Source organism: Larus michahellis, chromosome 2 (assembly GCF_964199755.1).
Source record: "Larus michahellis chromosome 2, bLarMic1.1, whole genome shotgun sequence".
Taxonomy (NCBI): Eukaryota; Metazoa; Chordata; class Aves; order Charadriiformes; family Laridae; genus Larus; species Larus michahellis.
Window position 1 is genome coordinate 125,847,794 of NC_133897.1, and position 72,089 is coordinate 125,919,882.

Here is a 72,089-nt window from a genome sequence, read left to right on the forward strand (position 1 = left end):
TAAACCAGTCTGGAATTCATCTCTATTCTTGCCAATAATAATTTACACATATGAAAACAAAGCTTTCTTCTCTTTCAAAGCACATTAGTCTTCACCATACTGTGAGGTCTCCAGGATCAGTACTGGGACCGGTCTTGTTTAATATCTTCGTCAACAACATGGACAGTGGCATAGAGTGCACCCTCAGCAAGTTTGCTGGCAACACCAAGCTGTGTGGGGTGGCTGACACACTGGAGGGAAGGGATGCCAGCCAGAGGGACCTTGACAGCCTGGAGAGGTGGGCCCATGCCAACCTCATGAAGTTCAACAAGACCAAGTGCAAGGTCCTCCATCTGGGTCGGGGCAATCCCTAGCACTGATATAGGCTGGGCAGTGACTGGCTTGAGAGCAGCCCTGAAGAAAAGGACTTGGGGGTGCTGGTAGACGAGAGGCTCAACATGAGCTGTCAGTGTGCACTTGAAGCCCAGAAAGCCAATCGTATCCTGGGCTGCTTCAGGAGAAGAGTGGCCAGCAGGTCAAGGGAGGTGATTCTCCCCCTCGACTCCACTCTCGTGAGACCCCACCTGGAGTACTGCGTCCAATTCTGGAGCCCTTACTACAAGAGAGAGATGGACGTGCTGGAACATGTCCAGAGAAGGGCCACAAGGATGATCAGAGGGCTGGAGCACCTCTCCTATGAGGACAGACTGAGAGAGCTGGGGTTGTTCAGTCTGGAGAAAAGAAGACTCTGAGGAGACCTTATAGTGGCCTACCAGTATCTTACAGGGGCCTGCAAGAAAGCTGGTGAGGGACTTTTTAGGATGTTGGGTAATAGTAGGACTAGAGGGAATGGATTAAAACTAGAGATGGGTCGATTCAGACTGGCCATTAGGAAGAAGTTGTTCACCATGAGGGTGGTGAGACACTGGCACAGGTTGCCCAGAGAGGTGGTGGAAGCCCCACCCCTGGAAGTTTTTAAGGCCAGGCTGGATGGGGCTTTGAGCAGCCTGGTCTAGTGGGAGGTGTCCCTGCCCATGGCAGGGGGGTTGGAACTAGATGATCTTTAAGGTCCCTTCCAACCCTAACAATTCTATGAATCTATGATTCTATGATCTCCTGAGTGCAGGGAGATCGCAGCTCAGTTTTAGTCTAATAAACTAGAATGCATGCCTGAAATACACTGCTTTGTCTCATGCTAATAAGACTGAGTTCCTTGCTTCTTCTCCAAAAATCAGTATTGTGATGAAAAGACAGAGAGTGTGACTCCAGCAGTGCTTCTTGTTATTATTCAAAGTGGATGATAATTAAAATGGAAAAGAAAACTCTCTCAGATTGTTACTATTAGTGATGCCTTCAGGTCTTAATGAAAAATGACTAGAAAATCTTTCAATTCAAAGGCTTCTTTGAGCAAAGCAGTGACAATGGCTCTGCCACTCTCCATTGCATTTGCATTGACCCTGAAGAATTGTTATCCACCCCGGCCCACAGACATCAGACAGTGGAGAAAAAGGTAGTGCCCTCAGCAGTCTGTCACTCAGTTTGGTGTCATCCTTCAGCCATGAGCCTGTGTACGGATTAATTGCAAGAATTCAAGCAATGTCACAGCTCCACTTGTTTTGCTTGGTAAAATGCAATATGACTCCACAAACCTACAAAGTCTAGTCACACCAAGTACAGTTCAGCCCCATATAAACTTAAAAGCACATTCTTGTTATTCAGGTGGCAACTAAATATAAGCCTGTGATTTAAGCTCTGTGCCAGTCTGCTATGTACCCTGGGTCTGTGCATGATTGGGCACGTTCAAACATTTAATATTCAGAACGAGTGTTTTTATGCTTTCTGCCTGTTTTTCACCTGTAAATACACTGTGACCCTGCTGAATGTGCTGTGTCAGCTGCACAATTCATGTAAGAAAGAAAGGTGCAAGTTAATCACAGGGTATGAAGTTTAAGACCTTTCCCCCCCATCCCATCTTGCAGCTTCAATCTCTGATGTCAGTACCTTCATTTATTGCCTTTCTTAGTGGCATAGGAATGGGAAAGGCATCTTGAGACACAGAATTTAGTTAGAATATAGCTATTTAGCTATAAAAAAGGTATCTTACAATCTTTTCATTCATAAAAATTTTGAGTCTAATCATAAAAGTGTTCAAAACTGCCATTAGAAGGCTGTTTCAGAATCTGACAGTTAAATTAATTGGGGTCTGAACATCATCCTGAAGTTTGTCCATAGACAGCTCCTATAGAGAACATCACATACAGTCTTTTCTGACAGTGAATTATGCCAAGGAGTTAGTGATTTACACTATATGGGAACTGCAATAAACATCTTGAGATCATGTGTCATATGAAGACAACTACAAGATATGTTTTCAAAAATGAAAGCCTATTCTTCTATACATACTTCTTTCTCCTTAGATATCTTCACCTACTTAGTCCAGAAAAACAGTTAATATAAATTGCTCGGACCTGGAGGTTCAGCTGTACTATGCTATCCATAAATTAAATAAGCCCTGAAGGACTGTAGAATTAAAGTACATGGAATTATTTCATTATGCAGTCAAAACCTGCATATTTCAAAACACCAATGCTAAAATAAAATTCTACTGGCAATAGAAGAAAAGGTGTTCAGAGGATGAGGAACTTCTGTGTGGCTGAAAGATAGACTACTATATAGAACCATAGATGAGAAAGAAAAATAAGATAACATTTAAAATAAGATAACATTTAAAAATAAGATAACATTTTCAATGTTATCAAATGACTAGTATGCACACAAGTAAAGATTAATAAGGAGCACAGTCCAAAGCACTCCAGAGAAAATACATCCATTTTAGTACAATGGACTCCATTTTTATCCCTATTACACTGAACAGAAAGAGGCAGTTTGATTCCGTTTTTACTAAAAAGACACATAAACCCCCAAACTTCCAAAAGATTAGATGTAATTGATACAAGTTAAGAAGTTTCCTTTCTGAATAGATTAGTTCATGATGTTCATGATATATTTTCTTATAACTTCCCATGAAGTATCCATTAGTCTTGGTGAAAACTTCAGTAAGAAAATTGTGATTTCCTCTAGCTATCTAGTGTATTTGGCTCCAACCTCTCATCCCCAGAACCTGGTAAAAGAATACTTGGGACTTACTTGCATACTTGCAAGTTCAAGCATTTTGTATTTCATAGGACAGGATATAGAAAGCAAGACACTGTCCATCACGGAAAAGAACTTGAACCTCTTAATCCAGACTGGTTTTACCTGGAAAGAGATCTTTGAATGGGTCACATCTTTCTATGCCAGTCTGGCACATTTAAAAATAAATAGAGTACTTAATATATTCTCAAAATAATTCCTCTTAAAAACCTGCAGAATTCATGTTGAAACATCCCTGGCCACATTTGAAAAAATGAGTAAGCTCAGATATCACTGCACAACAGTGTACGCTTAATTCCAAATGCTCAAAGTGCTCCCATGACAGCACTACATGAGTTTACTGTGTCTAGTGAAAGATAAGGACATCATTAAAGACAAAGCAATAATGGTTCCTGGTTGGAAAACAATACCTAACAAAACCTTAGAATGAACTTACAAAGTAAGAGACAATAATTACATCAGTGCATTGATTAAAAAGACAAAAGGTAGAAGTTATAGATTGTAAAGATGAACAGAATAAGATATAAGGTACACATATTTGAGCCAGTAGGTTGCTTGGTAAATGTTTATATATGTAGCAGATGGGAGGAATGATGAAGACACTTTTATTTGAAAATATTCCTAAGTATACATTACCCTCTAGACTGAGTCAGCTTATATAACCTTATTTGCTCAGTGGGAATTTTACTTTGAAGAGAAGAGAAATTCTCTCCCTGTGAAAGCTCCTCTATGCACTTCTGAGTATCCTCTCAGTATTTGGAAACAAGGTATTCAGCTGTACTTAGCAGAGCTGTTTCGGAAAAGCAGCCAGCTATCAGATTTAAAAAAAAAATAAATCCCTGAAATAAGCTGTCTCTTTTTTTAATTACAGTGTTATAAAACAGATATTGTTAATTTTGCTGCTAAAGCACAGTTTATATGGAAACAATAAAATATAGGATGGGGATAGCTTTTGTTTTACTGTGACTGGAAACATTCTTGACTGTGAAGTACGGTTGATGGACGCAGGTAGAGAGATAGCCGTGTCTATAATGTGTGAAATCATTTTAACTCAGAAAAAAACACAGCTTACTTAAAAGTGTATCATTTCCTCTCAGCTTCTGTGGCACTTCGTTTCTTACTGTGTTTCCAAGTAACTACCCTCTAGAGACTTGATTCCTCAAATGTAGGCCCATTAACAAATTTTAGAACAGATGAAATACGTGGTATGTTTCAGGTTAAATAGTAAAGTGACTATGCTATGCTACTTTGTGATTTTTATGTTACTAATTTTAGTAGCTTTGCGTCTAAAATCTATGATGAAGAACAGTGATAGAAGAACATATAGAAGAAGGGTAAAGAAAACCTGGTTTTAATTCCAGCCATGCAGAGCACACTGAGCTTCAAAAAGTCTCTGGGGTAAAATAGAAAGAAGAAATCCATGCCACAGCTGTCTCAAGAGTAATTTGCCTCCAGAAAACAAACAAACAAACACAAAACCCAAACCAAAAAAAAACAACCAAGCCATAGGACTTCTGGGAAATTAGAACAACTGGGTTTTTTTAGCCTCTTACTCATCTCACACATTTTTTCATTTTTTCTTCACCAACATTTTAAATTGCCATACTAATCTGTGCTTAGGATCTTCATACCATCGGTGAATCCTCGCAAAGACAGGGAACTGACCACTCATCTATTCAATAGGAAGAGGATGCCTTTATTCTTACAAAGTACAGTGAAGCTCTTGATTTAGCACATTAGATTTGAGCCCAAAAATTACATTAAATAACTCAAATTAGTTTTTTTCATTGGAATTCACATTTCACAAAAAGTCATTGTCAGAAAGAACTTTTTTTTTTTTTGCTTCTCCTTTCATTGCTTTCAGTCCTTTGAGGAGAGAAAAGAGGGACTTCTAAAAAAGAAAATGAGAAGAAAACAAATCAGAGTGGAAACACAAAAGCAGCACTAAAGACAGAAGCTTTCCTCAGAGCCTCTGATCTCTATTCTGGGCCTCATCCTTTCTCCTCTGGCTGCAGTGCTTCTGTTTTGGTCAATAATCCTCCTAGGAAATACGTTGCTCACAGAGAAACAAGTTTATCCATCTCACCACTCGGCCACTAGGATTGCCCGTGTATCTTCAATATGAATACTGCCTCCAACACAGATTAGAATGAGGCTTGAAAACTGCTTTTATCAAAAGAACATGGTGGCAAAGTTTGAGAAACAACTGTGTTAAGCATAAATACAAATGGCACAGGACAACCTTCTAGCCTGGACTACAGAGGGAGTAACTACTTCAACAGCTGTGATTAAGGAGCTGCTCAGAAACAGCTGCTGTAGTACACTGTTGCCCAGACAGAACATGATAGTACCTGCAGGAGCTATGAGCTGGAGAGACTGGTGCATCACAAGACACTGCACAACTTCGGTGCTGAAACACACCAAACAACACAGAAAGAAGAAAAAGAACCCCTTTGGATAGTGAGGCAGCTGTTTGTTATTTGACAAGGAATCCCAGGGTAGAGCTTCCCTCCTGTTCTGAGGAGGGAAAAGCGACGGCCGCAGAAGTTAAGGGGCTCATGAAGCCCACACTGAGAGAAATGACAAGAGACAACATCTAATCTGAAGGGTTAGTTTGAACACTCAGTTAATCGCAAGAATTGTGATTTAGGCACAGTAATCAATGTGCGTTGTCAATTACTCTAGGCCTGACCATAAAAGCCTCACTTCATGCTAGGTTCTTTGTAAACAATCGTATAAACTTGCAATAACAGAGTTGAGACAAACGGGTAGCAAATGCTGTCATCACAATTTGATTTTAAAGAAGAAAGATGCAGCAATTGTGCTTTGAATTCTTCTCAGATAGTTAAGCTTGATGTGTAATCAGCCAAATTCATTCATTATCCCCTTGGTTTTACAATACTTTAAAGTATTTTCTCTTTTATTGGGTTATTTCATTACCCTCACTTCTTCCCCACAGACGGTTTCTGTTGTTATGCAGTAGGTGCATGATGCATTTTTGTTTGCACCTCATTCAATTGAAGAATAAATATCAGAATAAAATTTACCACTTGAAAATGAAATGCTGTAAAAAAATAAACCCAAAAGTTTGAAGTTCTCAGTGGAAAATTATTTCAAGTTCACCAGTTAAATTAAATTTATATATTAAATAAGTAACCTCTTAATAAATTTAAACAACCCCTCCTGGAAAATAGTTTATTTTTATGTTCTTTATTCCACCAAAACTGCATTGCAGTCTTCCAGTCTTTATATTTACATTATTTGCAACTCTTTCCATAAGTGCCAGTACAAATGTAACTGATGAAAATCCAGAATAGTCATACAAATGTTCCTGAAAGCAAGGTGCATTTCTGAGCAATTTTTTTCTGATGCGCAATAATATATATTAACAAAGCTTCATAATATAAAATATCTTCCATGGCAAGTAAAACTTTCCCACTTACAGCTTATTCAGATTTCAGTTACATAGACTTCTGCATTTCAAGTTAGTGCAAATAATGAAAGTAAGAGCCTGAGCAGAATGATGTAAATACAATGGAACAAGAGAAACAGCAAAATTTTACCAACTCCCTGCATATGGTTATAACATTTAATCAGATATCATTAGTATTCTTATATACAATGTATTTAAATAATTGGCTTGTCTGAACTATAGGCAACAAATTTACAAATTAAAATAAAATAACGTTTCACACAAATATGGAATGTCCAACAAATATATGAAAATAAAATGCATCTAGTAACAAAACGTTGTAAATCAAAAAAGGTAAAAGATGTCTTCTCTGTCTTGGAAGATTTCAAGGCACTTTCTTGGCAAATCAGAATTCTTTCCTTAGTAGAAATCTGCAAGAGAGAAGGACATGCCGTTTTATAACCAGTTTCAAAACACAGAAGCAGACCGCTTAGTATAATTCTGTTTGTAAATCACAGTTTCCTCTGGATTGCATAAATCTTAAGATTAACTCCAGAATGCCAGTGCATCTTGCCCTCCTGTGAACACTCTAATACGCAACGCAAATCCTCCGCATTGATGCTAAGAACTTTAACACATAGCAGTCCATGCTGCTGCACCTTACAAGGAAGCTCCCCATGCAGAGAGTCATGTGCCTTTCTAGATTCTGGGTTTCATCCAATGTTTTACTTTCATTTGCAAGGACCTGAATTAGAAAAACAAAACAAAAAAAACCCACCAAACAACCCCAAAACGCTAAAAGCCGTAACGGCGAGTAACCGCCAGGAATGGGCTGAGCCCCAGCCCCGCTGTGCCCCTCTCCATGGTGCTGAAAAGCGCCGCCGCCACCGCCCCCCCCCGGCAGCTCCCCTGGGAAGACTGGCTTTTCCCAGGCAAAACTTCTTTTCTGACAGGAAAAGACCGCGTCTCCTTTTTGCATCCGGGCACTTACAGGAGAGGGAGGAAAATGTTCGCATAATAACAATGCAGTTCTTTTTTTTATGAGGAAAATGCAGCCTATTTTAGTACATGCAGGAGAAATGCTTAAAAATAGCATTTTCGTCAGTTCTTCGAGTGGGAGAGCCTCTTTCTTCAAGGCAACCAAGAATCTCCAAGACTTTCTCAAATGTTAAAGCAAAAGCAAATTCCTTTGCAGTAAAGAGGAACTATGACTCTGTCCTCCCTAAGTTAGTGTGAGGGTGGTGAGGCAAATAGATCCTCTGTGCCAAAAGATGGACTAGAAGCAACCACAGAATCATGCTAGAAATGCAGTGTTATTGAAGGATGAAAATATATAACTCCTATGCTGCCCAGTCTATTTGGAGGGAAAAGAGAGTGATTTCTCCCGCCCTTCATCCTTCTCATGAAAATGTTTTCATCCCAAGAAGATACTGGATACGAGCAAACATGAAGACCTGAGCCTGTCTTATCTCTAGTGGAAACTAGCCACTTTTTCCTGCAATGTTTTCTCTAACAAAGTAAAGAGAAAGACAGCTTAGATACAACTTTAAGTGAACACAGTGCACAGGAGCTGCTAACATTGCTTACCATTTAAATCCTACCATCCCCACTTTTCTTCTCTTTGAGTGTATTTTTGGCAGGCAAATCAGAACACCTGGATTTACAAATCATAGGAACTTTTAATCCTTTTGTATTTTAAAGATGGAAATAGGAGGAGATAGATGCTTCTGTACTGTGGATATGGAGGCAGATCTTTGACTCATCCCTTTCAAAGAAAAGGAAAAAAAAAATTGGAAAACCCAGAAATCTTTCTGGAACCCCTGAGCCATGAACCAAGAGCGTAAAGGGTTACAGATGAGGAAAAAACACAGACTAAATAGGTGAAAATGCAGAAAATGAGACAGTGCTGGGATGTTTTAGAAAGCTGATACTTGAAAGAGAACACTAACAAACAAACCAGAACACCTCAAAAAAAATTATTAAAACAGGGCATTCAGAAAAGGACTCCTGTCGTTAGTCATGAAAAGGAGATCCAGACAAAGCAATGAGACTCCTACTCAGTCTCTGGTTCAGTGTCCCTGATATATTCAAAACCATCTGCGAGACCTGGAAGGCAAGAGGCTAAACAGACTGAAAATAGTTAAGAAAGGAAAAGAGAAAGAAATGTTGTTTCTTCTCAGCACTGAAACATTCCATATTCTTCAAAGCATTTTCTCACAGCCACCAAAATGAATCCCACCTCCACTTGGAAATCAAATCAGCTAACACTGACTCATATCCTACTCTTCCTTTCTTATTCTTGATTAGTATGAATTGAAGTCTTGATGCAGGAAGAAGTGACATACACAACTCCCTCAAACTCTAAGCTTGCAGCATTTCTCAGGAGGAAGTGGTGAAAGGAAATCATCTTTGAAGAAATTTAAATAAAGTAAATTCACTGATGTTACACATTTTATTGGTCAATAACTAGTGGAGTTTTTCAAATTACTGTTGGAACTTGTAACCATCTTATTATATTGAATCAACTGGAGAAAACAGCTCACTTGAAGAATCAGTGACAATGCTGTTTAATTAACACATTTAACATCCTGTTCATAAACAAGGACTGATTCCTTCCACAGCCTGTTACTTGTGCTTTGTCACATCTTTATGTTCAGTTTACTTCCATCACCATGAAGTGGTATTAAGCTTGGAGAAATTCTCAGGAGACAATTTTGTAATGAGAATTGGTCCCAAAGATGAATAAAGCGACAGGTTATCTATGAAGATTGCATTGGCAGACCTGAGACTGAGACATTCTGCTTCTTCCATGGATTAACAACACAGCTTTCCTACTGAAAAGCCTGAAATAAATGTGTTGATGAAGACCTCATGCATTTTTGTCTTTCGACAACTAGGGTCCTTTTCAAAATTTTGAAAATTTTGACCCAGACCATAATTATGGACTATGGTGCCACAAGTGACTGGTAGGAAATTACAGTGGATACTTTATCAGAGGTATCTGTGCTTCTACGTATTTCCATGAGGAGCCACTTGGTCCTTACAGCAATGCCAGAGCTGCATGTTGATGTACTCTGTTAATACCACATTTCTGTATGCATGCCTGCTAACAAGGTACAAGTGTGAAGTAAATCGCTAGACCATTCAACAAATAAGAAAATGAGTGGGAAAAAATGATACTTACATAGCAAACATCCTAGGACTGTGTACACAAAGGGCTCATTGCTAATCTTGTTAGCAACCTTGCACACCTTTTATAATCTATAAAACAAAATTACCCACAGCAATAATGAATCTCAGTTGCCAGATACCCTCAAAAAACTGCATAAAATTAAATATAGAATTTGTACTAGAATTTCAGACACTCTACACAGTGAAATCATTCTCTGATGGAAATCCATGAAACTACGTGTGCAAGATGCAAAATTAGATTGTACCTTATCCTAGACAGGGGTCTAGTGGAAATGTGATGGTAGCAATTCATTTTCTACCGGATAGTTTCCTCCTAAGATGTAGAAGACCAGGTTCAACTCCCAACTTTACCTGAAGGAACTCATGAACTAGGAGGCTACTCTAACCAGCAGACTACGAGGTAGTTTGAGTTCAGGCTCATTCAAACTTTTTTAGTGTTCCACTTAGTATTAAAATTGATAGGAAACCATATTTTCCATGTTCAAGTAAATCTCCTAATCATCTAGATTAGGAGATACTAGCTTCCTACTTCCTATCTCTCTCTCTGGTGTCCTTGGTTCAAGTGGGCCCTGAGCCACCGCCACCCTTTCTAATGGAAAGATCTGTTTGGTAATAAGGAATACTTAGGTGCACCTTTCTTCTCTTGCTTGATAAATATTTTAATACAAATCAACAGAAAATGTGCCAAACAGCAAGAGACTGAATGCTAACCTTGGTTCAGTGCTTCACAGAATGTTTGTACAGAATATAACTGTGTCAGTCGGAGAAGAAGTAACTCATCCTAAGACTTCTTGTAGTGTGTAAGGTGTCCCTGAAAGAAAATATTAAACCCCTCTAAAGAAGTAGGAAAAGATCCTGGCTTGATAGCTAGCCTAAGCCCTGAGTGCTGGACAAGGTGAAGACCGTTCTGAGGATTTAACTCTCCTTTTCAGATCAACAGAGCATTTCAGGTTGAATGAAACTCAGTCTGCTTTGAGTTTGGCTGACAAAAACAAGAAAAAAATAAAATCCCTCCTTGGGTTTTTTCATTTATTTTATTTTTTGTCTTGACAGTTGAACTTAAAAATCAGTTCTTCACACAGTCCTAACCATAAACTTGTTTTTAACTTTAGAGAAAAGCTATTTAATTAGAAGAGAAATATTATGACTGTGTTTCTTCATAAATAAAGTAAGCACTTAAGCAAGACAGGGGAGTCCAAATAACACCCATATACTGTGGATCCATGTATTCAAGGTATGCAATATGCAACATGCATTGTATTTTTGTTGCACAGCATGTAATAGATATCTATCTTGCCTACTCATATGTCTACTCACAAAGCTATACGTATATCTTTTGAGTATCAGCCATGGATTTCTACATTCCAACTTCTGAACAGTGGAAGGGTGGATGGAGACGAGAGCTGCTCCATCCCCTTTCAAAAGTCAGATCCTCTAAGGTGCTGAGCTTTGGTGAAAAAGCATCTCAGCTGCTCACAAAAAGTGCTTACCATCTTCCTAAGTGATGTAGACGTGTCTTTTTTTTTTTTATGTTAAATCCTGAAAAATCTCCAAAACACCCTGGTCCATAGTGTGTGCTTACACATCACTAATAGATTCACCTTTTCTAATTAAATGGTATTGCTTATCTTCCACTCACTTTATTTGAATATTCCATTGTACTGGAGAATGATGAAGTAACTTCTTTTTAAGGGAATTCCATTTTGTTTGGGTTTTTTGTTTGCTTGCTTTTGTTTGTTTTTTTTTTGTTTGCTTGCTTTTGTTTGTTTTATCCATTTAACGAATTCTTAAGACAGTTTTGTTTTTCAATCTCTCTGACAAAATTATATTCAAGCTGTGTTAAAGCAAAACTTCTGTGCATCTCATACACAGATGTTTGATAAGAACTGCACGTATCAATAACAGAAATGATGAAACAATTTACTTTTTTTGATCTTTAACAATGAGTATATATTAGAAAATTATCATTGCAAACTGAAATACACTCAAAACCGAGATGCAACCATACTGTTGAGGGTTAAGAGAAGGCAGGGAATTGTTCTGATTTTATCTTATTGCACAAGTTACTGAGTAGAGCTAAAGGGAGCAGGAAGAAGAATATGGCTTCATATCTGCCCTCTGTATAGGCATGCCTGACTTGTTTTTCAGAGTGTACTTTTCATTTAATTTATATTAGTCTCACTTTGAAAGAACTCCATTATACGCAGCTGGTTGCAAGTGCATGAATAGAAAATCTTTCTATATTAGAAGACCTTGGGTATATTCTGTACTATAGTGCTAAAGTAAAGAGCAACGGTTACACAAGGACCAGCACAACAAACACGTAGTAGGAAAAGCAGGTTTCTTTTAAACAGGTATCTCAGCTAGCATTTTAAAGTACATTAATTGCTACTTACAAGCTGGCGTTGAGCAGTCCCTTGTGTTGTGATACAGTCGATGAAAGTGCTTGCTACACTCTGACGAAAATGTGACTGGCCCTGTTGGAGAGTACGCAGGAGTTAACCACAAGCTTTCAATGTCACTGCTTTGCAGCTTCAATGAATGGCATCAACACATAGAATTAATTTCCATGTGTTTTGACAAAGTTGCATTTAGTCTTCTGCTACACCTTAAACAATTATGATGCAACACAAGTTTAACAATGCTACTGAAATAAAAGAAAAAATACTATCGCTACACTGTTACGCTCATGATCTGAATAACAGAAAAATGGCACTTGGAAATGATGGATTGTCTTAGCCTTGAAATTCCAGTAATTCAAATTTAACAGTCAAATTTCTTATATGCTGAAAAATAGAATGGTGTAGCTACAACAGAATTTCATTTGCTTGATAGTCAGAATTCTAATCTAGAAGGAATAATGTAGATAGAATGCAGATATTATTTCTAAAGATAAAGAAAAGCAACATTTTAAGCAAATATGAGTTTCTAAGCCCTGGAAAGATGAAGTAGATTCATATACTAATGCTTCTAATTTGCACATAGATGGTTTATGAAGTTCTTAATATACAATGTGGGTGTCGAGGAAAAAAAATGACAGCTGAATAACATCTAGGAACTGATCTCCCATTAAAGTACTCCTAGCAAGAAAGCGTGCAGATATGCAGAGGGCAGCACATGTTGCAACATCTGAGTGAGGCAAATCCCTGTGTGCCCAGGTTGTAGCATCCTGTGTCTCCGTTCTTCCAGCCTGTGCTCTGGATATCAGTGACATCTACCTGCATTAATATTTGATAAGAATATATAGCTACTGGTCTCCAAAACATGGCTCAAAGTTAACAAGTTGTCAAAAAGTCCTGACATAATTGCTGATGGCGCAGGGAAGGTAATTACTGATGGCATCCGAGTTGAAAAGCAGAGCACAGATGTAGAATTTGCATCGTGTAACCTGCTTAGCAATACTACCACTGACAGATGGGGAAGAGTTTCCTGTGATTTGGACAGGAAACACTGACACACATTGACACTAACTGAGCAAGACTAAATTTAACTTGCATCCTCTAAATTCAGCACAAATAGGAACCCTGAATAAGAATAGCTTCTTTCAAGCAATGCTACCAAAGGATCTATATGAAGCACACTGTGTTGACTAACTTCCCTGTCAGAGGAAGACAGCAAGAATTTCCGGGCAAATATTATTTATTTCACCACTTGACAGGTGGTTTATCAGCTTGGTAAAACATACCATGCCATTTCCCTCTGGATAGTTGAGCCAAACTACCACAAGCTTGAGATGACTCCTCTTTCTGGCAGTGAACACAATTGAACATTAGATATATTTTAAAGTAATATGTGGGTTTCATGAGATTTTTTCAGCCACAAATAAGCTTTTCAACAAACTGACAAATCAGCCTTTGCAACTTTGAACTGGAAGATTGTTGCCATTTTTTATCTGAGTGAATAATTAGGCTCAAGAGAAAGTATGTAATGTGAAATTATCCATGATACATGGAGATAACATCAGCTTTTGTCACTAAATAAATTTCATGTTCCTTCAGATAATATATGGTTTTCTAGCTCTCTTCCCCGCCATCAAAAATAGGCTGTTATTTTATTTGTGCCTTACAGAGCCCTCCATCAGCTGGCTTTTCAAGCTGAATTGATAGATAGCTTTATGACTCACAAGATTATTTATGATTTTTCCTATTGTCGAGGACTGTTACATATGATTCTTATTTGGCTTTAAAATGTGTCTACTATTCTTGGCATACTAGAAGTGTACAATAGTTTTCTTAACCCTGAAACTGTAAAGATAATGGACTGTAAAGATAATGTTGTTTTCCCCTTCTCTTCTCTTTTTCACAACTTCATTAGTTTAGGATGTTCTAACTCTTGAACTAGTAAAGATTTACGTGAACTGAACAGTTCACTTAACTAAGGTTGATAGAAAAAGTTATGATTTGAACAGAATCAAGAAAAACAACGTTAGGCTGCATTTTAAGAAAACGCCTGTGGATGACAGGACCTAATAAAGCTGTGGAAAGGAAAAAAACAGGCAGAAAAACCTCTCACTGAAGATCTTAAGAACATAATTTAAAAAGAAAAAAGATGTAGGCAGAAATTCTGAGCCAACAAAGAAATAAACGTCAATAATTTTGCAATGAACTTGGTTTCCTTATTCGTTCCAGCTAATGTTAGTCAAATAATTTCAGCAACTTTGATGGCAACTACTCATGCAGAAAAATAGTATTAATTTGATGAACGGCTCCAGAAACAGGCCTTCAAGTATTTTTTGCTCTTTTTCTTTTCTATGTTTTAGTATTCTAAAAATACCTTCTGTAAAGCTCATGGTTGTTTTTGAGTAATGAAACTTGTTCTGTATTCATTATTTAGCTTCCCCAGATTCTTATGTTGAGCTTTTTATGGTAACTGAGCGGTTTCCAAACTTAAAAATGAAAAAGAAATTTATTAAGTATTAATACAAGCAAATCTTTCTTGTCTGTCCTCCCCAGGAGAGGAATTTTCAGAATTCCTGTGTTACATAGGATAGCATAGTTGGAATCTGCAAATTCTTTTCACTTCTTTCTCCTATGGACTGAAACTGGTAAGGTTCATGATTCCTCTTGTTTACTGTAAGAATGAAGGGCCAGCCAGGTGTGGCACGTTTCCTGCAGATGCTGTTAGGCTGCAGTTAGCACTTGGCAGAAAGATCCTTAAATTTGGGCTTATCCTAAAGGTTTGAGGACACTTCACCCATGCAAAAGGGACAATGACTTCTTTCCTTTCTTGCCAAGGACTGTCTGAAATTTCCAGCAAAGAAGAAATGCGTAATTACTTCCACTTCTCTTTTTCACGCTCCAACTACTAACTATTTATCTAGTTTTCAGTTTCACTAATCCCAATAATGTTGAAAATCACCAACAGGTTTTCACTGTCATGCTCTGAGATCTTCACTTTTCTGAATCACAGAATGTTTGGAACTGCAAAGTAAAGAATCAGCACAAGCATCTTGCTGTTGACAACTCTTTTTGCTTATATGCAGAGGGTACAATATTCTTCCAGTTGTTACAAAAGACTACCAAAGGTAAGTGCATTATACAAATCCATCTCAGTTTTCAATTGCAAATACTTGACCGTAAACATATTGAACTTTCATATTTGAAATAGCAAATGATTTTTCTGATTCATTTACACTGTTTAATCCTTCCCTGTTCTATTTGTTTGCCTTCTTAAAAGAAGCATTCAGACATATACATCATGAGAGAGAAGACAAAATGGGTTTTCCTAATATAGTGAAAACTTACATGGACACATAGGTCTCCTTCTGAAAGATATATGCAGTCCAATGAAAAGTTTTAAAATTAGTGAACTTGAAAATAAATACGGTAGGACTGACAAAAATTACAGAAAATGTGTATATAAATATAGATTTAAAATTAAAAATGTACTGAGTTCTCTCATTAAAATATTACTTGCCAGAGATAGCAGATAGGTGCTCCCACATATTACATTTTTAACACCATACTGCAAATTGTTTGCACGTAGATATACAATGCAATATCCATAGCATACAGACACGTATACATTCAGTATCTACAACTATTAAACTTGTACTGTAGCCACAAATCAACAAGCAGGATGCTTGTTGTAGGACGCTAAAAATGAAACAACAGGTTTTAATTAATGAATGTTTTAACTTACTATGTTTTGAAAGTTATTTTAGGCTAGATTATTCAAACAAAGACTCAAACGTAAATATAATTAAAGTTCTGTAAAATCTTCCATCCTAAACAATGCAAATCTAGCTTTGCAAATGTTAAACTTGGTGCAGAACCTCAAAAAAGCTAATGGTGTAACTCTTGTGGCTACTGAGAACATGCATATGTAGGTAAATTAACAGCAAGCAGCCGCCTTACCTGTAAAATGTTTTATGAATTTGTCTTTTAGACTGGAATCTCTTGGAAAAATTTCTGAGGAGAGAAGAAAAACAAATGTATGTAATATAGGAATTACAATAAAAGTTATGAAAGCATAATATGTTAAGATGTCTGCCGTAAAGAGACCAAACAGCTTCCCAAATTAACTATGAAATCAATTTTCATAGTTTGTGTGTGTGTGTGTATAAACGAGATTGTAAAATGTTTCCATTAATTCACATGTGAATACCAACATCCTACAACAAACTCTATCAGATTTTCTGACAATATTTCTGTACATCTTAGGTCTGATTTGAGCCATAATTTTGTAAGTATTTCTATAAATAAGTTATGATGTTATGACAAGTATTTGAGTACCTGAACAAATCATATAAAATACCTAGATAAATGCAAACTAAATACTATTCTTCGGGTTTTCAAATAACAGGTACCTGAAGAGAAGTCTCCTACAGATCATGTAAGATAAATAAGGGCCACGCATATTTTCATTGCACTATTAGTCAAAAAATAGTACCCCTCTCCTGTGAAAATTGCTGTGGATTTTAAAATATTCCAGTTCCATATACAGTATTTTTTCCAAAAAGCATGAGAGAAAATGCAAATCTCAGAACAGTCAAAGGTATCGTAGAATAGAAATTGGAGTTAATGCAAAAACTCACTTCCTTTTTTGCAGTGAGATGCTGCCTCTGGCTGACAGCATAAACTTTTGATGCAAGTAAATATTCTCAGAACTAGTACATTTCCACTGAAAAATGTACTAACATTTCTTAGGTAACTGTAGTTATTATTGCAGACAGTGACTGTATATAATAGTTGCATGTTATGTTAAATTCAGAAGAAATGCTTTTCTTAGCACTAATACAAGGAACATGATTAACTCGCAGCATTAAGACCTGCAGCTGAACATATTTATTCACTAAAAATATTTCCTTACTGCTAATGTAATTATAAATCTTTGTCTTCTCCTATATTTTTTTTTTCAGTTCCCTGTCTGAATTAACATTTATTTCATAAGGGCAAGTTTCCTTTCATACTATAGGAAGATGTTGGTTATTTCCCCAATTAAATTCTTACCACTGGCTTTTTCTCAGACGTCACAGGAGTGCATTTTTAGGCTGGGATTTTAAACTGAAATGCCGAAGTCTTACTGCAACTCAGCAAGGTTAGTGAGCTTAATTTACTTACGTTTCCCCAAAACTCTCAGTTTTGGCTTGTTTCCTTATTGCAAATGAAATACCACCCTTTCTCCATTAAACTTAGAATTTTGTCACAAAATGTCAGGTAGTTTAAAATTACACGGAATGAAGCACATGAGAAGACAAAATAGTAAAACAATGTGTGTGAGTTTTGAGTGAGATACCTCAAATGGACCAGTACTGATGAATAACCGAAGCCTGGTGAAGGCTGGGCTAGCAACAGGCCATTCTTGCTCTGACAAAGAACATTTAGATAGACCTGGGTCCTTTCAAAGTCTATAGAATCTGCCACAGGAACAGTAGCTGCTTTTTGCCCCATAAAATTCTTTAGGAAAAGTCTGTAATACACTATACAGACAAAAACCCACACCTAAACGCACAGAAGGTAAAACAGGATAATGGATTTGATGCTCAGAGAAGGAACAAGCATAGAATTGCAGCTGTAGCTGTGTCGGTAAGCCTGAGCAGGAATGCTGCAGGGTCTGCTTCCCACAAATAACCTACATTAGCCCAAGGTTCACACCAGCCCGGTTACGCCTGTCCCAGTAGGGAAAACTAGGTCAGTCGTGTGTCGGGAAGCGTGTGAATGACACTGACTGTGTGCCTGCTCCTCCCCTGCTGCGGCTGCCACCCCTCCGGGCAGCAAGCAGCTTTTCAACATGGGCCCACCTTTCAGCTTTTCTTCTAAGTGTTCGTTTTCTTAACAGTACAGTGCACTTGCTCAGTAAAAAAACAATCAGTGAGCCCCTGGCCCTCCACAAAGACAACCTAAGCTCATTTGTATGAAAATCACGGGCAGCACAGGTTACTGGAACGCTTCTGGCTCTAACGGCAGGGGCAACTCTGCCTGAACTATGAATTGCCCAACACAGGCACAGTAATTTTCCTCCATCTTCCAGCAGCATAGCCAAGCCCTGCTATCTGTAGACAAACATGAGGCTGAGGTCTCAAAGGACTTAGAATTTCAATCGAACTAATGAACATCTTTTTTGAATAGAATATATATCGCTGACTCCCGACCAGATCACACTGCAGCCAGAAACAGGATCTCTAGTCCATACAGGATGCTTTTATAAAGCAGTGAAAAATCATCTCGACAAAACCTCTACACTAGTTTTCCCTGGCTTCTAACAAGCTCTTAGTTACTCCAGTCATATTTCATGTGGTATCTATCACCTATTAAGACAGATAGCTTAATATCCATTCTCAAAATATATGCTCACATCCTCACAATACAAGTTAAATTCCTTTGACATATTAATTTCACAAAGAAAAAGCAGAAACTTGAATATAATAAGATAGGCTGGCAAAGTATTACTCAAATCAAAACACTTGAAAGTCACACTGGGCAAAAATACAAAAGACACAGGAAAAAGAAAGAATGAAATTATTTCAGTGTGAAACCCACATGAACAGGAAATGTTGAGAGAAGAGAGTTTATTCAATCCATTCTTGCCTCAAGACCATGTTACACAATCTGGTAAAATACAGCCAGTATATCTGTCCCGTGGGATATGGTAACTGATTGTTTTTAATCAGCCGGGAGAATAATCGGACTGTGGCATCCCTGTGCCTAAAGTGGCACCGCTCACCAGAGAGAGTACTTCTGAGCTATAAGGCACTTGTGCTATTTACTCTGGCTTCATGCCAGGTATAATCTCAGTTTATAATAACAAATAATCTTAATTCAAGGATTTCTTTCTTATTTACATTAGGACCTCTATGTGTGTCCTCAGATAATTACTCATCAGGGGCAAAATGCTGCCCATCCTACACCCCTTCCACTGAGAGCAATGGCCATGGACAACTATTAAATGGTGCTAGGACAGATCTGCTACTGGATCTGCTGTCTAAAATACTAAGAAATGGCAAAAATGTCAGGATGAGATAAATTTAGAAGGTTTTCCAGCTCTGCTTCACAGACAGAATGGGTAAGTTTATACTGTAAATTTGGTTCTAAACCATCCACACTGTTAATTTTCGCAATCTGAGTTGTGGCACCTCACAGAAGGTCTTGGGGCTTCAGGGAAAAGATGTCTGGATCTGCCAGAGTTTTATACCATGCTGGGATAAACGGGATGACAGTGTGAGCTAGCAAAGTCTGAGCTAAGCAGCAGTGAGCAACAGCTGCTTCCGCTCCCCACACTGTTGTAAACTTTCCAAAGTTGATTTAAATCGCTGTTGTTAAGCTAATTCCCTAGAGGATTATTCTGTGCGCTTTTCAGTTGCTATTCAGCACCTGGTAGCTGACATCAATGTTTTAATTTTTTCACTAATTTGGACGCGATTACAGAGAGGAAGAAGACTAAATAAGCCACAGCCCTGGGCGCGGGCATATGTTTAACCTGCAATATATGACACAGTTCCTTCACCTTGGATCAGGCTTTTCAGTTTTCTGTGCCTTCGACCTCTCTCTGTGTTTTGTCTGTTCAGACTGCAAAGCTGTGACAGCAGGTGCTGATTTTTATCCTATGTCTGTACTGTCTCCAGCACCACGTCACCCTAATCACGCCTGGAAGAGTCATGTCTTGCTGTAGCATAAATAACAAGAAGAGCTGTGCTTGCAGCACCAAAATAAGCCAAATCCACGCAGCAGTTTGTTGGCTTGGGGCATGAAAACTCCACATCCTCAGGTGATATCACCTTGGCAGAAAAAATCAAGATCTCAATTTGTTTATCCTCCCAACAGGCAGCCTTTGCTTATTTTTAGCTTATTCAGAGAAGCAGTGTAAATCAGACAGCAAAAATTACTCCAGATCTTGGCCTAATCTGGGTCTACACGAGAGGGATCTACAACATCTCACTGCAGGCTGTACTGTAGGTGACTGCAGACAATGTGAAGTGGCAGAGCTCAGGCTTTGCTTCGTTGGCCAAGTCACTTAATCTTTCTATGCAAGAAAAAAAGTCTTCATCAAGAATCATAATCTTTTCTTTTTGTAAGGATATTCACGCATCCAAAAAAACCACAATAAAATGAATTCAATTTCTCCTCAATTACTAAAACAAAATAAGAAAAAAAAATCACCTCTTACACTTCTCCATAGCAGGTAAACATTTCAGGAAAAAATAAGACTACCCAACAGAACTTAAAACTAGAAATGATGTTAGTTGTCACTAGTTTGTCTGCCTCCTAAATGATACTTGTCAGATTTACATGCAGGTGCTAAAGTGCTCTCCACAACACACTTCACTTGCAGTATTTAAAGCTTGGCGTCTTTAGCCAGGTTTAATAATTATCTGTTTTCCAGAATATCCATTGCTAATTCAGAATATCCACTGTTATTTTGTACAAGATTCCTTGAAATGACGTGTCCCATGATGGAATAACAGGCGTTTCTTGGTTTTTCGTTGTTCTCTACTTCAAGAAGTTACTCAATGGAGTTAGGCAGTTCAAATGATTATAACCTCACAGAAAAATTTTTTATGATATAATAAATAGTCCAAGATATAGTCAATAGTAATGGTAATACATCTTACTATATCATAAAATGGTTACACGACCCTGATCTGTTTTTTATTCATTCTGGTAAAGCCATTTTGAGTTAATGCAACTGTTCTTCAGAAAGGACAGTGCTTTAGAATTAACCCTTCTTTCTGTGCTTTTTATTTTTATTCCTAGTCATGTTTGTTTGTTTGTTTTTTTTTTACTTTATAATCCTTTTCAAGTCAAATTTATTTTAATACAAAGGAATGCATTTCAGAAGGTCTTGCATTACCAACCTTATAATCAATTTTTCCTAGTCTAATATAGATTAATCTAGATTTTGCACAACCATCACACATACAATCTTATGAAAAACTTAATTCATGTGTATTTTGTTTAAACTTATTTTATAGCTATGGCATTTAGAAAATAAATGCTTTATTGTGTGTTTCCTTCTTTCTGTCTATAAAATAGCAGAAGAAAACTGCCAGCAGTGAGATGCAGCTGACTCTTCTATTACAAACCCAGATGCAGGCTTCTAAAAATGTGGTTTTGGCATTAAAATAGCCGTGATTATTTTATTTTTTTAGAAGATCATTTCATGTTATGAACCTGCTTACAACACAGTATGTGTTAATAAAGTTTTAATTAAAAGTGACATTTAGATGGACAAGACTCTCCAAAGCTTCAACTTAAACAAAAGCTGTACGCATTCATAGTAGAGGAATAAATCTTGCAGTGGTTGAAATATCACGCTTCTACAAATATTGGAACACTGTCAGCAAAACTGTCTCAAGTACTTGTTAAAATAGACAAGCCCCATTTATTTGGATGGAGCTTTTTTTTACTAGAAACTCCCCACAGTGCCTAAAGATGTCAACCCTCGTCTACTGTGACAATAATACAAGGTGAAACACCCGTAGTAGCAGGTTTCCATACATTCAGCAATGTCAAGATGGATTTAGTTTATGGAAAAACAAAAAGTATGGTGCTAAAAATCATAGTAAAATCTTTCAAATGTACATTCATAAAGAAATTGATAAGGTGTCAGAAGAACTTAAGCAACAGAGATGAAACCAGACAGGGACAAGAGAAAAATACCCAAGTAAAGTGATATACTAGAAATATGAGTTAATGGAATGACATCACAATGCCAGGATGAAAGTGTCCTCAGCATGATTGTCTTAAAGATACATGAAATCTTTAAAAAAGCAGTGCTTTAAAAAAAAAATCAAAACAACAAAAGATATTCAGAAACCTTAATGACCCAAACCATCCCTCTGCTGCATGTCTTAATTTACATATATAATAATTTCTACAAATGTTAGGAAGAGATGTACAGCCTCAGTTTAAAACAAAAACAAAAACAAACAAAAAGCACCCCCAAAAAAACCCAAAAACAAAAAAAACACTCCAACAAGAGTTTCTCAAAATCAACAATAGAAAAGAGTACAAAGATAAGGCATCCTAGTGGAGAAAAAAATACCCGCGTTCATTTTGATAAGAGTATCGTGTGATGTTCAATAAAGCACAGGTGTTTGTCTACAGTGTCATACATGGGAATCACGTGCTAAAATACCCTGAGAATGAATGGGCATGGAGCACGCACCTAGAGATCGGATCCAGGTATTCCTGCCAGACGTAGACAGAAATACCTAGTGACCACTGTGGGCAGCTGCCACAGGGAATCAATCCCACCCCCTGGGTAGGGCTTTCGCCACACCACAGTTTCGCAGTGCTCAGGAGAACGGCTCCTAACATAGCCCTCAGCAGCAGCAGAGGACCTTAAGCAGGGTTGAATCAGTTAACATATGCTTCTTTCTTCAGCATCCGACCAATTAAAAGGTCTTAATTTCCTACTTTCATTATTATACTTTGGCTGTGACCAGACCGCATAAAACTCTTACTTCTGGGCCCATGGCTGGACAAAATTCTTACCTACAAAACTTTGCAGCAGTTTTGGCTATGCTGGCAATGCTATTTTTAATTTTTATTTTTTTTTTTAGCTGCTATTCCATTGTTACCAGATTAGTATTAATTTTTGTTCTGCAAACAATGGACATATTATTATAGATTTAAATATTTCTCTGGATCCTCATGTGGTCTCTGATACAGCAGAGAAACAGAGCATGCAGTTCTTTGTTGAAAATATGTGACATTGGTATTCCCTATTCAGGGACCACCAGTTGATTCTGGGGTCTGTCCAAGAGTGCTCAAAATCCTTAGGACGAATTTGTAGTTGTGTTACAACTCAGTTCACAGACTGATATTTTAAATGCTTTTTCTATTGCAGTTTCCCATAGGGAGGCAAGAAAAAACTGCTTAGTGCAACAGAGAGCAACTCCTTCAATCGTTAACAATCATAAATCATTAAACGTTTTCTATTATTTGTGTTAGAAATAACTGCCATATGAAAAAATACCTACTTAAATGATGTAATTTAGTTCTCTTAGCCTCCTCATCTGTGGTTTCTACCACATAAACTACATTTCTGCTTTTGTTTTGTTCTTTTTCTTGCAGTTTTCCTTAATTAAAAGCTTTATAAACATTTCTAATTGTCTTTGTAATTTGTTTGCTTATACACACACTCACCCTGCTTTCCCCCAACAGATCTGCAATTCATTCCTTTAGACACGGGAAAATATCTATTTCTGTGCGCAGTATTCCGAGACGTCACTGTGTTACTGCTTCTGTTAAGTAACACACACAGTTCCCACTTACTGAATACTTTTATTTTGAGACTTTGATGCGTACGTACTAAGTTCCACAGGGCATAGATGGAAAATGAGTCAATGCCCCAGACAGACACATTCCTTTCTGTATGTAATACCTCTGGTTGAAATTCAAAACTTAACAGATTCTTCCAAGTGCTGAGTAGTGAAGACTACAATAAATTAGCAAATTTTTTTGCATTTTCTACCACTCTCTGCTCTAGCAGGTGAAAAATTATCTGGTATCGTAGTATTTTCTGGGAAAAAAAAAAGCCCCAAATGAACCCCCAAATCAACACTGCTTGGATTCACAGAGATGAGAGCGTCGTGTCTGCTCAAGAGAAAATCCTGAATTAATCTACAACTGCATACCACTGCCATCTACTGAATGGAGAATATGCTGAACGTCCTCACGCGTACCATTCTGCTCTGAGCGGAGTTTACTACGCTTCCCATTTACTCCATCTAACAGGAGCTCTTTCTGTTCTCGCAATACAAAGCGTACTCTAGAGCTTAAGGGTTACAAACAGAGTGCAATTAAGAATTCATAATGAATGACTTGGTCAATTTATCTTCTGCTTCTCCAAGACTAGACATAAACACTATTCTAATCTCTTTGGATTTATTTGCTGTCCACAAAATCTTGGTTCAGTATTTCGACTTTATTTATAGAGAATATTTGGAATGCACATTTGATATATGATCATAACTCATTAGTCAAGTCCTAAAATGCTAGTTCTGCTCCCAGGTCAAATAAATGCTTCCATGTTTATTTACTTGTCCAGATTTGAAACAGTGCTTCTAAGGACACTTAAACTAGTGACTGAGCATTTGCTTTCCCTGATATTCATTCCAGTAATATTTTTCTGATGTGAGCATGGCAAATAATACTCCTTTTAAATGCTGAGTAATTGATATATCCCCAAATTCTCCCAGTTTTAGTTATGAATACAGTAGTGTTGCATATATAGAACTAAAAGTCTTTATTCTGTAACATTCATCAGGAACTTGAGCAATAAAACCGGCTGTGACATCAGTCAGTTTAGAAGTACAATGGTATCACCCCAAAGAGAAAGCCTAACAGGGTCTGCTTTCATTACAGCTGATAAAAGTTTACCACGTCAGTCACCACTGGCAAGAGCATTAAAAAAAATCAGTGCAATCCTTAAATACACTAAAGATGGACATAAAAGGAAGCACCAGCTTCTAAAATCTCAGCCTGGCATTTAGTCACAATTTCTATGTTCTTCCTGTCTTCCCTCTGCCATTCCATCACATGCAGTGCCAACCATTCATTCTTACCAGAGTTTCTACTCACCTACTCTACTCATATCTCTCTTACTCATCCTTGTAGGCCTTATCTACATGAGTTGCTGCCTTAAACCCAGGATTATTAATATTCACAGGACATTCACAGGAGAGTAACTGCAATCTATCTGGTTCTACCAAAATCGCAGTATTGCAAATACTGAACATTTTAAAAAATGCACAAAGTATTGTATGAAAGGATTCCTAAACCTGATGATTAAAAAAGAGAAGGACAACTACTACAAACCATAGTAAAGTGAGAAAATGAACACATTAAAAAACATATAAAGAGCAAAGGCATACTGCTTTCCTAATTCAGCATGTCTTGTTTTAATCTGTAGAACTATATGTTTATATGTCCTCATAACATTTGTTTGATGGATTGACATCTGTGCACTACAGTTTAGTGTAGATTTGAAGTATTTCAAATTTCTAGTGCTTCACCCTTTGTTTGGAATGGAAGCTTTTTTTCTTTTCTTTTTTTTTAAGATTTCTAAAAACAGTCTTGAAATAGTTTGACGCGCTGCCTTTTTATAGTGACCAGGGTCAAATTCCAGTCTCACTGATGGCTGCATGGTCCCTCTCACTCATCAACACCCCATTAATGGGAATTATGGGAGGGATTTTGGACCCAAATACTTTTCAGCTGTGTTGTTATTACAGAGATCTTCAGGTGGGTACCAAGAAAACAGATGACTAAGTTTAGACACTTCATTTCCGTTGGATGTATAGTATTTATTTGAGCGACAGGGCAGCAAGCTTTAGCAGCACTCTTGTTATAACTGCTATGGAAGATTCTGTATGTAATGTAATGTAATGTAATGTAATGTAATGTAATGTAATGTAATGTAATGTAATGTAATATAATATAATATAATATAATATAATATAATATAATATAATATAATATAATATAATATAATATAATATAATATAATATAATATAAATAGTAGCACAAAAAAAAGCAAGGCTAATGTGACTTGGACCTTTCTTCAAGAAAAAAGGGATATTTATTTCTCTCTGCTAACTGATAAACGGGCAAGACATGTCTTACATTAGGTAGGCACATTCCAGTTCTTTGACAAGGTTATGAACAAGATTCTAGGACGCGCTGCCTGAAATAGCAGATGGCTGGATTTAATATATCCAATAGGTTCAAGGCATATGATTCTAAGTGTGAAATAGTAGCTTTAATTCAACTAATAACTATCTCAGTTATGTTCTGTGTGCTATTACCCCCATTGAGTCACGGCCTGTGAGCACCTAAGAGGGAGGAATCTCTACTACTCCTGCTCCCATGCAGTCCTTTTGGTTAAATGCTGTCTTACCTAAAGACTATGCAAGCTTGTAAATATATGATGATGAGCCGGGCAAAACATGCTCTTTTACGCTGAGAAGAAACATTTGTTTGCTATAGTGTTTTATTGCTAACTCCTTCATTCTTTGTTTACTGCAAATCACTAAATGGAGTTAGTTTCTGAATTCATTCAATTTATTTATTACTACATTACAAAGGAGTACACGGGACCAGAAATTAAGTGTCTTACACTCCTTGACACATTTCTGACACAGGGTAAACCTGTAAGTAACACCCTACTGATTCAGCTAGGTTTTATGAAAAGAATGTCCATTATCTAGCTCCTTTTTGGATGTTTCAGATCATAAAACACTGCTGTTCTCATGAAAGTAACTAAACTGCGGCGTACATCATGTGACGGATAACTTTTAAAACAGTCTGCTTTTTTCAAGTTTCTCTTTCCAAAATGCCAGAACCACTATTGTGATGTGGCCTCAGAAGGTGTTATGCGCCCTTTTGTATTCAAAATTTTCTTTACTGCTGCAGTATTCTCTCCATTCATCTGTGGTAGAAAGTGAATGAAAGTGAAGTTTGTCCTCTTTTTTAAGAGACCTTTAGTCCCATAATCCTTGTACCTTTCCACTGGATCTCACGGGGCATAATGAAAGCAGAGCACCCAAAGGTCCTGTGCTATTACGGCCAGTATCATGGCACTCTTGCCACCAGAGTCCCTCCCAAGCACAATCTGTGGGAGGCCTGTCTTCTTTCATGCAAGTGAAGGAAAGTAAAGTGACACAAAGTCCTCTGAGAGAAATTTTGGGTTTTTATGCTTCAGATTAAATCAGTCCTTCAACATAAACTTTCACAAAACTAAAACAGTAAGAGCGAACAAAGCAGATAGAAATTAATTTTACTTGAGTTTGCTCTTTTTCATTTTATTATGCTGCTAGTTGGGAAGGATATGGAAGTTCTTACCTTTATAACCGAACTTTCTGACTTGAATTTACAGGAACATCTTTGAGACAACACAACTGCTCATGTTGTCTCAGTTTCCTACTCCCTGCGATCCACATTACTGCATCATACAAAAGGGAAAGCACCTGTGACAGTAGAAGGGAGGAGGCTGGAAAACACATCCAGGAGTAAGAGAACAAAAGTAGGAGAAACAGGCATGGAAGCATTTGGTGTTCATCTTGTATCACCTGGAGCACCTACACAGGTTACAAGGCACAGAAGAAGAACACCTACTTATCATTCCTACCTTCACCCATACCTAGTCAATTCTCAGAAGCTCTGGAAGAAAAAATATTTTTAACTAAGTCCCTCCAGTAGTCCTACCAGCAGAAAAGGTTGACTTGCAGTCGTGGGAGGGTGACAAAGACCTGTTCACATCCACAGGAAGGACCCAGCCAGACGCTGTCCTTACTCTTCCCTGCCCATGCCCTACTCTTGCCCAGCCATTGCACTTTGCCTTCTCCCTTCCCTTGCGCTCTGCTTGGCCTCCTTGCCTTGGCTGGTCTCCGCCGAGCTGTGAGTGGGAACAGAGAGTGACAGGAATAGTTAGCAGTGATCGTTGCTATGAAGACAACTAACGGCACGAACAGTAATTCCAGGGAGGCCTTCCTACCTCAGCAGAGCAATGACTATTTACAGCCTGAAAGGGGCTGCCAGCCTTAAGTTCAACACCCTCTTAAGGGCAACAGATTATCCCTAGAGCTGGCTCCTACGAGCCTGGACACTGAGCTGTGGGAAGGATATAACCTGAGGCTGGAGGGAGCTAACTCACTCGAGCTACAGAAGAAGCATTTAATCACGTCTGAAGTGTCAGGATAAGCAGACAGGGGATGGCAAGGATAGTTTTGCCTGCTGCGAACTGTTCAGATTTTTCAACACTGGTAATATTATATTCCTCCTCTCCCCCTCAAACTTTGATTTTTCTTTGCTTAACTCATCACTTGTGAAGGGAAAGTAATTGCTCGCTGAGTGCTCAGACACTGTACCTTCATTTCTCAGAAAAAGAAATCACACCTTGTTGCTGCTTAAAGACTGCAATTATCATCACCATGTATTATCATCACCATGAGCTTGGAGAGGTTGAACCCTGGCTGGCCAGGGGACAGAGATGCTTGCCACCATCTGATACCCTCTGTGGTGCGAGTGCAGAAACCAGCAATTAAAAACTGTCCCTTCTAAATCAGAATATTCCCCACAGTATCTTCCAAGTATGTCCAGAAATATGATACTAAGTAATTTCTCTTTGCTCCGTTCATTTATAATGTCATCAGTTACATGCTGTACCAACAGTCATTCATCATCCAGCCAGAATTTGTAGAAATTCATGTCAGTCTGCAAATTGGCTGTAGGTCTTTCCAAACATTTTTCTTTCTGTCACCTGTCTACCAATATTTCATTCTGTCAGTAGAACCATGTGAAGGCTCTTAGCCAGGTAAAGGAAAAATGTACTTTCAATTGCACATGTGAAGCCTCCTCCCAAAATCTTTCCCTTCTTCCTGAATGTAAGATTGTCAGTCAGCTCCAGGTAATTTAATTTTGGTTATAACTAAACAATCCTTTCAAGTTTTCAACTGCCACTGCCTTTCTTTTGGTAGTTTCCTCACTTCTGCAAAGCTTTCATGACTAAACATGGTGGGTTTTTATTTAATAAAGAATTCTAAAATGCTAAAGGAAACATGAAATAGTGTAACGATAAGAGAAAAAAAAGTTTTATTTCCTTTTATTCATAAAGGTAACAAACATCTCTTATATGTTCATTAAGGAAGAAAAAAATAAATTTTTGCTATAAAGTTATAAGACTTTCAGAACTACAGTTTCTCAATAGGATATTTATAAGCTAATGTCTTTGAGTTGGGGCATACGTCTAATTCTGAGACTGTCAGAGCTGTAATCTGAGATTGCATTAAAAGGAGCAAAATACATGTACCTCTCGATGTATCTCTTTGAAATTGGCTACCATCAGAAACCACTGTCTGAACCTGCAATTCCAATTTCCATGGTTAGAGTCACAGAAGCCATTGTTTGAATGTCAAAGTTTGAAATAAAAACCAAGAGCAACTAAGGGAATGAATTCTGTTTAGAGTCTTAGCTTATGTCTACAGTAATAAAACACAAAGCAGTTGTATACTAGCACTTCTCCAGATTCCCAACTGGTACAAGAAATGATTCTAGGAGCTGTTGTACTCTCAAATAACACAGTTTTGAGGGCTGAAAGACACTGGAAGGAGAGTATGGCCTGATTCTGTTCTCCTTGATTTCAATAGAAGCAAAAACAGGTCCTCAATCTGCGTGTAATTCACATGATCTACTTAGCTAAACAATTAAGTCACAGCTCTGACATCTGATATTTATTTTAAGTTCTTTGAGCCAGATTCTCTTCCCTGAGCCAACCCTTTTTTCTATTCTGGTGGCACAAAGGCTATAACAACCATGGATTTTCCCAGCTGGAGATTCTCCCAGCGTGAATAAGGCCTTACCTGTCTGGTAAAACCAGCTTTCATGATATTTCTTCCTCCTTTGCACCCTCTGAACCTTCGCCATCTTATGCGAAAGAGCAAAGAGGCCAGGCTACTGCCCTCATTACCGTGTTTCAGATATTCTTAGTCTGCATACTTGCCTCTTCAAATTAAAGCTATCCAGTTAATTTTAAATAATCCAGGTACTTTTGTAACTAAAGGGAAAACACAGTCTGCTACGATGCTCCTTCTGCAGTATTTCAGAAAATACACAATTGAGGGTCTCTCCAAGGCATGTTACCAATGAGACATCTCAAAAGCTCTCAACCCTTAAACTATAGGTCACTCCTATCTGTGCAGGCCATGCTTAAGAAGGTAATCATATTGCAAGGTCATCCTTAAAGAAAAGACCTTCAATCCAAGCAAGCCAACTTCTTAAACCCCCCTCTCCACCCCAAGAGAGCAGAGCCTGTGTTAAGGGGTACCCCGAAGACAGCTTCAGCTGAAGAAAACACACAGTTTGATCAGAGCGTTTGTCGACGGTTGCCTGAGTGGGGAACCTTGTGGTTAACGGCTGCCCCTTTTACACTATTTTAGGTGATGTACCCAATGAAAAGATCTATAAATGAGATTAGTTTAATGGAGATGTAAAAATCAGGATGCAGTTTATCGCTGCTCTTATTTGAGTTTACTTTAGGCAATGTTCCACTGTGGAACTGATCTGCTGGGAAATGTGAATCCTCACAGAGGGACTGCCTCATAAATACGCTGTGGGAAGCAGTGGCACAACGCTAAGCCACTGTGAAGAGAGCACCAATTACTCAAACTTCATCCACCTCTTTGAATATGTTTACATTGTCAAGGAATTAGCCAAGGATCTGACTCCAGCCTCAAGAGAAAATGCACTTGCATCCTAATCCCTTATGCCTGTGCGCGTTTCATTAGCCGAAATCTGGAGCTCTCTGGAAGAGAAAGCTCAAGTATATGCTGATACTTAGTGTAGGCCCAAGCTCCTACCCAGCAGCGTGCAGTGGCCTGAGCGTCACAAACAGATATGTTCACATTACAGTGGAGACTCTGCCTTGGACCGCTGAAGAGGCCTTGAGTCCAGAAGCAACTGGAAGCAGGAAGCAAGCAGATCCACCAAACAGAAAAAAAGCAGGGGAGTAAATATGGAAAGCGTGTAAAGTCTAAGGAGAAACTAAACTTCTCCTTGGGTGTCCCGCTTTTTTCATTGTATCCCCTTTAGCTACAATACAGTTGTGCCCCATTTCTGGGCAGAAACCCATTCAAAGGTGTGACCTTCAATGAACGCTTACAACGTTCACTAAGCAGCTACCTACCACATTTGACTTCCAGACATGCACTGGGATACAATGGCCCAGCAAAGTAGGCTCACAGCTTCGTGCACCAAGATTTCTGGCCAAGGAAATGAGTCAACTTGGGAGGTAAACAACATCAAAGACAGTAACATTCAAAATGCATCAGCCCCTTCTGATTCAATGCTTTCTAATCAGCCACTTTCCAATAATTCATTAAGACTTGAACAAAGAGGTTGAAACGTTGGCTTCTCCTAGGGCTTCAGCCAACCATAATGAAATTATAACAGGATACATTTACAAGGTTGAATATCTTGAACTCAGCTATAATGATGTTTATTAGTAATTCTTCAATAGCTGCTCAGAAAGCATATTTGTATTAGCTAATCCTTGCCTGTGGAGACCTTTACATTTGTTTGGCAAAAGAACATTAAGAAGCATGGATTTTTTTTATATTCCTCTCTGTAAATCCCTGTTTCCACCAGAAAATGCTGTGGGATCAAGAAATAAGCCAAACGTAGTGTACATAATTACTTTTCTGCTATTACTATTAGTGATCACTCTAGAAAACAGAACTGGAATGGATATACATGCAGATTAACATATTCTGACAATTTTTACATTTGAAAAATAAATGTTATAAAGAATTTAGCAACTGTACTTTGCATTGCAAGCCTCTTGAACAGCACCATACACATACAGATAAGCCCTGTGTGCATAACTCAAAAGTGCCCTTTTCCTTCTTTTCTCCTCTGTCTTTCGGTGGAAAACACCGAAACATGTTATCTGTTTTGAAAAGTAAAAGTAAAAATATGAAAACAATTACAGATCTGATGTATGAGTTTATGCAAAAGGGCTCCCTTTTTTTTCAAAGAGATTCTAATAAGCAGGTAAGGATATCCCTCAAGCAATTCAAACGTATGTCATTATGAAACCTTTGCTATTTTGAATACTATGCTGTGAATATGTACTTCACTCTTTCCAAGAGCAAAGATGTATTACTATACTAATTGTTCATTAAACTATGAAAGGATAATGCACTGAAAATAATGAGACATATAGGTAAGACTGGTCAAACTATGCATTAATTTAGTGAAGCTGTCTTTTCCTATTCCTTTTTTTTTTTCTGTAACAGATAAAAATTTCCATTCATTCTTCTATCAGCTATTTGAAATCACTAAACTATCGAGACACATATTTCAGCTGAATCCAGAGACCCCAAATTATGCCTGGAAAGTTATTGGAGAGCTCTTGACTGAAGGCAGAACCACTCTTAGAATGAGATAAAAAGACTACACATTGATAAATACGAAGAGGAAATTCACGTCTTGCAATTCTGCAGCACTCTATGCAAGTATTCTGTTTTAGCTATCACGGCTGCTAATAAATGTAGATTCTAGAATATTTGCATAAATTAAACACAAGAACAGCTGCAATACATCAAAAGCAATACATGAACTAGTGAATCATCTGAATGAAAGCTGATGACATGTGCTTAACTGCATACAAGCCAAACTCTGCACTGACAAACAGGCAAACTCTGTCGGAGTGAAAGGAAACAGAATTGAGTTTGCCAGAGCTTAATTAGACCCTGATCTTTTTGAAATATGAATAGGGTCCAGGTTGATTGCTGTGCAAATGGTAATGTTTAACTGTACTTTACATTTCCTGTGCTTATTTTAGAAATGTTTCTATTTCTTTCTGAATTAGAACAGATTCAGACCTATCATAATAGATTAGTAATCCACGGTTTCTCCCTTTTAAGTACTTTATTTTAAACTGCTATATTAAAGGTGTTCCCAGTGAACATATACCATGTTTATACTCAGGCTAAGGTCATTTTACCTTATCACAGCTACATAAGGAGATATCTTCTAAACGATACCTGGGATAAAAATATTTTATTTGAGTGGTACATATAAATGCATCAAACGCAGTGAGCTGTTTAGACTTACTGATATCAGAGGTCTTATCTTTGAGGATCATAAGCAGGTGTAAAATGCATGCAAACCATACATTTCAGAGGGACAAAACGTGCTGAGCAGAAAGCGATGGCCTTAAAAAACAGAAAACACTTTCCAGATCCTGGGACTGAGCAAGTTTAATGTTTCTCTGGTTTTTAATACTGCTTTCACTGTTACAATATTCTGTTACTCTGATGGAAGTGTAACTGCAGAGAAAAGGAACTGTTACCCAAGATATTCAAGAGTTTTTCTATCTATTCTGAGATAACACCTATCTCATTAGTATTATTTAATCTCCAGATTTACTCCTTGTTTCACTCCTTACTCTGACAGGAAAGGAACAGCTACCCCAGACAAAAGTAAAGAAGGAGAAGCAAGTGTTTTCTGGAGGTGCTGCTCAGTTATGGGTCAGCGGACTTCAGTATAAATGTGCAGCTTGGCTCTGTTTCAAGGATTTTGAAAGCCTGGGCAGCTTAGATAAGGGACGCCCTATAGTCCCATGCAGCTGTATCACACACATACACGTGGAGTGACTCCATCACGCAGGTGATGTAGAGTTACCGTGTTCGTGAGCAGTACAGCTGGGTGTTAAATTTGCTGTACCTGTGCAGGTCTTATCCACACAAATGATTCATTTTGTAGTAAACCCTTTTCTGAAAGTCTGATAATTGCCTGGCATCTGGAAAAGTGGCTTGTTACGGAATGAAGGGGGGAAGTCTGTGTATGTTAACTTTACATGCAAACTTGGGATTTGATCGTATAATAATGGGAAGCACAAATTGTATGGGTTATCTTGCTAAATTATTACTGACTAACAGGTCCATTCAAACATTAGGTTCACAGCATAAAATGGAAGCGATTAGCCTGCTCTAGGTGTCTTCTGACCCAGAAGATTTCTCTGGAGACCACAAGAAATCCTCATATTGGTATATTTTGGCTGTAAGTCTTCGCCCACTGTGTAAAAGATGAGTCCTGAAAATATTTTTCCTAAATTTCCTAAATTAAAATTTCAGGTACAAAATAGAAGTCTCTCACGTGTTAGGCATGTTATGCCATTAACAGACAAGGAAGAAGTAATTACTCTATCATGATTACAGTAATAACATAACAGCTATCTCCTCAGCTAGTCTACTCCAATGGGATTTAAGGGTTTTACTAATTTAGTGCATACACCCAGTACTGCCACATATGCTAAGGATGATGCATTTCCTAACATTTCATTTCAAAGGTTCCTTCTACTGAAATACATCACATACATCTTGATATCGTAAACAGTAAGGATTAAGGAAAAAAAAGGTGTCTGCCTCTTTTCCAGTAGAGTTTTATTTTGCTTTTCACCTTTTACTTTTCACCTGCTCAAGTGAAAGGGAAAACACCATTTAGGTAGCAAAGCCTTAATTAGATTTGTGGCATGTTACTCCTGAAGTTGTCCAAAATCTGCAAGGAGCATGACCATAGTTGCTTTTATAATGCAACTTTAAATGTTTTTCTTCAAGCCAAAGACACAGATTTCAAATCACGTAGTAAGAGAACATGTACGAAAATGCAATCTAACCAATGTAATTGAATTGACAAAGAAAGACCTAATAGACTTAAAAAAAAAACCTTCAAAAAAAAGTTTAAATATTCTTAGTATACAAAGTTGTGCCTCTACCATAAGTGGTTTTGGTTTGATTACATAACCATTGTAATTGTGTTTTTAAAAACAAAACATTAGGATTAAAAAGTAACTCCAAGCAGTATTTTCCACTGGTGTTAAAGCCTGTATTAAACAAACACATTTTTATGCACTGTTTTAGTAAAATCAGTAGACCATTGCACATCAATGATTTTTTGCCCAGCAGACATAATAAAACATAGAAGAATATAAAAATGGCCACTAACCAATCAAATAATTGGATCCTTCATGTGTTAAATCTTGTTTATACCCTCGAGATGAAGAGTTGCACCCTCAGTGTGTAATCAATATTCAATCAATTATCTCACTGGAGCAACTGTTTTCCAATTGACCGACATTAAAAATGCCCAAACCACAAATGAATAGCCTGTAGGACTTCCACTAAGTCGTATCCTCTAATTCACAAGTGACAAAATGATGCAGTCATCCTTAAATCGAATAGAAAAGCCAAGCCATCATCTGAGGCTAACGCAAGAGATCAGCTGCACTTTTTCTAGCAAAATGTTTGCCACCTCCTGATTTCTGGTCATTTTGCAAGTTTCATTTTGACGTATTTTCTTCACCAGAGTTAAGTTTTGGTTGTGGTGTCCTGGGCAGAGAGTACATGCAATCGCTTAAGTGTAAAACAAACAAACAAAAAGTCCCAGAAAACACATTTTTTTCCAACTAAAAAAAAATCTATCATCTCGCTCTGTGTAACACTGCTCATGTGTGCACACATTCACAAATCGTTACATTTTTTTCTGGCAGTCTGTTTTAATACTCTCCCTCATCATCAAAACCAAATTTAAGCAACAAATTATCAAATGTATTTTGATATGCTTTTCCTGAAAAAGTAGATATTTACTATGGCTATTAAAGTGCACTTATTTGGTATGTTTTAAAACAAGCCTTGCAAAATACTAACATGGGATTTGCTCACCTTTAGTAATTTATTTTTTTTACTTTCCTGAAAAGTACTAGATAAACACCACTGAAAATTTTAGTTTCTAGAAAACAGGTAAGTGTTAATAAGGGGGATATTTTCCCCTTCCTACAAATTACTTTCAGGTCACTTGGAGAGGTCATCTTGAAGAATAAAACAATCCCAAAGCGGACAGTGGCACTACATATATTTTGGACATGGAACCAGCCTCCCCCTCTCTCTGCAGCCTTCCAATGGCTATTTTCCCAGATGGTGCATCTTCCTTGGGTCCCTCATTGATTTTGAGGTTTTCCTTACAGCTTTGCACAGCGGCTACTACTATGTGCTGATTTTTACACTGTTTTAAGCACTTCGGAAAATACAGTCTACATTTAGAAGCCAACTTTGTGACTTTCAAATCACGTGTAGGTCCAAAACATTGCATCATTCTCCTTCAAATTGTCCTCAAAACCCATTAATTAAAAGATGAGTCTGCGTGCCTATATACATATGTATGTATGTATAGTTACACTTCTCATCTTTTTAAATCTTTCTCCCTGGATACGTACATATTTAAAAATCAAAATAATGTCCAGACATGAAGCAGTGTGTTTTCAAGGCTAAAGCCTACCTACCAAACAATAAACATATTGCAAAGCCTTACGCCGACGTGCTACTGTTCCCCCACTTCTTGTAGTCTTTCCGTAACCGATTAACACCTGAAATAATAACAAACCAGTGAAACACAGAGACCTACAATTCTTTCTTGATTGAAAATCCAATCTTCATGTCTACAGTAAAGAAAAAAATACACCGACACTTCAGTTTGCTCACAGGCTCAGGGCCGAGCCAGACTAATTGGAAATGTGTGCTATAGTTCCTGGGCTACAGTAATGCACTTGGATCTACTTTGAAGTGACATTTCTGTTTTACTTGTTATTCGCTTCCCTTCGTATTGGAGGAGTCTTGGTGTACTGCAGGCCCAACCCAATTCCGGCATAATTCAGTGAAAATTTTGACATTCACTTTTCTGGGGCTAGGAGTGTACATGAGTAATTGTATCTTCTGTCACGCTAAATGCATTTTTTTCAAAATATGAAATAGAACTCAAAGAAAAACCAGACGATCTCCCCACGTTGAATAAAGAAGAAGTCGCTGGCTTTTTATACGCAATAGCTCAATAAAAAAAAGCTTTTCCATACGCTGACATTGTATCTTGCTCCTGGCAGATATGCTACCTGAAACGCTCGCTGCCCAGCGCGCTGCAGTTCCACAAGGTCCCTCCCTTCACGTGCCCCGACAGCGCGTAACGTCAGGTCGATTCTGTAAGGTATCGAGCACCCTCAGTTTGTGATTAATGAAGTAAGAGCAGAGCCCCTTGGAGAGCCAGTGTCATCATTTCATTTGAAGGACTACTCTGATGGACTTCATTGTATTTTAAACCTCCATACGCGTTAACAACTGTGTTTTGTCTTTGCTCGCTCACTCATCAGCTGTCATGGCTGGTTCACGGGCTTGACATTCTCTGCTGCACAGATTTCTGGCATACCCTAGATTTCAGATGTCTTCTGTTCAGTGGCCTAGCTCTACTGCCTGGAATTGCTGTTTGCCAAACACACGATACTGCTTTTACAAGGCATATTGCACAATACACCTAAAAACCCAAGCAGTCAAGGAAAGAAACGTATCAGCAGGGCTACGGGTCCTAAAGGCATCGTAACCATGAAGGAGCGGGACACAACGATAGATCCAAGCACTTGCGCAGAATTGAAGGCTGAAGGAATACAGACTTTCTGCAGCATTTGGGACTTAGTTAAATTAGAAACTAAGAAAGTCAGCATGCAAACTAGAGACACTGAGAACACGGACATCTTACAGTTTGGGGAGCTAGTACAAAGGTAACACTTTGCGGAAGGAAATGCTGGTGATAAATAACAGCCGACCTGAATGAAAGGCAGTAAAGTCAAGGCTCATCTCATTAAAAATAGCAAAAATGGTGGAAAAAACAAAATGCTTGCGAATACAAATACAGTTACAAATATGCACTTGTCAGCATTAAACCTATTGGTGTGTGGAACTATATATTTATTACAGGAAAGAGTAAGTAATGGGTCATTAAAAAGTGGCCAGTATCAACTCGTTTAGGAGAATTTATCAAGGAAAATTTGAGGATGGCTTTGAGATCAAAATGTTATCAATATATTTAATGAAAAGTCATTCTTTCTCCTCACCCAAATAAAACACTATGTAACACAAAATCTGTCCTGCCTACTTGTATTTTTGGGGTAGAATTGACAGACAATCTTGGTATGCACAGAGACAATGGTTATTTCCACTGAACACACCGGGACTGTTCACATTTCTGCATCATGGTGTGGTGACATCCTTGCAGCCCCTCTGATCTTGGCTCAGAAACCATTGGCCTGGGCAGCACGTTGCCCTGTGGCATCTATACTGCTTCCAGTACCCAAGATAGTGGCACCCTTCCATGGAGACTGCCGTATAGAAGTTTGCCAAGAGGAATAATACCTAATGATTCATTAATGTGTTAATTTATGAGAAAATACTTTCTTTTGACTACTAGGTCTTGAATATGCAGTGTTATAATTTATTTGCCTATCATGTCCATCTCAATAAAAATAAAGAAAACTAAGTCCCTTAACCATTTGGAATAAGGATGGTATTAAACATCTGAAAGCAGAATATATTTGCCTGGTTCGGTTCCAGAAAAGCCTACCCACCAACTCCACTGTAAAAATGATTTATTAAAAACTTCAGATGTGGAATCAGGAATAATTACTATTAGCCAACAAAATTTAATTTGATTTTTTAATGTAGCGGTTACTCTTCTTTTAAATCCATTTCAGTTTCTGAGGTAATGTCTGTACTGGTCTGTTTTGGTAAACATGTGATTTTGGAGAATGTCATTTTTATTAACTTTCATCTTCTTTTAAGCCTCCCGAATGCCCGGCAATTCCTATTAACACAATATATTTAAAAAAAAAATAATAATATTTTATTAATAGGAATAATAATTGGACAAAACATAAGTATTACTTATGTAATAAGTAGTACATAACACAAAGAACTCTGTGTTATGCCGTACCATACATTTTAATTTCCTAGATGCAAGGTTTACATTCTTTAATGGTCTTTTTTCACTCCAGATCTGTAATTACATTCACTGCAGTAGTTTAGTATTAGGCACAGCACGTCTTGCAGAATTAGGGACTTGCAGCTGTAACTATCACTGCACTTACAGGGTATTTTTTAAGCAAGTAAAAAGAACAAAACTTTTCTTATGCCTTACAAAAGGTTACAAGTTTTTTATTCAACCGTAAACTAAAATAAACCTCAAACTTATCTTTCAAATCTAGCTCATTATGAACAATGGTTAAATTAGCACCATGTCTTGGGACAACTTACAGTTTTCTTCCGCTCACGTATAAGAAATTTTGGCATAAAGCTGAACTCTCAGGTTTAACCTCAAAGTTTAAATAGTTTGAGGGCCAAATTCTCTCATCTGATATGTTATTCTAAATCTGAAGTAGATATGCTCAGGAGGCTAATTTGAACATACTGCCAAATTGAGAGCAATATTTATCTTCATTCCTTCATGCTTGAAAAATAACTAATCAAAATGTTTTAAAATGCCTTGCTGGTCTCCCAGCACAAAGACAAATTTCAGCCCCCTACCCCTGGTAAGTTTAGATAGCTTATTTCTCCACTATCATGGGAAATATGTAAGGAAAGAACAGTTAATGCAGACTTTTTTATTTCTCAAGAATTCTTTTAATCTAATTACATGGAAGCTATTTTGGTTCAGAGGAAAGTGTTTGGATAAAGGTAACAAAGAAAATCTGAAAAGAATAATGAACTATTCTAGTTCCCCCAACGTGACATTCAAAAATAACCTGATGCTGAATCCTCTCTTTGTGAAAACACGTATCTGGGTTCTTACTAAAATAAAACACCTGACCACAGTTACACATCATAAACAAGGGATAGTTATGAAAAAGATTGCCCACTGAGGAGCTTTCATAACTAAGCTTAAAAAATTTATGAGACACTTCTTCGTGCAAAAAACCCCCACATTCAAACATAGAAACTTCAAGGAAATCAGGCAAGTAAAGGATGTTGTGACAGAAAATTTAATCCCACTAGATACCATAATTCAAATGAACAACTTGTATTTTTAGTGACATCCTACCAGAAATCCCAGCAAAAGATGAAGATTGCTTTTTGGTTAGTTGGAATACATTATTTCTTCTGAATACACTCTTCAGAGTAAATGCTCACTCTCATTAATCAGGTCACCAAGAAAAACAGGGACAGATCAGTGTGAGGTAAGACTTTTGAACATGTAGGGATAAAAGGGATAAGAAGTTAAGACAGCTAAAGTGATGGTGAAACTGGTATCTTTATTGCATATGTGGGTGTCCTTCTGGGTCCTACACAATACATGATACCAATCCTCATATGGTCGAGAAGCACACGACATGGAATATATCCCTGATTATTAAGGGGGAAAAAAAGACGTAAAGAGTAATTTATGGCATGGTCATGGCAGTTCACTGCCCCAACATGGCAGGGCAGGTTTGAGTGTCCATACTGTTTCAGTGCTGCCGTGCCCCTTTGCCCCCGCAATGAACCCACCTGGAGTAGAGCACAGCTGCTATTCCCATCACACAGCTCTAGCCCAGGACATGCCCTTGAATCGCCTGGAAGCCATATTCAGATGGAGCACCACAGACCAACCGCTCTTGCTTTTACATCTTATCTACGTACTCATACCGAGTGGTACGTGTAGGGTATCTGACAGTTAGTGTCTCACCTTTCTTTTTCCAGCCTCACTGAAGACACGCTATGATGCTGTGCTTTTTCGTTATGGCCTGAGATAAATGAGCACGTCCCCACTGCAGTGAGGAGGAGGTCCCATCTCCTCTCAAAACTCACCCCTGGTCATGTGCTCCAGCCACCTGCCTTGTGCTGCTCCTAAAATTCAGCCGGTGGCACTCCATGCCAGCTCTCCTCACTACGCAAACAGCTAACCAAGCCCCCAGATGATATAAAATAACATAAAGGTCTGTGTGGAGGTGCTGCTCGGTGTGTTGAATTAGCTCATCATGTGCTTAGACTAAAGATGGAACCAGTTCCGACAGTGAGGGCAAGAGAGAAGAACAGGAGGGGAAGAACATTTCAGCCCTCCTGCTATTCAGCTGGTTGATAATACAAAGCAGCATCCTCAGAAAAAGAGAAAACACACAGAAGTGATGCTTCTTGCGTGCTCTGTTCTGGATTCGGCACTGCTCTGGATGCGTTTTGTTTCAAACAAAAGAAGCAATTGGGCTGCTCAATATTCTCTTAAATCAGACACTTGACTTTGATTTTCAGCAATAACAGATAATCCAAATATATAACTCATTTTAAATGCTTGAGCTGAATGCGACGCCTTTCCTGACTGACGGGAAGATGAGCCATTCTCTTCAGCTGACACTCAGGTACTACCAGCCGGAGCAAAAAGCTGCTGTTAATGTGTTGGTGACAGGAGTTAAAAGAAAAGGGTTGATGACTTGTAAGAAAAGCTTTGTCACAGTTCACTATCCCAAAAAACAAACACACGCCATCACAACGGGTACTAATTTCTATTCTTGCTGTTTGTTCTTAGAAAATTGAGTGAATATGAAAACTTGACTATTATTTAAACTGGAGATATGCCCGTTCTAGGCTGGAGAGAAAGCTGCCTCTGTGGCTGCCCCCAGGACACTGCACCTACACCAGGGACAACTGGAGAACTTCTGTAAGGATGTTCAGCATCCTTAGACCTTTCTGTATACAATACAGTTACTAAAACTAACAATGAATAGAAAACAAGCTTTACTATGTTTAATACTGATGAATTCACGAAAATTCCCCTTCAATGTTATATAAATATTATGAAATATTTATGCTTTATATTTTATAGCTCAATACGATTATTTAGTTAGGAGTAAACATCTCAAATGGGAGATACTGTTGTCCACAATAGACTTTCTCCTCAAGCCACCTGATACCAGTAACTGCTACTCTCAAGTTTATACTTCTCTTCATTCTCCTGAAAAGAAGACATATGTAAAGCTTAAAAAGACCCTTTTACATTTTTTCCTGGAAAAATGTACACTGAGGGTTTGCTCACAGGACATAAAGAATTCAAGACACAGTACGTAATCACTCATCACCAGTCCAGTTGATAACCAGCAGCATCTTTTCCTGTCAGCAAACAAATCTGTGGCAATTTGGTTTGGGCTGGCTTTCCCTTAACTACCAGAGACTTCATGCTCTGAAAACACAAGAATATCTGGAAGTTCAGTGAGACACTACAACCCCTTACTGATGGGCTGCTCGGTACCTGGGGCAGATTACACTCAGCAGAAGCTTCCAAGGCCAGAACGTTAATTACTTTTTGCTTGATTTGTCTTTTTTTCAACCCAGTTTCCTCAGACTGTGCAGTGCCCTACCAATCAGTTACTCACCTACTAACTTCTGAACTTGTCACCTAACTTCAGGTTTTTCTGAAATGAGGTTTCGTTTCCTTTAAAATAGACCACTGGACAGAGACAAGCAACTCTACCAGTGTGACTTGGGGAGGGCTGCATCTCAACTTCACCTATTACCAGCCATCAGCCACAAGGGTGCCCTCCAGGGACACAAATCCCTAAGAAACCAAACTTCCCTAGTTCCCCTCATCTTGTTTCTCTCCAGCAGGGTCTCTGGCAAGCAACAAGAGAAAAATATTAGTGGGCTAAAGCCACTTAGTTAGTGGGACAATCACTATAATCTCCTTCTTGCTGAACTGCATTATCCTAACTAACTCACACAAACCTCTCAGCCAGCTCCACTCCAGTAGGAAATGTTTTGCGTGGCTCTGCATCATAACTAGCTGCAGCAGAGGTGACCTGCTGCCCGGTCTCCTAGTTAAGCACAGCCCGTGAACATCACCAGGCAGCTGTGCTTGGCCCTGAACTGCTCCTGCTTGTCATGGCCCGGCCTGACCCGTGCCAGCACTGGAGAGACGGCTCCCTGCCCCAGGCTGAGCATCCTCCGGAAGGTGAAACAAGCCCCCATGACCAGCACAGCCTGGGTCTCCCGCACCTGCCCCAGCAAACCTAAAAAAATGCATCACATGGGAACCAGTCAAGTTGAAGAGGAAGTTTAAAGGAGTAAGTTCTGACATCTGTCTCTCAGATCGGTCATTTCTCCTCTTTGTGCAAATCAGAGGAGCGGTCCTAAGTTTGGGGAGAAACCAGGCTTCCTTAGAGCTGGCTGCGCTGTAACGCAGGGAAGTCGTGAGGCTTGCTCGGAGGGGCTGTAGATCAACTGTAGCCACAACTGACCTGCCAGCAAAAGATGCTGAAGCCCGAGTGACCCTCTCCTGCCTTGTGTCCCGGATACCCCCCCCCCACGGCTGAACTCCTGCCGGGGAGCCGAGCCGGGGCACCGCGCTGCTCCCCCTCCACGTCCCCTGCCACGCCGGGTCCCGCGGGGGAGCGGGGCTGGGCTGCGCTGCCCTCAGCGGGGCTTGACCCCAGCAAAAGGGGAAACCACCCCCGGGGGCTGCCGCCTCAGGGACGGAGAGGGCATCCCCCGCTCCGCTCATCCCGTTCCGGCGGGCTGCCCCGGCGGCGGCGCCGTCGGACTCGGCCGCTGGAGGAGGCGGCAGGGACGGGACCCGGCGGGGGCTGCATCCCCGGGGCAGCGCGGTGGCTCTTACCTCCGTGGCGGGCAGCGGCGAAGAGCCGTGGGGGCGGCGGGGCGGCGGCGACGGCCGTGGGGGTCCGCGGGGCGGCGGCGGCGGTGGCGATGGCTCGGGGGTCGGGCGGCGGAGCGCCGCCGCCGCTGCTGTACCGCCGGGAGATCACCCGGTCCCGCCGCGGCGGGCGGGGCGGCAGCGGGCGGCCGCCGTCGCCCAGGGCTTGGAGGAGGAGGTCGAGGAGTGCCCCCCCCTCGGCGCCGGCGGCGGGCACGTCCCCTCCCTCGGCGCCCGGCGGTGGCGGGGCCGAGGCCAGCAGCAGGAGCACGATGGCGGGCAGCGCCTGGCGTTTCTTCGCCCCTCGCATCTCTGCGGCGCTGGGAGGAGGCAGAGAGCGAAGGCGGTCAGCGCCGGGACCGGCCCGCAGCCCGCCCGCCCGCCCCTCATGCCGCGCCCGGGGGGCACTCCCGCGGGCGCGGAGGCGGTGCGCACCCCCCGGCCTGGGCGCAGCCCCGCGGAGCGGCGGCGGAGGCGAGGCGAAAGACCCGACGGGCCGCCACCGGCTGTCCCCGCCGCGCCTCCCCGACGACCCCCGAGCAGCCCCGCCGCGCTCGCCCGGCTCCCCGGAGGTCGCATTTATAGACCACGGATTAGGGGAAGGGTATTAACCCCGCCGCGCATATTTGCGGTCCAAGGCTTTGCGGGGGATTTGCTGGGCTCCCTGTGCCCCCGGCGTTCCCGCGCCTGCCGTTGCCTCCTGCCTCCGCCGGGAGCTCCCCCCCGGGCCGGCCCGCCCGCCCGGGCAGTAGCCACGGAGGTTTTCGGGGACAGAGCGTACGGGCGGGCAACTGGCCGGAGTTCAGCTAAGGATGAGTTACAGCGGGAACTGCTGCAAATAAGGGAGTAAAGGGGAAAAACAATTACAAGGGGCTGAGGCTTCGAGAGCAGTGCTTAATGCCCCCTAAGTAAGCGATTCTAATTATAGCCAACGGTTAGGATTAAGCGGGAGGGAGGCAAATTCTGTTATTTACAAACGGTTTTGTACTTGGCCTCCCTTGCAAAATCCTCCTCGGGCGAAAGAGTTAATGGGAGCCGCAAGGGAGCCGGCTCTCCCCGACGGCTCCGGGCTCTCCCTTCCCTCCGCCGCCGCCGGGGCGCAGACCAAACCCGGCGAGTAATCGGGGCACGACGCGGGCTTCGCTGCAGCGACAGCGACGCCCCTTCGCTCCAGGCTAAAGCCCCCCCACCCCCTCCCCCCGACCCCGGAGCTGCTTACCTTCAAGCGGAGACAAGTGTCGCTGAGTGCGTGCGGGCTGGGGAGAGCCGTCCTCTGCCGTCGCCGGAGAGCCCGTGTCCCCGCGGAGGCTCCGCCGGACGCGGAGCGGGGCGGTCGGTGCTGCGCCCGGAGAGGGGGGATGCGCCCTCCAGGGCCATGCGCTTCTCTTATATAGTCCGCACCGGCGTACTCATTTGAGTACTATCGACTTTAGGTGGGTGGCAGTCGATGGAGACACCTCTGGTAATCACTCTTGGGCTCAAAGAAGGTCTTTTCTGACAAACTTCCTCCTCCCCGTTTGTCCCCCGGTGGATGGCAACTGAAAGCTGCGTTTGAAGTGGCTCTGATCTATTTGTGAAATTAGATTTCCCTGAAGGTTGAGGAACGCTTACTAATAAAGCTGCCGGCTCAAGAGATTAAAATGTGCTTTAACTTAGCGGGATTCCCTTGGGAATACAGCAAGAGAACTATTTTTTCCCCCTTTTCTTACTGAACAAAGAAGCCGTGAGCAAAGTCTGAAGTGTGTATAAATTTTATTCTGGTTTGGTGGCAAAGAAAGCAATAGACTGTCTTTGGCCGGTAAATTCCCAGTCTAGGGACCTTGTAAAAGTTTGTTTCTCCAAAACAGATTTTTTAATTTTTGACAATGAGACTTAATGAAAAGCTAGCAAAAAAAAAAAAGATGTTGACCTAATGAAAGCTTTAATGCCACAGGTTTAAAAACTTGCCTCCTAGAGCCATAAATATGTAAGCAAATAATTAGTGAATGAGTTCTCGACTTTCAGAGAGCAGTGCATACAGGTGGTCTGGGTGGAGATTGAAAAGCAATACAAAATTTTAAATTTATACCAGAGAATAGTGCACATTATGACAGAATTTGCAAGTATAACTCTTTGTCAGAAGGTACCACTGAGACATTTACTTAGTAAGAGTGGGAGAAAAATAAAAAGGATTTGAGATATCCTCTAATATGTGAAAATGGGGAATTTAGATTTTAAAGAGTTTTAAACTATTCTGCATCTGTCTGACACATGACTTTTCTCCACAAACTCTGTCTTTTTCCCAAAACTCTGTCATTCATGTCCTTCTCTGGTCATCTCAGGCAGAGCACGCTCAGGGCTGTATCTCACAGGGGCCGTGTCATCGCTGGTGATGGGAAGCCAGCTTCTTCCCCACATCCTCCTACTCTTGTGACATCCTCACTCACCTTTGGGGAGGTGAGCCCACAGACATCAGGGATCAAACCAAATTTAACTAACGAAGGGTTACAAAGGGTTTTATCACACAGTTATTTTTTTTTAGAGGTAAGTGTACTGCACTAGATAAAGCGGTCTGACCTGTGGATTCCCAAGGTAACAGAAGGGAAGTGTCAAGTCAATCTCTTTCTCACTTCATGGTTTCCTGCTTTTACTTCTTTATTGGGGGCATATAAGGAGTTTTCTTTGGTCAGGCTGACAGCTAAATTGAGTAAAGAGGGAAAGGGAGAGCAGTGATAAGTTGAGAAATAAAGCAGCTTATTAACTTACCAGGTCCAAAACAAATCCTAAAGCTTCTCTCCATTTGCTTTTTGTTTGTTTGCTTTTATTTTGTCCTCAGAGACACATATTGCCACTGCAGAGTGGGACTGAATTCTCCTCTAGAAATGAACAAAGTATTACCTTGACACGAGCTCCTCTGCCCACCTTCATAACTAGTCATGGATTAGGTTTACATCTACTTCTAGCCCTGGGAGCAGGTCACACAGGAAAGAAATCTATGTGGCACTCTTAAGACAGAATAATTTTTCTGCTCATATAGAAACCAAACTCTTTATTGGGTGTCTGAGGCAGATAGCAGAATCCTCATAAGAATTAAAAGCAACATTGCGAAAAGCAAGTAAATAGCCCCTCTTCTCTCCCCGACATGCCCAAAAAAGATCTGAGAGGTCTGCAAACTGCTGAAGCTGACTGTGCACTTTTGGTGGACAACATCCTGGAGTGGCTAGTTTGGGAAAGTTGTGACTCCTTGAGCCAAGATTATCAAATATGTCACCCACATTGAGCAGTTTCTAAGACAAATTGTTAGTGTTACAAATACTAAGGCCGCTAAATTTTGTTCTTTAAATTAATGTTGAGGATTTAGGGTTTTAAAGCTTTGTATCGGAACCCAACGAGGCCCTTTACCATTATGAGACACCCAGTTTTTCCCTTCTCCTTTACCTCTGCTGTCACTTGTTTCCCTCCTTTGGAAAATCTTTCCTTGGATTGACATTATACCCATCCACAGGGCAATAAACTGTTTTTAAATTACTGTTTTAAATTAAACCAAACTGACAGGTTGCTTGCTTCATTTGTTACCAGGACTTTTTGGGTTTTTTTCTTTTTTTTTTTTTTTAATGTTATCCTTTGTGTATTTTCAAAAGAATAAACAAGAAGTCAAAGAAACAAGACAGTGGGTGTCCCTGCAGAGCAGCTTGAGAGGCAGATCTATCAAGCCCTGAAGTTACTGCAATGGTTCCCATTCACTGCGGTGGGAGTTGAAACAAGCCTTAAAATGAAAAGAATCAATTAGAGCCACAGCGCATCTAAATCACAAGTTTTAAGTAGCTTTTTCAGATTCTTTCTGTGCCCAAGAACCTTAAAGACTTATTTAAAAACAAAACAAAACAAAAAGATTTGTTTTCTATTATTGTGCAAAGCCTTGTCTCTTTTTAAATTGTTTTGATATTTGAATTCTTCAAAGAGCACTTGAAAGAACGACAACCAGAGTGCAACCAGAGGAAGATGGCTGCTTTACTAATCCCAGGCAATTCTGGCAGGTTGAAAACACATTCTCGGGTCACAGTTACACGGGCCCTTTGTTAGTAGCTCTGATGTGCCTCCTCATCATTATATGGAGAAAGAACCTCAGCGTGAGATTTACATCAAAGAGAGCATCTTAAGACTGCACTCAGTATCTTATTTAGGAACTGAAAACTTGTTCATAGTGAGCCTAAATAAGTGTGGTTATTTGCTTCTTGTAGACAATGGATTTAAACAAGTACATCACATTTGTTTCCTGTGGCATGTTCTTTTTATTTTTTGATCTGTTTTAGCCACAAGTCTACGTCTGATTGAAGTTAAAAGCAAACTAGTTAAATCAAAGTATCATAGAGCTGACAGGGACTTGGAGAGATGATCTAGTGGTTTCCATTGCCCAAGGCAGAGCCAACTGTACCTATGTCATCAGGGCTCAGTAAGAAACTTAATTTTTAATTTTTCCCGTCAAGCTCAATACTTCAGGCCAAATCCGATAAAAGAACAATTGGTAAATGTTGGTTTAGTAGTGACATTTTACCTGGGGATTTACACTGAAATATAAAAATTATCTAAATGTATTCCCAAAGCACACCCTCAAATAAAAGACAGGCTAAAGCAAAGATTTAAAATTTAGGTGTCTCACTGTTTCTAAATAAATCTGTCAGCCAAAGATTTCTGTGGCCACTCAGCTAAATCAAGAGGAAAATCAGAGAGAAAACCTGGTTCTATTGAAGTCCATGGGAATTTTCCTGTTGACTTTGTTGAGCTGGGATTTAATGCAGCATTGTTACTAAAGAAGAGGTGAGGAAGTGAAAAATGACCTCAAAAATATGAATGTATTAGCCAAGGCAGTAATTTATAGATGGCTGCTGTAATTTCTAATAAGTAACAGAGGATTCCAGCTGGGTTTCAGATCACACCATTTCCTTAAAATCAGAATTTTTAAACAGCCATATATATTTACGCCTGTTGAGGCTGTTATAAATATACTGCATCCTGCCTCAGTGCAGAGGACTTGATCGGATGATCTCTTTAATATCTTTTGCAATCCTTTATTTCTATAAATCTACAGATTTTTTTGCAAGCAGCTTTTAAGGTATAAACATGCTAATGACCGTGGAAGGCTATACAGTTAAAGAAGTAAAACAGTATTACCAAAAGAGATGTGAGAATCACTGTGCCATATATATATCTCACAGTTAAAAACTTAGTTCATCTCGTAACTTGAGGCTATTTTTCAGCATTTTTTGTGGTAGAAATAACGCAGCAGAGAATTGCGGGATGTTCCTAACTGAATTTTAGGTAGCAGCTTCTAATGTTTATTCCATGAAATAAAGATCATTGTCTTTCCAATTAAAAACAGCATATTAGTTTTATTATTACAAACATATCTAAATATTTTTTACTACAGTGCTATAATGATCTTTACTGGCTTTATCCAGTATTTCTACCCTGAAGTCACCACCATTTGGGTTTGAGGGGCATTTTACACCTGCAATTAAGACATAAGGAGTCATTTTTGGAGGACCTTTGGCTCCCCTGTGCTCTGGAAGGCTCAGCTGGAGACATGAAACAGCTTCTGATCGAGATGTTTCAAGCAAAAACCCAAAAACTAACCTACAGGTTGTTCAGCAGGAAGGAAAGAGGGGATAGGGGAGAAAGTCCGGAGGAGGAAAGTCTGGTAGAAATGTGAAATAAGTCCTCCCTCTTCCCTTTATTTTCGCTGAAACAGTTTCAGTAGTGCAGGTTTTGTTCCTGCACCATCTGACTGCAGCTGGGACTATTCGGCTGAAGGAGGCATATGGGAGAAAGTACCCATTCCAAAAGTAGAGTCTGGGTCTATAGATGTTATTTCACAAGAATTTAATCCAAATAGTTTCTCTCTTAGGCTAGTTGATATTCAGAACTTAATAGCAAGAAAAGAACATTGCTTGCCTTTTAAATTGTTCCCTGGACAAGACCTTCTGCAAAATTTCTGAAGAAGAAAAATGGAGAGATTTTAAAACCCTGATGGATTTTGCAGGGCCCAGGAGTGGTGTACTGAGAACAGGTCTTGAGGGCCAAGCAATAACCCCAAAAAGGATCCTTTTGAACTGCTTGCAGTCCTTCACAAACGTTGTGACATGGATCATTTGAAAGCAATTATTTGTGTTACCATGACCCTGAAGACTGATGGTTTATCTTAGAAGATCTCCAATAGTTGCTTGATTTATTGTCAGCTTCTGATTTTTGACCAGAATTACATTTAAGAAGGAAGTAGCAGACACCCCCCACCAAGGGTGCTGCAGCAGGTACCTGCTCTTATCTTACCCCATTGTCAAATCAAAAATAGGTACCAAAAAGTCCCACTGATTTGAGTCTTTCTCTTTTGAACACAAACCTGGATTCTCAGCTGTGTCGGATGTACCACAGAAGACAAAGTCCTGTTTCTAAGGTAATGACAGATTATTACACCTGTTATTATAGCTGTTAAAAGAATTCATATACAGATGAAGTGGATCAAAAATAAATCTCTTGCCTGACACAGAAGACATCTTCACCATGCGCTCTTTGTGACAGCAGACAGGAACTTACTGACACCATCGAAAAGCTAACTGGTGACCAGAATATCTGTGCATGTGACATGGGTTTCTTGAAGAGCTCTATCTGGCCAGCATGAGGACCGTCATCTAAACAGACAGATCCATTTCCTTTCAACAAAATCAAAAACAGAGTGGCATTTTCAGGGCTTGGCAGCGAGGGCAATATCAAGCAGAAGACCCTACATTCAAATTCTGAAGTCTCTGATTCAGAAAAAGTGTTTAATTTCCTCTCACAATGAGAACCTTGAATCATGGGAACCTGAACCTAGTGATTTTTGGAGGGAAAGGTTCAATGGCAGCCTTCACCGCAGATGGAGAGTTCACTGGAAGTGCGCTGCATCAGAACGGCTTGAGTTTAGAGGTCACTGACCCCCTCTGCTGAAGTAATCATCTTTAAAAGAAAGAAAATGTTGGTGGAAATGTTCTGGCAGTGATGAAAGAGGGGGCTTGAAAAGCTTTAGAGAAGCTGAACTGTAGGGACCACCCCAAATGAGAAACTCAGCCAGCTCAGGTTCATGCCACCTCCAGAGCAGAAGTTCAGGCATTCGATGTCATTCCCTACGACAAAGGCATTTTCTGATGATGTATTACATCAAAGGTAGGTTTCCACAGTGGTGTCTTGTGGGTGATCTCTGATTTCTCAGTAGGCTGGCAAGGTTTCCAGACCTGCTGCACACTGATGGTGTCAATGCAAGAGGTTTCTAAGAAGCATTTGACTTAGCGCCACATGACAGCTTAGTCAAGAACTTTGAAAGCTGACATGGGCTGAATCCAGTGGATTAACAACTAGTTCACTGAGAAGCTTCATAATAAAAATGTTAGTGGGGTAACCTCATGTAGTTGACTTGGGAAGAGATTTTCAGCAGGAGTAGATTTTTACACTGGCAAGTAATAAAGAAAACTGGTCTGTGTTGCAGGCCAATATGGGTGCTGGGATAAAGAGGGCACAATCAGTCAGGATGCAGAGAGTGAAGCTATCTGAGGGTGGATTCCTACCTGAAAAACAGTTGCTCTGAGCTCTGAAAAAAAAGTCATAATTGGCCAAAGCAATGCTGTTGATGTCCAGAAAGAAAAATCTCAACTAATACTATTTCTCACTGATGAAATTTGCTGCTCAAATCTTGTGCTTGAATCACCAATTCACACTTCAGGAAGAATAATGAAAACTGGAGACAAATAAGGAAATGCTTTTAAGTTTGGAAAAAATATGTTAAGCAAAAGACTCCAGCTTATCAGAGGGAACCTTGAGCTCAGGCTAAAAATATCTACTCAGAAAACAGAAATTTGGTGTTGGGGAACTCTTTAATTTAGAAACACGAATTTGGAAAAGACCATCATGGTCATTCAGTCTATAAAATTGAAATTGCCAGTAAAAGTGCAATGGAGACCTACTTCAAACATAGTATAAAACATGCACTCTACATGCCCTTGCAGACTTTGGATGACACAATATTTTTAAATAGTCTAGACCAAATATAAAATGCCTGTAAAAGGCCAAAAGACAAATCTATATTGTCTGAAGGAACATAAGGGAAAAAATCAAGAACAATGCCAAAGCCTTAAGGCCTTGCAGGAGCAGGGAATTTTTTAAATAAACTGACCCAAGGAAGCAGGTCGTCCCCTTGCTATGAATGTCAGAATGCTTCTGCCTACCTGACCTAGAGGAAAAATTTCATGACGACTCCAGCCCTGGTGACTGATTTATATCTGAGCCTGTGATTATGATACACTGGCCAAGCAGCTGAGAATTTAATGAATTACTAATGGATCTTTTTGACATACTGTCTCCAGCTGTGAAAGTCTCCAGTGACTCAAAGGAAGGGAAAAATACCAGTCCTTCCCTCCTCTCTCCCTTCTGAAGCAAATGGGGCGTCAAAAGGATGCCTAAGGAATGGTCCCTACTTTCATCAGGTGGCTAGTAAAAACATGGGATTAAAGCAATGGAAATTGAATAGGTGAGCAACAGTCCTATAACTTCCAAATTCATTTGGATACAGCTGCTGGTTATTTTTAATACCCTACCTCTAGGTGCAGCACGGTTCTATTAATAGAGGCAGTGGGATCAATAGCTTTATCTTCCCCCCCAGCTTTCTTATTAGTTCTCAAAAATAGATAGAATCATAGGATCATAGAATCTTCATGGTTGGAAAGGACCTTTGAGATCACTGAGTCCAACCACACACACACCAAAAAAAAAAAAAACCAAAAAAACCCCACACCACAACCAACCAACCTACAATCTCTGCCACTAGAGCATGCCCTGAAGTGCCAAATCTAGACGTTACTTGAATACCTCTAGGGATGGTGACTCAACCACCTCCCCGGGCAGGCTGTTCCAGTGCCTGACCACTCTTTCAGTAAAGTAATTCTTCCTAATATCTAATCTAAACCTCCCCTGCCGCAACTTCAGACCATTTCCTCTGGTCCTGTCATTATTCACCTGGGAGAAGAGGCCAACACCCACCTCTCTACGACCTCCTTTCAGGTAGTTGTAGAGGGCAGTGAGGTCTCCCCTCAGCCTCCTCTTCTCCAAACTCAACATGCCCAGCTCCCTCAGCCTCTCCTCATATGACCTGGTCTCCAGACCCCTCACCAGCCTGGTAGCTCTCCTCTGGACACGCTCCAGCACCTCAATGTCCCCCTTGTACAGAGGGGCCCAGAACTGAACACAGTACTCGAGGTGAGGCCTCACCAGGGCCGAGTACAGAGGCACGATCGCTTCCCTGCTCCTGCTGGCCATGCTACTCCTGATACAAGCCAGAATGCTGTTGGCCTTCTTGGCCACCTGGGCACACTGCTGGCTCACGTTAAGCTGGCCGTCCACCAGCACCCCCAGGTCCTTTTCTGCTGGGCAGCTTTCCAGCCACTCAGCCCCAAGCCTGTAGTGTTGCTTGGGGTTGTTGTGACCAAAATGCAGGACCCGGCACTTGGCCTTATTAAACCTCATACAGTTGGCCTTGGCGCATTGATCCAGCCTGTCCAGGTCCCTCTGTAGAGCCTTCCTACCCTCAAGCAGATCAACACTCCCACCTAGTTTGGTGTCGTCTGCAAACTTACTGAGGGTGCACTCAATCCCCTCATCCAGATCATTGGTAAAGATATTAAACAAAACTGGCCCCAAAACTGAGCCCTGAGGGACACCACTGGTGACCGGCCGCCAAGAGGATTTCACCCCATTAATCACAACTCTCTGGGCACGGCCATCCAGCCAGTTTTTAACCCAGCGAAGAGTACACTTGTCTATGCCATGATTCGCCAGCTTCTCCAGGAGAATGCAGTGGGGGATGGTGTCAAAGGCCTTACCAAAGTCCAGATAGACAACGTCCACAGCCTTCCCCACATCCAGAAGGTGGGTAACATGGTCATAGAAAGAGATCAGGTTGGTTAAGCAGGACCTCCCTTTCCTAAACCCATGCTGGCTGGCCCTGATCCCTTGGCTGCCCTGCACTTGCCGTGAGAGCTCACTCAAGATGATCCTCTCCATGATATTTCCTGGTATCGACGTCAGGCTGACAGGCCTGTAGTTCCCCGGATCCTCCTTCCAACCCTTCTTGTGGATGGACGTCACATTAGCCACCCTTCAGTCATCTGGCACCTGCACTGTTGACCAAGATTGTTGATAAATGATGGAGAGAGTCTTGGTGAGCTCTCCCACCAGCTCCCTGAGTACTTTTGGGTGAATCCCATCCGGTCCCATAGACACAAAGTCTATGGGACATAGACACAAAGTCTATGGGACATAGACTATGGGACATAGACTATGTCCCATCCGGTCTCATAGTCCCATGTGCATCTAGGTGCAGAAGCAGATCATTGACTACTTCCTCCTGGATTATGGGTGGGTTGTTCTGCTCTCCATCTTTATCTTCCAGCTTCAGGGGCTGAGCACCCTGGGGATAGCTGGTCTGACTATTGAAGACGGAGGCAAAGAAGGCATTATGTATCTCGGCCTTCTCCTCGTCCTTGGTTGCAGTTTTCCCCCTTGCATCCAGTAAGGAATGGAGATTTTCCCTGGCTTTCTTTTTGTTGATGTATTTATAAAAACTTTTTTTGTTGTCCTTAATGTTAGTGACCAAGCCCATCTGGGCTTTTGCCTTCCTAATTTTCTCTCTGAATGACCTAACAAGATCTCTGTACTCCTCCCGAGTTGTCTGTCCCTTCTTCCAAAGGTGGTAAACCCTCCTTTTATTCCTAAGTCCCATCAGAAGTTCCTTACTCATCCAGACTGGCCATTTTCCCCGCCGTTTAGACTTGCGACACTTGGAGACAGCCTGCTCCTGGGTGTTTAAGATTTCCTTCTTGAAGAGCGTCCAGCCTTCCTGGACCCCTTTGCCCTTCAGGACTATCTCCAAAGGGACTCTCTCAACCAGTGTCCTGAACAAGCCAAAGTCCGCCCTCTGGAAGTCCAAGGTGGAGGTTTTGCTACCCCCCCTCCTTACATCGCTACGAATTGAAAACTTGACCATTTCATGATCACTAAACCCAAGACGACCTCCGACCACCACATCTCCCACTAGTCCTTCTCTCTTTGTGAACAGTAGGTCTAGCAAGGCCCTTCCCCTGGTAGGCTCATCTACCAGTTGTGTCAGGAAGTTATCTTCCATGCACTCGAGGAACCTCCTAGCCTGCCTGCTCTCTGCTGTGTTGTATTTCCAGCAGATACCCGGCAGGTTGAAGTCCCCAATCAGAACAAGGGCTGGCGATTGCGAGACTTAAGCCAGCCGCTTATAGAACACTTCATCTGTGTCCTCATCCTGGTCGGGTAGTCTATAGCATACTCCCAGCGCAACATCTCCCTTATTTCCCTTCCCCTTCAACCTTACCCATAAACACTCGATTTCTTTATCATCACTGGAATCTAGCTCTATACAATCAAAACATTCCCTAATGTACAGAGCCGCACCCCCGCTCCTCCTTCCTTGCCTATCCCTTCTGAAGAGCTTATAGCCATGCATCGCAGCATTCCAGTCATGACAGTCATCCCACCACGTTTCCATGATGGCGACTACATCATAGCTGTCCTGCTGCACAATGGCTTCCAGCTCATCCCGTTTGTTGCCCATGCTACGTGCATTCGTGTAGACACACTTGAGCTGGGCTACCGATTTCACCCCCATCCTTGGCCCTTTATCCCTGGGCTCATTACTAGTGGGCCTGGTTTTATCCCCTTCCCCCTTCCTTTCTAGTTTAAAGCCCTGTCTGTGAGCCTTGCTAACTCTTGGCCTAGTACCCTTTTCCCCTTTTGGGATAGGGTTTTCCCATTCTTAGCAAGCAGGCCCAGTGTCCTGCAGATCAAACTGTGATCACAGAACCAAAAGCCCTGCTCGTAGCACCAGTTTTGGAGCCAGGTGTTGATCTGTCTGATTTTCTTGTTTACCCATTCGCCAGTCCCCAAAACTGGAAGGGCAGAGGAGAACACGATTTGTGCTCCCGAACCCTCGACAAGATGTCCCAAGGCCCTGAAATCTTTCTTCATTGCCCTCAGACTTCTACTCTCCAGCTCCTCACTGTCTGCCTGTAAGATCAAAAGAGGGTAATAATCTGAGGGCCGTATAGCAGATTTCATCTATTTTTAAGATGTCCATCCTTCAATAAAAGTGAATTTGTAGAAGTCTATAGCCAATGACAGAGAAAATCACGTTATAACAAATTATATCAATGACTTTGGGTCTCATAAACAAAAGAAATAATATGTTTAATTTGTTAACATTGGGTTTGATATCCTTTTAAAGACCTTGCCATATCTTTGGTTGCAACTGAAGCTTTTGATGATCATGAGTGGCACTAATTAATTACACATTACGTAAACGTGTTTTTTCTGATAAGCTTGAAAAGAACAAGCATTTTGGTTTGCTTTCTCTTCTCCTGTATGGCAAGACTGTATCATTGCAGAACCCAGGTCCAAAGTGATACCAAAAAAACCCCAACAACTAGGTCTTCCAAAGTGTTTTCAAATGTGTCTCTTTTTCATCTTTTTTTCTTATTCCCTTTCTGTCATGGTAATTCTACATCTGAAATATTTACCTTACCTATTCCTTCAACGGCCTCAGTTTCTACTTGGTGCACATTGGTTGATTCTGCCTTCCTCTGTTCAGCCATCCATCCCCGGTGCTGTTCACAGAGTCATAGAATCATAGAATGGTTTGTGTTGGAAAGGACCTTTAAAGGTCATCTAGTCCAACCACCCTGCAATAAGCAGAGACATCTTCGACTAGATCAGGTGGCTCAGAGGCCCGTCCAACCTGACTTTAAATGTTTCCATGGATGCGGCATCTGCCATCTCTCTGGGCAACCCGTTCTTCCTTATATCTAGTCTAAATTTACCCTCTATTAGCTTAAAACCATTATCCCTTGTCCTATCACAACAGGCCCATTTAAAATGACACATGACACTACAGCTGAAGTATCAAACATGTTCACTCATGCAGTTTTTTACACATCCCTTGTGTTTTTAACAAACAGAAAGCTGTATACCAAGGTAACAAGCTTTGGTACCAAGGAAAAGAAGAAAAAAACAAACTAAACACACAAAATTTCTGAGAAACTTTTGTTTCTTAGTACCTGAACTATGACAATTTAATAAAAAAGGTAAGTAACACTTTGTGTATTGTTTTTGTGTTTCAATTTTAATAATGATGAGTTTTTTATTGTTATTGGTGGTGTTTTTAATTTTTTCTGTGTTCTTTATTCAAACCGACTTGGACATTTTTAAGGGAATAAAGATTGACTGAGAGAATCAAGCTGTGCTAATGAGATGCTGTATTGTTGTTGGAGATTATTTTCAGTTTATTTGAAACCAATATTAAAGCTGGAAGTTGTGCTGAGGTTGTACATTCCTTGTTCTGAATTATTGCATCTTTTGCCACAAATCCTTACAGTGTGACCCTGTGGGAGCAAAGCTGTGCCTGTCTAATAGCTTCCACTGGATCCTTTTCTGTCCACCACTAAAGAGGCTCCTCAATTCGGGTAACCCACTTTGCATCAGTGTCATTTCTCTGTTAAAAATGGGGATCCTGTAACTAAAAGGAAACTCTGCTGGCGTAGAAATGACCAAATGGAGCAGAAAAAAAAAAAAAAAAGAGAGAAAACAAAGATGCATCAACCCTTCCTAATAACTGACAGGATTACTACAAGGCACACCATGATGCTGGATTACAGATCGTTAATGCAGTGCTCAAGATGCTCGCTCAGCTGCTTGGAAGCAGCATTGACTGTCACGGTGCCTACAGCCCCTTCCCAGACTCGGGGAAGCTGCTGACCCTGCTGTGACAGACAGCGAGATGCAGGTGCTGGCAAGCGGCCAGGGCATCTGATTCCCAGATGATGAATCAAAGGCACAGAGATAAGGGAGGCTTGCCCTGTCTAAGGGAACATCTCAAGGCGCTGGGCAAGCTTATTTATTGGTTTTGGTTGGTGACTGCTTTTTGGATGATAAATGCTTATTTGGAGATGCTTTTTTACCGGAATGGTGATGTCAGTTATGTTCTTGACCTAGGACAGCATACAAAGTCCACCTCCAGTGATTTCCCCACTGCTCAGTTTTGCCTCTTAACACTACGCCACTCGTCATAACTGGAAAGTAACATGAACATTTATTATACCTTGTTAAAATCTTTCTTCGGTTGGCTTATTTTCCTAAGGCAGTGAATTCTCATCCAATTACATTATTTGTCTGTAGCTTCATGCACAATTTAAACCAGTGTAATTTGGATTGGCTGCCAAAAAGATCAATGCCATACACTGCGTGCCTCTGGCCACCAAATCTCTGCTCTTGAGCTGCCACCTCTGTTAGGCTGGCACAGGAGTTCAGGTGGTTGCTTGCTGAACTGGGTCGAGATACTGATTCAAGCTGAAATTAGTTCCTCATAGCTAGTTTCGCCATGCAGCCTGCTGTATGGCTCACAACTCCTCTTGCAGATATGAAGAAGCAGATACCACGGAGATGTCAGTGAAGAGCTGGTAGGAAGGGAGAGGCAGGACTGCATCTTTCACAAGCAATGCTGACATACAGTGTCCACAAACATGTGGCTGCAGACGAGACTATGATGCCCTCTGCCCATCCGAACAGCATTTGACTGCACTGGCCATTTCAGCCATGTTGACAGATGAGTAATAACAGATAAAGATATCCCCATATTTCTCTAAATATAAAAGCCAAAGGGAGCAATTAATTAGTGCATGGAGAGTGAAAGGAACTAAAAATATTTATGAGGGATGCCCTGCTCTTGTGCCCTCCTTCCCAGGAGGTCAACAGAGAATTGACTCAGCAGGAGGTGGGCCCAGTACTGCATTCACTACTGCTCCATCTCCTGTCTCATCTCCAGTTTTCCCTCCTCCACAATTCTCATTTCATTATCATCACAAGAATTTGAATATGTTGCTGAGCAAACTGCAGAAGGCTCCTGCAGCAGCTGTGCTAGCACTCACCTCTTAGGCAGACATGCAAAACCCAGCTGAAGGCTGGGCAGAGGCTCTATGTCCCAAGTCCTTTCTTGCCTCCCCCTCTAAATAAAAAAAACATAAAATAGATTTCAGCCGCCAGACATGATGTTTCAGAGAGTTTATAAAACACTGTGAAAAAATGTGTTGCTAAAGCTAGTGGATCTAAGATAAGCAGATCTTCTTGTCCCAGACAAAGACCCTTAGCTGTTTGAGGAGGAAGACTAAGAGTAGGGATAGCCTCTCGTGCTGCCTGCCTGCAACATATGGACCTTTACTAAATCTGATTTGAGCAGATTTAACTCGTTTGGATGTAAGCCCTACTAAATATTTGGAGAGTAATTCAGACTGAAAAAGAAAAAAGACCACCCCCCCCCCCTTTTTTCTTCTGTATGACACAGTGGCAGCTCTGTAGGACAGAAGAATAAATACTGCAGACAATGCTGGAAAAGAAAGAATAATATAGATGTCTCTGACAAACGGCTTCAGTGACACAGCTGAAGCACTCCCACTCAGTTATCCAAAGCAGCTACCTATCTAAAATGAGCTTTGCAGGTACTTTAATCCCTAGCTCAATTTTCCTCTAGTAGAAGATTACTTAAACAATAAAATGATGGAGAACTAAACAACAAGGACTTCATTGTCCTATTAGGTGCCATTGCCTTTTTCAGTCCTATTCCCCTCACCTTTCTCTCTATAATCTCTTTTTATATTGTTGAGTTCATTGGCAGAGACCTTCTCTTTTGCTCTCTGTGGAGAGCTTCTTTTCTACTATTATTATTAACAATAATAACACTAAATGAGTCAAGGAGAAAATTTAAGTAGGAAAGATAACAAGCTGAGTGGAGGAGGTAGAAAAATTGTTGAAAGGACTGTTGAGTGAGTGCAGAAGTAGTGATGCAGGGAGGAGGAAAGATACAAGGCACAGAAGGGTTAAGAGAGGAGGAAAAAAGTCTGAGTCAATGCAGAGTAGGAGGAGGTGATTAAGAAGAAATCAAGAAGTTGAATGTTAAAAGGAAGGAATAATTTTATTACAGTGAAATCAGAAGAGCAAGGAGAAAGAAATGGAAAGACAGAGAAAATCCTGAAAAGGCTGAAGGAAGGAAGTTGTTCTCCACCTCTTCTATAATGTGAAGAAACTGAAGCAAATGAAGAAGAAATGAAGGAATTGGAATAGACTAGGCAGAGAAGAAGAAAAGGATAGTGAGCTGGGGTAGGAGAGTAAATTAGGAAAAGTAAAGAATGTGTGTTTGATATGGAGGGGAAAAAGATGAGGGATGTAGGTATTGGTCTAAATATAATACCTTGTTTTCTTGGAAAATAAAGAGGCCTTCCACAGGAAGAGTGAAGTTGGAGTTGAACAAAAGAAAATGGAAATTAAAAAAAAATCCCGAACTTGTATAAACTGGGGGAAGTGCATTTACAAGAGAACTACTGCTTTAAATATAATAATTTGTGGAGAAAGACCATCATCAAAATGTCACCAAATACATACCTGCAGTACATACAATAAGTCTGATACATTTCATACACTCTTCTCAAATACGAATTGTCTTAAATAGATTTTGTTTGGTATGTTAATTGGATTTTATGCTATTTACTAGCTGAAAGAATCCCAAAGCAAAATATTTTTTCTGGCGTAGGGCATTATATTGGCATTTGACCTGCTACTGAGGTAAGTGAAAGATGATGAATTTGGCTTTGCTGTTGCATAACCACAAATGATGTTCTTTAGCTATTATCTACTCATGCAAGAATCCTGAGCTTTTATACATTGACTCTGAGCATTTCTGAAGCATGACGTAGGCATAGCTTTCTAATGTCTAAAAGCTGAAGACGCTGGCTCGTCAGGAATTGCCAAAAAATTCCCACCATTCTCTTAGATCATTCCTACCCTTCTGAAATTCCCTGCTTGCTCCTTTTTTGTAATACCTGAGTGCCTTTCACGGTCATTAGCTTCCAGTACTTCCATGGTTCTGTTTTCATTTTTCCTGAGCCCTAATGGAAAACTGTTCTGATACATCGGCACAACTTGTAAGTGTGTGGAGCAAGCATTACTGCAGTCGTAGCTAAAGGACACACTTGAGAAGAACACTTCTACATACCACAGAAACACTGAAGCTCATTAGTTTTTGTCCCTGAAGGAATACTGCTCCATCAGAGAGTACTGATTAAACCAGACATATGGATCCTGCAGGAGTCCATCAAAAAATTTAACAGGAATAATACAGGTTTCTGGGCAACCTGCCTTGACAAGGCACTAGCCAGTTGGCTGGCAGCGGGGTGGGCAAGTTGCCGGCTCCCTGGGACCCTCCACTTCCCTGTCGGAGCAGCTGGCTCCTCGGGCAGCCAACAAGCCAGTGTGGCAGCTGGGCAGCTGAGCATCCAGGAAGGCAATCAGAGGGGTGGGAAGCAAAGGAGTTTGGCAGCTGGCAGATCAAGAGAAACATTAGAGGGATCTCATTCCCATGAAAATTGTCAAGTTTCTGACTTTTCATCTTGATCCAGCAGGAAATATATACATATGTGTGTGTATATATGTATGTCTATATATATGTAAAAAAAGGTAATATGTATGTATGACTATGTATGCATACACCTATTTTAAAATGCTATTTCTTGTGAGAAACAAAATCCTTATTCCAGCTGGCCATAATGAATTGTTACTGTCCTCTGCCATGAAGTTTCTAAGTAGGCAACTAGAGGCCAAAAATTAGGGGATCTAATTCCAGGGAGCCCAGCTGATTAAAGGAAATGTCATGAGATTGTCACTGCACATTATTGCAATTAAATATGATCCAGGGCATGGGGTTAAACTGAGAGAGTGTAGCTTTTTTAGTCCTGCATTAAGCAATCATCACGAAATGCTTTTTAAAGCTTTGTTAATATGAGGAAAATAGGATGGCAAGAGGAAATAAATATAAGTAATACATTTACATTTACAAATATATGTGTATGTGAAGTAGGGCTTCTGTGTCAGCAATATTTGTTCTTACATTTCTCCTGCCTTTATTCTTCGTAAGAAAAAAATTCTTTGTAAGAAAGAAATCCTCACTTTGGCAGTTTTCAGAAAAAAGATAAAACATGAGCTGAGAGGATCTTGAGCTCTTTCTGAGGACTTTCTGATCCTGGCTCTTTAAACCAAAGGGCAAATTTTAAGGGAAAGATTAAATAAAAGAACAGCAAAGGCAAGAAACACTGTGGTCTGTCTCTAGTATGGGCATCACCACTTCAGAGCGAGGAGAAAGATGTCTGTCTTGGCAGCTGCTGAAGGAGTTGGCCAACGGAGCCAAGTGAATCTGCTGAGGATTTTGCTTTCAGCTGGTCAAAAGTTCAGATAGTGTTTTGAGGGATGCAGTCCTGGCTGGCTGGACCAACCTTCTCAGTTTTATCTGGCCAATGTACAGAGTAGGGAAGAGAGGGAAGACTGAGGCAGAGACACACAGGTGTCTTGAAGGCCCAGGTGCCTGACCAGAGGACAAACAGTACAAAGCCACAGTTAATGCTTTTTTAAAACTGTTTTCCTCCCCTTGTATGTATGACAAGGAGAAATTATAACAAGAAAGAAGTGAAGTATAAAAGATGCAGGAAACCTCCTCATTTCCAGACTTGGTTGTCTTGGATGTGGAAACCACTCTTTCCCCATAGACTTAAAAAAATACAGAAAAATATAAGGTTATGTTTTCTTTTAAAGAAATAACTTTTCAAATCTTATTTATTAGATAAAGGCAAATTAAAGACAGTCTCCTGAAAAAAAATAAATAAGTCTAAACTAAAGTTAACAATGTAGTATTTCTTGTATTGATAGTGAAATGTTTCTTCTCGTCTAAAGTAGCTAAATAATTTAATACGGCAAACCTGCAACATAAATACATCTATGAATGCCAGCATGCTTTGATCTTCTTAATACTGTCAGGCCTCTGTTGCCTCCCACTCTTGATTTTGTTAACAGCAATTTAAGCAGCAATCCTTTTGAGATAAAAGGATTACAACTTTATGAAAATATTCTCTTACAAAATTCCAACAAACATTCATAAAGCTTGTCAGGTCGCTTTGCTTGCCTTATACTTCCATGGCACACAACTCTAAAATCCTTGGTCTGTGCCAAGCGGTTTCCTGATGCGAATAGCAGTTCCTGTGGACAGTTGGGGCTGGTTGAGAGATGATGCCAAAAGGTCTTGCTCTGTTAAACTGCAAGTATGACATCACCTCCTGCGCTTGTTTTGCCACTGCGGATGCACAAGCCCTCCTCAGCCCATAGCTCGAACAAGCAACCCCTGTCCCATCCCCAGGCTGACCGTGGTTCCAAGGGTCAGGGTAGGAGTTTAGCACGCTTCTACCTGGACATAAAAAAGAGCTAAACATGCCCCAAATACATGGAAGTACCTGTTAGTTGTTTTTGGAAGAGATTCGCCAATATGAAAAAGAGTAAAGCATATATTCCCTAATAATGACCCATATGTTCCTATGACATATAGTTACTTAATACTGCCAGAAACAATTTTTTTCATCCGTTTAGTTTTTTGAACTGTAAATCAGCACGTTATATTTCTCATGTTTGGTCCTAACTTTTTGAGGGGTTCGAGTTTCCAAAGTTTTACATACTGATCCAAGTCCCAGGAAACATTTGTTTTGATGAAAGAAAGATAAAATTTTAGGCTACCTGTCTGAATCACTATTCTGCTTTCACACAGAATATCAGTTTTTGTCTTACTTGGTGCATCTAGATTATATAGTGATTATTTAGAGAAAAAAAAAGTCAGTTGAAGTAATTCAAATCCCAATCTATAACTGGCAACAAAAATATCATGGATGAAATTTGAGGCTTCTCAAAAAATGCATCAGTTAGTTAGTTAATTTTTAGGAGGACCTAATTTCTCTCAATCTGTTTAGGGAGGTCTATAAGCCATTTACTAAAAAAAAGGAAAAAAAGTCTTTCTTCCAAATTTGTTATGCCCAGTTCCCTAATCCACGGTCCAAATAATGCAAATGAAGTATAAACTGCACAGAGCAAAAAACTTTATTTTTGCATTAGTTACAACACAGCTGCAGTTATGGCATCTCTCATGATAAATTTACGCTATCATTTTTCCAGCATAAATACCTACAACTTCTAATAACATTAGTGACATTGAACCATTGAAGATGTGCTTAAAATTAGGTTTGAATTATTTATTTGTAGGTATGCAAATCTTCTGAATGCTGAACAATCAAAATAAAGATGTTGAAGAAAAAGACTTAGTGCATTATTACATTTGTTACACTTAGTTCCCTCATTAAAGGCTATTCAGATATTGGAGATATTAATAAGATGTTAGTCACTTAATTTGTTTTGCCTTTGATTAATTTCATAGGTGCTGGTGGAGACAATTCTATTTTACATGTTCAAATAGGTAGAACTCTCACACAACAAGTGTTTCCCTGTTTTTTTCTACCAAAGGTAATGTGATAATGATCAACAAAAACATGGCAAATGGTGCCTTTCATTGAGAAGATCTCACAGTACTTCTCACAAGACTTGCGCCCATGAGCAAGGAATTTCTCCCTCAGGCAACGAAGTTATTTTATACTTGGTAATTCTGATTTGTTAATCCTCTGGAGCTCTCCCAGCTAGGTGTTCTTTGTTGAAAACATGAGCGCAGTCTCATATGAATCATATAAATGGAGAGCTGTGCTGTAACAGACAAAAACACCTAAGTAATCTAAAGAATAGCTAGCGTAAAGGTTGCACATTTTGTGTGGTGTAATGCTCTCATTTTAAAAAAAAAAATCATCATGAGACTCAATAGGCTGAGAAGATATATCATCGTCTTTAACAGTGTAGCATGTTCAATTTCAGATAAATTATGTAATTTCTAGTGCATTATCTTAGTGGGACAGCAATGTTAGCTTATTTGTTGCCAATAGATGGCAGTGATCACTCAGTTTCCCGCAGGAGTGAAAATTGTGGAACAAAAGTCAGGTGTCAGGAGATGGGCAGGTATGCAGGCAGAACCTTCTGTAAATCCTGGAGTTATTGTTATTATTAGTGTGCTTTCAACCAGAACATGACCATACTTTCATATGTTCCCGTATTAGGTAGTCCTTGGATTAAGGAAACCTCTTTTGATGCCTACTTTGAAACCAATTCCATGTCCTGGTATCAGTCTACTGGACTGAAGCCTTCCCAGTGAGATATTCATCCCTTCTCAGGAGGAAAGTGGATGGGCTTTGCTACGATACATTACACAGTTTGTAGGCATCTCTTCTCTGCAGCTTTCCCGTTCTGCTTTCTGATGTGTCTCTCCTCCTTAATGGGCAGCTACCAACGGTGACTCAGCAGGTGGTCACCCCTCTATTTGGAAAGGTACACTCAAAAGCAGAGCTGGTGGACAATAAGTTTGTGGGGAAGAGAATGGCAAATTGTCTGAATAAACAGTTTTGTGTCACTGGTGATGCAAAGAACCTCCTCAGCTGATGTATGAGATATAGTTTCAAAATTTCTCCTTTCAGTTCCTGTGAGCAAAACAGCAATCAGCTGGAATTGCTGTGCCATCAGTGTGAAAGCAAAAGAAGAGAAAAGCAAATCTTCACCAAGTCGCTCTTCATCTTTTTCTGATCCAGATGCTACTTACTTGAGTCCTCCGTAGCTGTCAGCAGTGTTGATGTATTTTCTTGAGTGACTCAGAACAGGCAAACATTAATGTTCACTCCTCACAAAGATCAGCCAGCTCCTTGAAGGGTATGAGTATGCAAAGGGTGAAATATGCAACACACTCAAAATTTTCTCTTCCAGCACTTGCACAGCTTGTTGAGACACAAGGTGACTTCAGCTCAAATCTTATCTCTGACAGCTGTGCCTTCCCCAAGGTATTTCAGTCCATATCAAACTACCTCATAGCTTTGGCAAAGGAGTTAACTACTTTTTAACTACTTCCATGATCTCTCTTGCTTGTTTACTTTCCACTGTCGTAAAGGAAAATGGACCCTTCCCAACCATTTGTTGAGTCTTCAGGAGTCTTTCAATTGACTAGTCACCATAGATCCATTAAAGGACTTAGACATTTAACTCCTGCTTTAAATACCTCAGTCCAAACAGTAGATCCTCAAAATATCACAGTTATCTGTCACCTAATCATGGTTCCATCTGTAGTCTGAAGGCACTTATGTTTCATAGAGTCTTCTAAATATTTGATGATCAGCCAGGCATCGGCACTGTACCAAAGCTCCAGTAAGAATAACAAATGAAGACTTCCCTTCTTGAGGCAACTCTCAGAACAGTATTTACACACATACACCCCCTAAACGGGGGTGGCAGCATATTTTTACTCATTAGCCCAGTGGTTACAAATTGACCTGAAATGGAGAAAGCCCTTTTCTACCCTAGAACCGTTCATCCCACAGCTCCGAAGAGAATGGCCTAACTCCAGGCTATAAAAAGTTTTGAAATTTTCCAGCTGCTCCACTCTGTATAACTGAAAATTCACAGGAACAGAGGCTGAGCCCACTCCTCCCCTTCCGTAAAAATTTCCCAAGCCATTAACTCATTTTCTTCATTCATTCCCACTCTTCTCTTTCCCACCTCCATTTGGATTGCATGGAAGTTTTCCTAACTATGGGATAAATGTCATGTATATGAACACCATAGGAAAGAAACACCCTCTCTCCAGCCTTGAGCTAAGCTCCTAACTTCCTAAAGGAGCTAGTGATGGCTGCAGATCCATGTCAGAGCATTGCAGAAAGACAAAAGGGATGTCCCCCTATAGTACTGCAAGTACCAACCTGAATTTCTACTTCATTTCTAGAACAACTGACTGAACTTGTACCCAGCACATTTTTCCGAGTCGCAAAAGTCTCCACTACTCAGAGGACTGGGTTCTGCACGTCTCAGCTGCAGCACACGGATTAACATGGACCAGTAAATATGTGAGGAAAATTATTTACTAATTTCAGTTACAATGTCTTAGGATGGGAACACCTTGGGGTTTTAAGACAGATAACGGCAGGGATGAAAGGGTGTTCCTCACCTACCAAGCTTCTACTGCATTATTACAAGCATTTAGATGGTAATTTTCTCTGTGTGGCTCAGTAATGCATCAGCTGATAGAGTGGGTTTTTCATTCAGATCAGAAATATCACCAAAACACCTGCTCTTGCTATTTCAGCATTTGCACTCACGCACTCATCTGGAAGCCAAAGTTCTTATAGAAAGCAAAATATGCCTTGTTCTTTTTTTTTTTTTTGAAAGATTTGAATGTTCCCATTTTCCCTAATTCAGTGAATGCATTCATATACAAGAAAACTGTGGTTTCCAGTAAAGTTTATTATTTTTTCTAGTAGCATTAAGAACTCCCCATGTGAGGCAGGAGCTCTTTTGTAATAGACACTTTCACAGGTAACAAAATCTTGCCCGAAGGGATTCTCTATATAAATAAGCAAGACAGACAAAAAGGGTGGAAGTGTTGCTATCTCTGTTTTACAGACACACCAAGGTACAAAAAGATGAAATGGCTTGTTTACTTATGCCCATAGGAGCAACAGAAACTGATCCAAGGTATCTGAAGTCCCACAACACCACCTTAAAGACTGTGAAGATGCCCACTTACAGTGAAGCATTTCCAAGTGAGGCCAGAGCCCCAGGGCAGCCTGCAAATGGCAGCTGCTGTGAATATGTAGACGATAGCTAGTGTTGGTTAACTGGCATGTGTGTTGTATAGGAAATGTTAACGTTGCTTCTGCCCCCATCGTCACCGCATTCACATTTCTTCTCGTAAAGAGAAGCAAAGTTATTTTTCCTGATACAAGTGAGCTGGAAATCTGGGTGAATTGATACCACACTATCTAAGATGGAAAAGATGAGGGCTAACTGTGAAGAGCTGCAGAGGGGTCACATGACTGGATGACAGAATGGCAGATGAAGTTCAATATATAAATGGATGAAAATTCACATGGGGAAAAATAATTCTAATTTATAAAATTAAGCTCTGAGCTGACAATTAGCACTCAGGAGTAAGATGTTGGAACTGTGAATAATAACTTCATGAAACTTCTTCATGAAACAATTCAGAGCATAGAAGCAGTCAGAGAAAACCCAAACCAATTGTTAGGAATTAGTAGGAAAGGAATAGAGAAGAAAGCTATAGAGCACAAATTACCATTCTGCCACCTAAAAATCTTCAGTTTACTTATATTGCATGTGTATCCTGGTTCTCTCATCTCAGAAAGGACAAAGTAAAGCCTAAAAAATATTTAGAGGTTAACAACCAGGCTGGCCAAAAGTATGGAGTGGATCCTAACCTGAGGACCAAAGAAGAACTCTAATCTGGAAATGAGAAAATTGTGGGATGCTATGCCAGAGGTCCACAAATTCACGAGTGCCACAAACAGAGAGGTTGAATTGTTCACTTCGTCTTCTATTACAAGAAACCAGGGAGGATCAAATGTTTCTAGAAGACTCAGGTCAAAGCTAATGAAAGGCAACCATACACCATGCATGAGATGTTTGAGCTATGCTGTTTCTTGCCACAGTGTGTTGTGGATGCAGAAAGTTAACATGAGATTAAAGGAAGATTGAACAAGCCCTCAGAAAAAGCATCCATCAAAAGTCTTTACTTACACAAAGAAATGTGTCTTAAAACATACACAAATGTGTATACAATTCAAACAGTTGTGAATAAGTTTGTAAGACACAGAAAATATCTTTTTTTTTTCTTTACTTGGACAGTATATCCACAAAAAAGTCACCCTATCTCTATATTGGCAGTTTGGATCAACCCTTGTAAAATACATCTAACTACATCTGTTTGCATTGCTATTTTTACCAGTGAAAAGTTTATATTATTCCTCTAAAAAAAGTTATATGTTTGCTTTGTATAATACACCTGGTAGCAAATACCTTTTTGAACCTGGTTGCGTCCATCCTTGCCTTGAAACGTAAAAGAAGCATACCTAAAGATTCAGTTCCCATTTAACAACACCTGGTTTCAATTTATCCTAAAAAGAGAAGAAGGATACACAAACAAACATGTTTAATCTGTCGGTTGTTATCTGACACATATAATATAATGGTGGCTGGAGATCTTTCATTTTCTTTGAAATGTTATGGGGTTTAAATTCAGCCTGTGCAACCTGTAGCCCCATTAACAACATGCCGTTGTGGACCTTCATCACACCACAGCAGAAGGGGATTGCAAGACCTACCTGCAGCATGATACTTAAACTCTGACCACAGAAGATAACTGCTAAATGCTTTGCCTTAAGGCTACATTCATTTCCCCCCATTCTCATGCTTTCTCTAGCACTGCTCTGTCAGCTTTCTGCTCCAGCTGAGGCAGCTCTATGATTTGTTGAATCCCTGCCACTTGCTTTTGTGTACCTGGGTCCTGCCTCCACTCCATACTTTGCGTTGACTCCTTAATCCAAACCTTGGAAGTGTTCATTGTCTTGCCTGGACCATCATTATAAAGGAGAGAACCAAGCCATTAAGACGATTTCAAAATGTTGGAACAGAAATATCAAGAGGAATTCTGAACACTTTACAAGGGAAGAGACCGCAAGAGTTGCATGCAGTCTGAACATAAGATGCAAGGAAGAAGGAAGATACTGCAGCCAGACAGAGACCAACAACAAAGCCAGGAATATCGCCAACAGCAGCAGAGAACAAGGGTGGGGACAACACTGCAGTGGAAGTTAAGACAAGTTAGCATCCTCAATTCGATAGGAAGGCTGCTGGAGTTAGAACTGAATGAACAGACTTAAAAGACAAATCAGAGAGACTGGTATAATAATAGTAACTAGAAATGATGGGAGCTAATGGACTCATCTAAACAAGGATTTCTTTTTTTTTTTTCTTTGAAAATAATTGCAAATTTTAGTTTTTAACCTCTGGACTGTCTCCTGAGAGTACCCCCAAGATTATAAAAAATGCCGTAAATGGTGACAGCAGTAGTTTTAGTGCATTAGTCATTACGTTATACATTAGAACCACAAGTGAATGCTTCAGTTGAGGAGGTTATGGAACAGTACATAAGTAATGAAAAAGGGGACAAACCCACCAGCCAGCAGAACACAAAAACCCAAGGGGAGGGAGCCTTTTCCCAAGCTATTTTTCCCTGCAGACTAAGTGAAGAAGGAATCACAGATGACCTTCCAGAAATACCATTAACATTACTTCCTCTTTGCAAGGGCAAAGCACGTTTTAGGATTTATGTGTCTTTCATCCTTGTATTGAAGAGAGTGGACTGGGCAAGGGGGAGAAGTCTTTTTGACAGAGATTAACATGCCAAAGGCCATAAGCACTTTACGTGGGCAGGTTTGGGTAACTATGTTTTGTTGTACTCTTTGTTTCACACTGCTGTCTGAAAGCATGGAAAGAAGATGAGGCAGGATTCACTGAAATGCTGCCTCTAAGGGAGGTTGTAGAAAATCTGGTACAGGCCACGTTCTCTGCATGTATCAGTCTCCGCAGAGCTCCCAACAATGATATTAACACTAAGGCTATCCTCAGTTTAAATCTGTTCTTCATGAAGTTTTAAGTGTAGGTGAGTTTTTGATCATTAATTTGGGAAAAAACATTTGTATTTTTATGCAGAGGAGATAATGCCTCCTATATGGCCAATAGTAGTCATATGGCCCTGTAGAGGGACAGCTGGGACAGACACAGAGTAAGGGATACCTTAGTAGTATCTACTAAGTAGTCAGAGCTTGTTCACTGAAGAGAATTTTTAGGTACAGAAAATCACTGAAAGTAGTTTGGCTAAGTCACTCCTGTCATACATAGAGAGTAAAAATCATAGAATTATGGAATCATTTAAATATATTTGAAAAAAAAATTTAAATGTACTGCTCAAATTTTCTCCTGAAGATTAACTTTAAGTGAGCAAGTGACTATAGAATATTTCTGGCATATATAAGTAGCGGAGCAGCCATCTTCTTTTGATTTTATTAAGGTTGACTCTCAATGTTACTTTGGTGTACGTGCAACTTTTTAATTACATAACCCTCTTTAAAGCTAGGCATACATGTTTATTATATTTTTCTATTATTTCTCATGTAAGCTAGTTTAGCCCGGATATGCTTATCAAAACTAATAATTGCCATTGTACAAAAAGCCCATGTATGACAAAAGGAAAATGGCAAATAATCTGCTGTATCTTCCTCCTTAGGATGCCTCCAACATGAGACGCACAGCTGAATTGGGCAAAATCTAAACCCAAAACACAGAACCTGGGGACAATGTCCTTTGTAACACCTCATTTGTCCATCGCATCTGTTTGGTAGTTGGTACCAGTAACATCCATCCAACAATATTCCTCTTTCAATACTATTCAAAAGGAGAAGAGCATTATTCCTCTTTCAGTACTATTCACAAGGAGAAGAGAATAGGAAAAAAAAAGGATAGAATGTGAAACAGAAGAGACAAAACAAGTTGTATTTTCTCTGCCCTCCTGCAAAAGTAATGAGCCAGGAAGCTTTTAAAAATAAGTATACATATATTGCCTTGTTTCTCCTCATGCATAAATGTGTTTAATTTGGCATTAGATTTGTTTTCTGCTTTAAGTCTAAAGTATCAGCCTAGACTCCAGATCATGTTTTTGGCAAGTATTTCACTAGATTTTATTCCAGTGTAAAATTTTAACTCAGCTGTGGCCCAGACTTCCACAGCTGACTCAGTGCATGACATCCATAAATAATGTAATTTATGACACAGAACTTAATGCTACCAAGACAAGGCGGCAGGATGTTTTCACAGATCAGAATGCCTTTTTTTCATGTAAGCCTTAATAAGGGTTAACAATTTCTCTTTGACCTTTTTAGAAAGAAGTTCAGACTTCTCACTCCTGAACTCCAGCTACAGACTGCCTTGCTGATTTCTTGAGTCTCGAGTCAGTGCCAGAAGAGTTGCCAGAACAACCTTACTGCTGTTTGAGTTTCACTGTTTGTTCATTCGCTTCTGAATAAATCCAGTCATTACTGCTTACCTTAAATCTGCATTAGTTTTTTATTTAAGAAATGTAAGAACCTACCCCCTTTTTCCATCTATTACAGTAGCTCTGAAATATTTAGGCTTTTCATCTAATTGGCTTCAGAATCATTTTTATGGTTTTATTGACTTCTAGGTCACAGTGCCAGATTCATTACTGTCCTCAAACATAAGTCTGAAAGGTGTAGAAGTCATTAAGAGGTTGAAAATACACTTTTTAATTCTTGGAAAAGCAAGAAAACATCATTAGGTATTTAATTCTATACTGAGATCTCTAACAAGTATATTTCATAATGCATTTAACATATTAGAATCAACCCGTTCATAATAAATAATTTGTTTGATTATTTGTTGAGCCCAGGTGTCAAACAATCTGTTGCTCTAATCATACCTTTCTTAATTTAGTGAGAGGTCCACAGGGAGAACACAAAAGCAGTTCAGTGATTATATAACCTATATTTGGATTAGGAACAGTCTCCTAATTAGTGAGGCCCCATGCATAATATACAGACCTTTAAAAGAGAAAACCAACCCAGAGTAGTTAGTTACTGTCAGAAATGTATTTCAGTACTTGGTTGGTATCTCTCTTTAAAAAAGCAAATCATTCCACGGGTTCCAAAGATCAGAGTTCCACTGTCCATTGATTGTCCTCTCTGTTTTATAAGAGATAGTGTTTGAGTTGGTAAAATGCTTAATTTAAGCATTAGTTGAATTAATATGTGAGAGTTATAGTCTGTTACCAAAGGCACTGGGATGGGAGGGAGAGGTGATACAAACTGAGGCCGGTGCTGTCACCACTTGGCAAGTCACCAGTCAGGATCATGTGCAGGTCACACACAGAAGCTGCAGTGGATGCTGGCCCTGTTAACTGTGGGTGGTTTAGCTCCTCTGGTAGCTTTTTTTAAGATTCCTTCTCTCGGGTGTGTCCCACTCACTGACA

General features: G+C 40.1%; 1 protein-coding gene across 2 annotated transcripts; it reads right to left on the reverse strand.

Annotated features, from left to right (window-relative positions):
- Positions 1-4,401: 4,401 nt before the first annotated feature.
- ALKAL1 (ALK and LTK ligand 1) lies at positions 4,402-44,683 on the reverse strand. 2 transcript variants are annotated; one of them, XM_074573611.1, is made up of 6 exons: positions 44,391-44,683; positions 43,136-43,491; positions 16,093-16,146; positions 12,133-12,213; positions 9,729-9,805; positions 4,402-6,975 (listed from the first exon to the last, which is right to left on the reverse strand). In XM_074573611.1, the coding sequence occupies exons 2-5, from the start codon at positions 43,479-43,481 to the stop codon at positions 9,741-9,743; spliced, it is 546 nt and encodes a 181-aa protein (XP_074429712.1). In that variant the 5' UTR covers positions 43,482-43,491; positions 44,391-44,683; the 3' UTR covers positions 4,402-6,975; positions 9,729-9,740. The 2 variants fall into 2 exon arrangements, with proteins under 2 accessions (XP_074429712.1, XP_074429714.1); XM_074573613.1 differs by lacking the exon at positions 9,729-9,805.
- Positions 44,684-72,089: the final 27,406 nt, after the last annotated feature.

Excerpts from the sequence above, each read along its gene's own strand:
- ALKAL1 (XM_074573611.1), bottom strand. The coding sequence starts at position 43,481 with ATGCGAGGGGCGAAGAAACGCCAGGCGCTGCCCGCCATCGTGCTCCTG. Across the intron at positions 16,147-43,135 it reads CGCCGCTGCCCGCCACGGAG|AAATTTTTCCAAGAGATTCC; the intron begins GTAAGAGCCACC and ends TTCTCTCCTCAG. Across the intron at positions 12,214-16,092 it reads ATTCATAAAACATTTTACAG|GGCCAGTCACATTTTCGTCA; the intron begins GTAAGGCGGCTG and ends ACTCTCCAACAG.